General features: G+C 43.5%; 1 pseudogene; it reads right to left on the bottom strand.

Moving 5' to 3' along the window:
* Positions 1-49,451: 49,451 nt before the first annotated feature.
* LOC126191882 (5S ribosomal RNA) lies at positions 49,452-49,569 on the bottom strand (annotated as a pseudogene).
* Positions 49,570-72,089: the final 22,520 nt, after the last annotated feature.

Here is a 72,089-nt window from a genome sequence, read left to right as displayed (position 1 = left end):
TCTGGGCATGCATATTCTCCCGTGGAGAAGCAAAGTGCTTGAGCAGTTGTTCGTAATACAGTTGGACTAGCTCCCCATTTACTATTCGTCAGTTTTCTTAAAATATTGTTCCTGGCAGCAACTTTTTGGCAGGTTTTTTCACAGTGATATCTGTATGTCAGTGATCTATCCAGCACGACACCAAGGTATGTTGGTTTGTCCGTATGGTCCAGTTTGTTGCCATTCCAGGTGACGTTCAGCTTCCTGTTTGCCTGTTTTGTGCGGAGGTGGAAAGCGCTAACCTGTGTCTTAGATGGATTTGGTTTGAGGGAGTTCTCTTTATAGTATTCAGACATTACGTGTAGCGAGCTTTCTAATTTCCCTTCTACTTCCTCGAAGCTATTTCCTTGTGCTGTAATGGCCAGATCATCGGCATACTCTTGGGTAGTACGTTCCGGTGTTGGTTGATCATTGGTGTATAGGTTAAACAGTAGGGGGGGGGGGGGGGGCAGCACACTGCCCTGGGCGAGACCGTTCTTTTGTCGGCGCCATCGGCTTTTTTTTCCGTCCAGCATTACATAGAACTGTCTGTTTTGCAGCAGAGATTCAATGATTTTTGTGAACTGATGATCCTTAAATGTACAGTACAGTTTTTCCATGAGCTTTCTGTGGTTGACGGTGTCGTATGCAGGACTTAAGTCCACCAATGCTACACCTGTTATTTGTTTGTTTTCAAACCCTTCCTCTATGTGTTCTGTGAGTGCTAGGATTTGACTGGTGCATGATTCCCCGGGTCTGAATCCAACCTGTTGGGGAATGAGCTTTTGGTCTGCGATATTTGCTATGCGGTTTAGGATTATTCGTTCGTACAGTTTGTACAGATGGCACAGGAGTGCTATTGGGCGGTAGTTCTTCGCTTGACCTGCGTCTTTCCCAGGTTTTAGTAGCGCCACTACCTTTGATTTCCTCCACATCTTTGGGATCTTACACGTTTTTAAGCAATGATTAAAGAGCTGCAGGATCCATTGCTTGACTCTATGTCCGAGCTGTTTTATCTGTTCCACGCGTATATCGTCGACTCCCGCTGCTTTCCCGTTTTTCATTGAGTTCATTTCATGATTAAGATCTTTCATGGTAAATGGTATTTCGAACATGCTTGACTCTTGACTCTGAATTCTGCTGATTTTTTTTCTGACATTTCTTGTTGAGTTTTCCATTTAGTAGGAGCTGATGGGAAATTTGATTGGGTGTTACTGAAGAGCATTGTGACAACACTAAAGCTCACAGGCACTCTGCGCACATAATGCAGTGAGTCATCTATCTATCTATCTCAAGGCATATGTTGTCGATAACCAGACCTCCACCTGGGCAACCATCGTATAGTTCACAAAAATGGCCAAGAACTGCAGTAGATGCAGTGAGTGTTGAGAGGTAGTCCTACGCCTCTCATGTAGATTGCACTCGGAGTGCCATCTCCAAGACTTAAACTATCTCCAACTAAAAATCACTTTTCTTAGATTAGGAGATTCTGGTTTCATTCATCTTCTGTTCTGGCACAACAGATCACCGGTGTGGTGGCTTCATTTCTTAAAAATAAAGGTTTGAATTTCATTAAATATTATTCAATCTCAAGCAGTAAATCTCAGGAAATGTGATTCGCATCAAATACTGCAGTAAGTGACTTAAATAAAAAAAATTCCTTCGAGAATACTAATTTACCGTTATAAAGACCACAAATGTCGCCCTGCAGTTAATTTCTGACTGCATACAATTAAACATCTTCCGCTGCTATTGACACCGTTCACTAAAACCAAAGAATACCAAATGATCAATCAGTACAAAACAGACATCTGTCCGCACTCGTTGCAAGTCTTTAAACGTTGGTTTTGTAGTACAGGAGTAATATAGTGGATGTTGGCGACTACATTTGAGTTACCTGATTTTAAACACTCTAGTCACTGTGTCAAAATCGTTTATTGTTGAGACTAGTGACACCAATTAATCTGCAAAATATGCCAACATATTGCACATAATAATGGTTTCATATTACATAAAAAATTGATGCGGATATGTTATTTATGCGCCTCCTGACATGTTTAGAGAATCTTCCAAAGTTTTCAGATGAATAATCTCACTTTAAAAGTGTTACTTTCAAAATGCACTGTTGTTGGTAACGGAAGAATACTGCTTACAAAATATTATCTGCTTGTGTTTACGTTTGCTATTTCTAGAGTTCCCAGTAAAAACGTGGATAAATCTTAGACAAAATAACAACTGTATAACTTCCAGAGGTATATGTCCCCAGAATTCTCTATACAGAACACAGAAATTATGTTGAAGTAACACTGCCACATTAGTATTAATTCCAACCTCTTAACGGGTATCGAAGCTACACACATTTTTCAGTAAAGGTATACCGTAAAATTTAAATTAGCTTCTATCTCAGTGTTTTCTCGTTTCCACCAAGCAAGCAACATGCTATTTGATTTATTATTGGAGTGTTTTTTTTTTAAAGTCAAACATATCTTCGCTTGCTCTCGCTAATTCATATTCAGAACGCGACAGCTACTGAATTATCGGATACAAATTCCACTTTCATTTTATGTTAACAGAGATTGAGAGTCCACTGCATACATTGTGGCGTTAAAAATAACAGAGTGAATGAAGGCTGTAGCACGGAAGTAAACGTTTACATCAGTTAAACAAGATTACAGTTTGAAGAGGAGAATGTTTTTATGCAGGAACTCTGGTTGGTCACTCTTCGATAAACTTGAAGTATTTGTCTGAAGCAAGGTGAAATTAATCAGCTGTAAATTTAGAGAAATGTAATGTGAAAGTTTGATCGTACTACTGAAACCAGGAAACTAAAATCAAATGAACAATTAAAACTGTTTCATAAATTTTTAGATTTTATTTTCAAGATTCAAAACTTAAACGATATCCATAATAATCGGTGTTGATACATACAGGTTGCGAATAAGGCACCTGAAAGGTCAGCAAGTCAATACCAAGCAGCTGAAAATTGGCTACCACTGTGCCGTCTCCACAGGCACATCCGATTACATTTCTTAAAAACATGTAAAAACATAAGAAGTTTATTTTTGTTTAATTTATTGGCTTTGACGGCCTGCCCTTACTGCCATCTCAAGTGTGCGATGTCAGTTACGACGATACGAATGTAGAGTCAACACAACATCCTGTCCCCAGTCGAAGAAAAACTCCGACCCGGCTTGGAACTGAAACCGAACCCGTTCCAAAACCAGTCCCCAACGCTGACAGCATAGCTACCGAGGCCGACTAACATAACAAGATAGTATGTTTACAAAACATAAGAAATATTAATAAGCGCTATAAAAAGACTCTCCTTGATAATAGTCTCGTTATTAAGAATGAGGGATATAAATTACTTCCACAGCCTTACAATTTCGAATCCACTATTGATGGTACACGACCGGCCATTAAAATTTCTACACCACGAAGATGACGTGCTACAGACGCGAAATTTAAACAACAGGAAGAAGATGCTGTGATATGCAAATGATTAGCTTTTCAGAGCATTCACACAAGGTTGGCGCCGGTGGCGACACCTACAAAATGCTGACATGGGGAAGTTTTTAACCGATTTCTCATACACAAACAGCAGTTGACCGGCGTTGCCTGGGAAACGTTGTTGTGAAGCCTCGTGTAAGGAGAAGAAATGCGTACCATTTGATACAGGTCGGATTGTAGCCTATCGCGGTTGCGGTTTATCGTATCGCGACATTGCTGCTCACGTTGGTCGAGATCCAATGACTGTTAGCAGAATATGGAGTCGGTGGGTTCAGGAGGGTAATACGGAACGCCGTGCTGGGTCCCAACGGCCTCGTATCACTAGCAGTCGAGATGACAGGCATCTTATCCGCATGGCTGTAACGGATCGTGCAGCCACGTCTCGATCCCTGAGTCAACAGATGGGGACATTTGCAAGACAACAACCATCTCCACGAATAGTTCGACGACGTTTGCAGCAGCATGGACTAACAGCTCGGAGACCATGGCTGTGGTTGCCTTGACGCTGCATCACAGACAGGAGCGCCTGCGATGGTGTACTCAACGACGAAACTGGGTGCACGAATGGCAAAACGTCATTTTTTCGGATGAATCCAGGTTCTGTTTACAGCATCATGATGGTAGCATCCGTGTTTGGCGACATCGCGGTGAACGCACATTGGAAGCGTGTATTCGTCATCGCCATACTGGCGTATCACCCAGCGTGATGGTATGGGGTGCCATTGGTTACACGTCTCGGTCACTTCTTGTTCGCATTGACGGCACTTTCAACAGTGGACGTCCCGTGGCTCTACCCTTTATTCGACCCCTGCGAAAACCTACATTTCAGCATGTTGCAGGTCCTGTACGGCCTTTCTGGATACAGAAAATGTTCGACTGCTGCCCTGGCCAGCCCATTCTCCAGATCTCTCACGAACTGAAAACGTTGGTCAATGGTGGCCGAGCAACTGGCTCATCACAATACGCCAGTCATTGCTCTTGATGAACTGTGGTATCGTGTTGAAGCTGCATGGGCAGCTGTACCTGTACACGCCATCCAAGCCCCGTCTGACTCAATGCCCAAGCGTATGAAGGCCGTTATTACGGCCAGAGGTGATTGTTCTGGGTACTGATTTCTCAGGATCTATGCACCCAAACTTCGTGAAAATGTAATCACAAGTCAGTTCTAGTATAATATATTTGTCCAATGAATACCCGTTTATCATCTGCATTTCTTCTTGGTGTAGCAGAAATGGTGGCCAGTAGTGTATGTTTATACAGCCAACCGAAATATTAAGAACTGATTAATAGCACCTGATGGGAGGGTGCTCTTCGCGTTATGACATACCAGCACCTTTATACAATGGGATCAGATGACTCTCCTTTGTCCTATGTGGTACATAGAGAAAATAAAAATATCTTTTTGGCTCAGGGACGTAGCTGACAACTTTTGATGACATCGCGGTTTTATCGTAGAAGATACCATCAATGCGTACCATGACAGATGACAGAAATAAGGCCGAAATGCTGAAATAGGTCTTCCAATCTGCTTCCACCACGGAGGACGGTAATATTGTTCCTCCTTTCAATCAGTGCACAAATACCGAAATGAAAGACATAGAGATAAGCGTTCGTGAAATAGAAAATCAATTGAAACTGCTCAACAGTGGAGAGGCAACTAGACTGCATGAAATACCTGTGAAGCTCTACAGACATTATGTGAAAGAACTAGCTCACCTTTTAGTAGCAGCTTGTCGTACATCACTGCAGCAACGAATGGAATCTACCAAGTGGAGAAACTCGCAGGTCATTCCTTTTTCAGGAAAGACCGATACACACCTTTATATAATTATAGGTCTATATCGCTGACTTAAGTCTGTTGTAGAATTATGGAACAGCAGTCCTCAGAGTCTTCCGCGGTGGTATGACTGAATAAAATGAATCGAACTTTCGATGGCTATCTTCGTTAGTAGTAAAAATCACTGACTCCCGGGGCTAGCAAGGTTTTGCGCCTATATTGGCACGACTGCAGTATCTGGCACCGATTAGAAGAGGCAGAAATCATGCGTGCACGGAAAGCGAGTTGCGCAGACCACAGAAGCTCGAGTCGGCCGTTGTATCAGTGACCTCATTACAAGCGCCAAGCGTCTGCCTTAGTTTTCTCTCGGTATCCAAAGCCTCCCCGCATATATCGAAAGGATACAAAGACGGATGCTCGGCGCTTGTAGTGAGTGGTTTCAAACGTGGCGCCAGCTACTCGCGTAGAGGCCCACGAGGAAGACAGGCCCCTCAAGGAACGAGGCCCACGCGAAATACAGGCATTGGCCCGTACGTCACAGCACGTGACACTGCAGGTCTCACGCGGTCTAGCAGCTGTCTCCGGCGGGGAGAGAGTAACTATTTCGAACAAGTTTAATAATTCGTAACTGCATGTTGAAATACATGCAAGTTCGTGATAGCACACCACAAAATTAAGGTCTCTGCTGTGTACCTTTTCAATAAAATATTGCTTTCCTATGACCTCTGCGCCACACTTCTCGAACGCTCGGCTCCATGAAAGGCCCACGAGTAAGCAACATTTGATTGAAAAGATACGCGTTAAGGCTCTTAACTTTGTCGTGTGCTATTGAGAGCTTGCACGCATTTAAACGTGCAGCCAAGAATTATTAAACTCGTCTGAAATACACACATCAAAAAAAGTTTTGCATCACCTCGCTTCCGAGAGTTCCGGAACCTGTACGGAAAATTGGAATAGAGATCAACGTATGCATCATTTCCGCCCCTTTTATTGTTCATGAAAACCACACATTTCTTGTTGTACCACCATATAGCGAGACCTTCAGATGTGGTGGTCCTGACTGCTGTACACACCGGTACCTCTAATAGCCAGTAGCACGTCCTCTTGCACTGATGCATGCCTGTATTCGTCGTGGCATACTATCCACAAGTTCATCAAGGCACTGTTGGTACAGATTATCCCACTCCTTGGTGGCAATTCGGCGTAGATCCCTCAGAGTGACTGGTGGGTCACGTCGTCCATAAGCAGCCCTTTTCAATCTATCCCATGCATGTTCGATAGGGTTCATGTCTGGAGAACATAATGGCCCCTCTAGTAGAGCGATGTCGTTATCCTGAAGGAAATCATTCACAAGATGTGCACGAACGGGGCGCGAATTATCGTCCATGAAGACGAATGCCTCGCCAATGTGCTGCCGATATGGTTGCACTACCAGTCGGAGGATGGTATTCACGTATCGTCCCCACATGATCGAAACATCAGGGAACCTCCACCTTGCCGCACTCGCTGGACAGCCTGACTAAGGCGTTCAGCCTGACGGTGTTGCCTCCAAACATGTTGGTGAAGAGAACGTGATGCCAATCCCGAGCGATCCATTCGGCATGTTGTTGGGCCCATCTGTACGGCGCTGCACGGTGTCGTGGCTGCAAAGATGGACCAAGCCATGGACGTCGGGAGTGAAGTTGCGCATCATGCAGCCTACTGCGCACAGTTTGAGTCGTAACACGACGTTCTGTGGGTGCAGGAAAAGTATTATTCAACATGGTTTTGTTGCTGTCAGGGTTCCTCCGAGTCATAATCCGTAGGTAGCGGTCATGCACAGCAGTAGTAGCCCTTGGGCGGCCTGAACGAGGCATGTCACCGATAGTTCCTATCTCTCTGTATCTCCTCCATGTCCGAGCAACATCGCTTTGATTCACTCCGAGACGCCTGGACCCTCCCCTTACTGAGAGCCCTTCCTGGAACAAAGTAACAATGCGGACGCGATCAAACCGCAGTATTGACCGTCTAGGCACGGTTGGACCACAGCAACACGAGCCGTGTACCTCCTTCCTGGTAGAATGACTGGAACTGATGGGCTGTCGGACCCCCTCCGTCTAATAGGCGCTGCTCGTACATGGTCGTTTACATTGTTGGGCGGGTTTAGTGACTTCTCTGAAAAGTCAAAGGGACTGTGTCTGTGATAGAATATCCACAGTCAACCTCTATCTTCAGGAGTTATGGGAACTGGGGTGATGCAAAACTGTTTTTGAGGTGTCTAGTTACTCGCTCCTCGCCGGAACGGCTGCTGGCACTCGTAAGGCCTGTAGTGCCAAGCACTGTGACGTCCTCGTCACGGTCTGTGAGCCTCGCCTCGCGCCGTCTGACGTCACAGGTCCCGCGGCGGAGTGGTGCTGCTGAGAGCTCTGCAGTTTGGCTTCTGAGCAGGGTTCATTACGGCTCTCTCTGATTTGTGCTAGATGCTGCAAAGCGGGAAACATTGCCGGGCCCGGAATTTAGTGGTCTTTAGCTCCTGACGACAATGGCGGAGATAGCCATAGAAAGCTCGAGCGTTCTATTCGAAACGACTCGGCTTGAAAACCGAGAAAATTTTGTTTAGTTATGGAAAATCTATAAATATTAACATGGATTCTGCAAACAGAAATCTTGCGAAACTCCCCTGGCTCTCGTCGTCCATGAGATCCATAGTGCTGTAGACAAAGACGCTCAGGCTGATGCAGTATTCCTTGATTTCCGGAAGGCATTCGATACTACTGTACCTTACCAGTTCATGAGGAAAATAGAAGCTTACCGAGTGTTGGACCAGATTTGTGACCGAAACTTAATTTCAAGAGTGCCCCAAAGGATGTTACACGGTCGCTGCTATTTACTACTTACATTAATCATCCAGTGGATAATGTTGGAGAGTCCGTGAGGCTGCTCGCGGGCGATCCTTCTGTCTATAGAGAGACTGCAATGTCAGTAAACATGTAAGTTACCCTCTATGTGTTTCTGTATGAAATTTAGCCCAAATTTTCCTCCCACTCTACAAAATGTCTTCGTATTACTAAAACTATGCACCCACAAACAATTATCCAACTTAAACTGGTATGCTAACCTTTGACTAAACAGAACCTAATTTGACCTGAACTTTATTGGTCTGAATACAACTGAAGTAAGACAATTATCTAGCTCCAACCAAAATTTCCACTCACCTCGCGTCTTCACAGAAATGTTACAGATTTTTCGGAAGCACAACAGCGAACAGCAACCAGACAGCGGCTAAGCTATATTTTCTATTTGTTAAATAAAGTTCCCTAACAACATTCAAACTGTTGCATACCACAAGGTACAATGTGGTAATGCATAATGATAACTCTTCTGTAAACAGTGGGATGGGAAGAGTAACTATTTCTATAAAATGATATTCCAAGACAACGAATTTAGAATGAAGTATGTATTCAAAAAGACAGAGTAAAACTTCGCGTCGTCTTCGCTCTTAACATTGGCCTAAACAATACTACGGTTAACAAAGGCAACAATGATCTAAAAAGAGTAAAATGTTAACAGAGAATTTCTATAAAACCCAGACAGCTTAATCAGTTGATATGTTAATGCTTGACTCAGCGATGTTGGGTGGTCTTTCTCTCAGCTCTGAGCAAGCGAACCAAATTAACTAGCTGACAAAAAACTAATGGCGCAGTGCTGCAGTCTTACCTCAAACCATTTCTCTCCAAAAAAAATCAAACGTTGTATTATTTTCTCTTTCAATTTATACATCGTATTCATCCTTGCTGGCCTTTACAATCGCAAGTCAACACAGCACTATTGAATACATACATTACCTACCACATTTCAACTAAGAATGTATCAAACTTCGCAGAGGCAAAGACTGTGCCACAACAAGACCAAAGGTTGTTTAACAGCAACATAACTTTCTCTCCCTCTCTGACGTTCACATCGATAACTTACAAAAATCAAAATGACATGCCCATCGTACAGACTGTAGCGATGTGTAGAGAGACCTGCAGAGGATTAATGCTCCGTGCAGGGACTGGGAACTGACTCTTAACGTAAGTAAACCTAACGTACTGTGCATAAGTAGGTGTGAGATCACCGGGTTTTCGATTACACCGCAAGCGATAAATCACTGGAAACAGGAACTACCATAAGATATGTAGTGTGATTCCCGGAGTCAACTAAAGTGGGCTCGCTGCATAAAACAAATACACTCATAGAAAAAAAATCGCAACACCAAAAAGTAATTAATATAGAGTAATGAAATTTCAGGAACTCATTTGTCTAGGCAACATTTTTAAGCGATTATCACTGCAAGATCAAAGGGTAATGCAAGCGCAAGGTAAGCGATCACAAATGTGAAATGTTAGTATATTAATAACTGGTGTAACCGCCAGAATGTTGAATGCAAGCAAGAAAACGTGGTGCTGGAAGTCAGTGTGTGGTACGGAGTTCCATGCCTGTTGCACTTGGTCGGTCAGTACAGGACGGTTAATGGCATTTGTGGATGACGCTGGAGTTGACGTCCGATGATGTCTCGTAAGTGCTTGACTAGAGGCAGATCTGGTGATCGAGCAAGCCAAGGCAACATGTCGGTACTCTGTAGTGGGCGAGTGTTATCCTGTTGGAAGATACTCCTGGAATGCTGTTCATGCCACGCGGGATTAGCCGAGCGGTCTAAGGCTCTGCAGTCATAGACTGTGCGGCTGGTCCCGGCGGAGGTTCGAGTCCTCCCTCAGACATGAGTGTGTGTGTTTGTCCTTAGGATAATTTAGGTTAAGTAGTGTGTAAGCTTAGGGACTGAACACCTTAGCAGTTAAGTCCCATAAGATTTCACACACATTTGAACATTTGAACAATCCTGTTCATGAATGGCAGTACAACAGTCGAATATCCCGACTGACGTAGAAATCTGCAGTCACGGAGCATGGGATAACCACAGGAGTGCTCTTGCTGTCATACGAAATCGCCCCCCTGACAATAACTGCAGGTGTAGGTCTAGTGTATCAAGCGCACAAAAAGGTCGGTTGCAGCCACTCACCCGGGCTCCTTATAATGAACATAGGCCATCACTGCCACCGAGACAGAACCAGCTTTCGTCATAAAACACAACACACCTCCATCCTGCCCTCCAATGAGCTTTCGCTTGATACCACTGAAGTTGCAAATGGCGGTAGTTGGGATCAATGGAGTGCACGCTACAGGGCGTCTGGCTCGGAGCTGTCCTTGAAGTATCGGATTTGTAACAGTTCGTTGTGTCACTGTGGTGTCAACTGTTGCTCAGACTGCTACTGCAGATGCATTACAACGCGCCAGAGCCGTATACCGAACACGGAGGTCTTTCCTCTGGTTAGTGCCACGTGGCCGTCTACAACCCGGCCATCTTGTGACCATATACTCTCATGGCCACTGCTGCCAGCAATCATGTACAGTGGCTACATTCCTTTCCTGCCAGGTCTTTCTACAATATCGCAGAAGGAACGTACGGCTTCACGTGGCCCTGTTACATGACGACGTTCAAACTCAGTGAGGGGTGGATAATTGCGTCTTTGTCGCCTTAAAGGCATCCTTGACTAACATCAACTCACCATGTCCAATCTGATAGGTAACTAGCGCTCACGACCATTACAGCGTGTATTTAAAGCAAACCCGATTTTCATCCTCAAAGTGATGCTACTAGCGCCAATCTCAATGTGAATGGCGCGTAATTTGAATAGACATCATCTTTCAGATGTAGAAATACGCCTACTAACTTTCGTTTGTGACGTAAAACTCACTCTTCGCGTTGCGATTTCTTTTTTATCGTCAGTGTAGAAGGAAAATCAGATGCAAGAATGAGATTCATTTGTAAAATCGTAAGGAAATACAATTATTCCACGAAAGAAGCTGAGCCGTGCGCGGCTCGCGGTCATGTCGTTTATTGCTCGTCATCATGTTTTTATGGTTCTGTCGCCTCGTTTTCTCCTTAATTCGATTTACTGGCGTCACTAAGTTTCCGGTTTGCTTGCCCGTGAGTGGCAGCAGCAATGCGTATCGATAGAGCACTGTCGTATTATCTTTGAAGCGACCGCTAGTATTTCCGGCTCGTCGTGTGTCGGGAGTTCAGTGGGGGACGGAGTGCCAGTGTGGTGCGGACAGCCAGTGCTCGCCGACCGCTGGCGACACACATGATCTGTCCGATGGAAGGAAATGCGACCGGGACGACCGTTGGTTGGTCGTTCGGTTGGTCGTCTCGTCGGGCGACGTGTATTTGGTCTTTTGACCGTTGCTGGGCCTCGTCAGTTGGTCATCTTGCCGGACGTGGGTCGGTTCTTTCCTTGAGCAGAGATGTCGTGGCCAATGGGCAAGAGTTACCTCTGCATGGCTGCGTTCAAGCCATTGTGCCCGGGTCGCCGTGCCTCCGAGTTCCGAACGCACATAGACTTGAGTCGGGTTGGAGCTGCAATCAGCTTCCGACGGCCAAGACTCGCCCGGCCGTTGCCGACACATGTAACTTGAGTGGGAACGACCGGGGTTGGTCGTTCGGTCGGTCGTCTCATCGGACGACCGCTTGTGGAAACTCCCTGTGTGTCGAATTGATTCGTCCTTGTTGTTCCACAGTGATTGCTTTTACGATTTTTCGAGTTCTTGTGCAAGTGTGTTTGCATGGAACTGTGTGTAGCTGGTGTGATTTCCACTGAGCATATGAATGCTGCCTGCGTACTGGAGTAGGCAGTTGGTCGGTTGCGACAGAGGGAATTGATTATGTTGTTGGTTGGTTCTTCTGCCGTCCCTAGGTCGTGTTGCCACCCGATTTTTAGCGTTACGCTTGGCTGCCTGTCTCACCTAAACTGTTGTTAGAGTTTCCTCCCCAGGCCGACCTTTGGGGCACTTCTGAGTATCACTGTTTGTTGTTTGTGATTGTCATTTTCTTTGGTCGCAGGTACTGTGCCAGGCCTCAGCCGTGTATTAATTTTGTCTGTTCTATGTTTAGTACATGGTCTTCAGCCGAATCTCATGTGAACTATTTTAAGATTAGGCCTTCAACCATGCTTTATTTAAAATTGTTGTTTGCTGTGTATTTAGACCTTCTGCCGCGTTTGTTTTAAAATCTGTGGCGTTCATCCGTAATATGTAAATCCCTGTCTGTAAGGTTTCCCTTTAATTATCTTGAATTCTTCAAATGGACTTCAGCCGTACTGTGTAAATGCTTATCTTAAGGTTTGTCTTTAATTTTTTGAATAATTGTTTGGGCCTTCAGCCGTCAAGATATGTCAAGTTTTTTTTTAAATATGGCTTTTAGCCGAAATTTGTAAATGCTTCCCTTTTAAAGAATTTCCTTTGCTGATCTGAAATATTATTTCGGCCTTTACCCGAGAAGATATTTTAATTTTACTTAAGTAAGGCCTTCAGCCATTTCCCTGTTTTTTAAAAGGAATTATTTACATTTATTTTTGAGAGGTCACTTGGGCCGTCAGCCGTCTGTTGATCCTTGTTGTTTTAAAGAGAAAACTGTGCATTGGTTTCCGAGGAATAAAGTTGTGTGTTCTTGTCCAATTAACAGTAACTGATCTTGGCCCCTTTCCACAACCTGATCCGCTCTGTCCTGCGTAATCAGATTTCAGAAGCGGCTTACAAACCACTCGTTCGATCATTTTCTGAGTACTCTTCATGAGTCTGTGATACTTAGCAAGTAGGATTAATAAAATAGATAGAGAAGATGCAATGAAGAGCGACGTGTTTCGTCACGGGGTCGTTTACTTGTCGTAAGATGCTCAAAAACATATTACTTCCTCCCACATACGTCTCACGGAATGATCATGGTGAGAAAACTGGAGAAAATAGATGTCATACGAAGTTTTACCGACAGCCATTTTCCGGACGTGTCGTTCATGAATGGAACAGGAAAGGGGTGGAAAAGACTGTAGACCAGATACATTCTCCGGAGTAGTGCTGTATACGTATATGTAGACCAAAGTACGGCATGCAGAAGAGTCTAGAGTGAAAGTTGATAAGACAAACAACGAGAGTATGGCCATTGTAAGGAGGGAAGCTGTGGTGTCACTGCCAGACACCACACTTGCTAGGTGGTAGCTGAAATCGGCCGCGGTCCATTAGTACATGTCGGACCCGCGTGTCGCCACTGTGTGATCGCAGACCGAGCGCCACCACACGGCAGGTCTCGAGAGACGTACGAGAACTCGCCCCAGTTGTACGACGACGTTGCTAGCGACTATACTGACGAAGCCTTTGCTCTCATTTGCCGAGAGACAGTTAGAATAGCCTTCAGCTAAGTTAATGGCTACGACTTAGCAAGGCGCCAATTGTATCAGTGCATGTATCTTACGAGTCTCATTTGTATAGTCAAGAGAGATGTACCAAAGGAAGCATTAAAAGTTAAGTATATTCCAAAGCTACGTATTTTCTTTATAGCAGTCATAACTTATCCTGTTCCAGACTTGACGCCAGTCGGCGTGTGTGTACGCGTGCCTTTCGGCTTCCTCCTCAGTGTGGCGTGACTAGCTTGTTACGCCACAACAGATTGGCGACGCGGATTAATCAGGATCTTGTTCTTTCTCATTGCTTACATTTGCTTGTGTCATGGCTTCGCCACATTCTCCAGATGTACTGTCCGAATTTTATCGCTTGCAGAATCAGCAGACGCAGGCCTTATTGGATGCCCTTGGACAGCTCGTCCAGGGTCAACGTGCGCTGCAAACCGATGCGGCCGCCGCCGCTTCATCGCTACCGCCGCCACATCATGCGGTTGCACCCCCGTTTCGTAGCTTTGTGGCAGCCAACGAAACCTGGACGGAATGGTCCCGACAGTTTGGATTTCATCTCGCCGCCTACAGAATTCAAGGTAATGAGCGGCAGCCGTTTTTGCTTTCGTGTGTAGGTGTGTCCACCTACCGTGTGATAGTGAAGTTGTTTCCCCGACGCGACATAGCAACTCTGTCCTACGAAGAAATTTTGTCTGCTTTAGATGCCTATTTCAAAGAAACAGTTAATGTAGTTGCCAAAAGGTATACGTTCTTTCGTACCAAACGTACGGCCGGTCAGACTAATAGGGAGTGGGTTGCAACATTGCAAGGACTTACTAGGGATTGTGATTTTGCATGTGAATGTGGACTTCCGTATCCAGATACTATGGTGCGTGATGCAATAGCACAGAACGTTTCTGATGTTCGATTTTGAAACTAGTTAATCCCTCCCTTCAACAAGTGATAGACATATTGGATAGGCACGACACACTTGACTTTGCTCAGGAATCATTTGAAACTTCGCCAGCAGTGTGTCGCATTGACCGGCCCGCCGGGCGCGCAGCCAGGGACGCTAAACGGCCCTCGCGCACGTCCGCGCAGCTGCAGACTAGCTCGCAAACACGTGTGCCGCGTAAGCATGCCAATGCAGTTCTAAAATCATGCCCACGGTGTGCAACTAGACATTCGCGTGACAATTGCCCGTCACGCCAAGCTATTTGCTTTTACTGTCATAAGAATGGACATGTTCAAAGTGTTTGCCAGAAACAGCTAAGATCAGACAATCAAAACCATTCCAGGCCCTTTGCTTCGCGCCGGAATCGAACCAGGGACAATCAGGCTCTTGGACCTTCGCCCATGGACATTCATGTCGTTAATTCCACCCCGTCCAGTGCCCCTTTATCTAACAGTGACTGTGTTCGTCCCACAAAAAGTGTGCGTCGACGTCGCCGGAACTCCCGTAAAGTCGCCAGTGCTTCTGTACCTGTATCAATTCAAATTGCACGTGAAAGTCGCTCTTGTCGTCAGCAGGACAAAAAACTTTTTGTAGACTTAGACTTTGCCGGACAAGTGATACCATTCCAGCTCGATACCGGAGCTGCAGTTTCATTGCTCAATCACGCCACGTACAAACAACTGGGCGCACCACCGTTGCGTGCCGCACATGTTCAGCTCCATAGTTATTCCGGACAAATTATCCCTGTGGTAGGACAGTGCTCTCTTCTTGCCACATACAAGGGACAAACAAAACTTGTGTCTTTTTACGTCCTTCGTTCTTCTACTGCAGTGAACTTGTTTGGTTTAGATTTATTTCAGTTGTTTAACTTGTCTATCGTAAATCAGGTCCTATCAGTGAACCAGACTGTGCCTTCAGCCAGTGTTTCTCGTCTTTGTGAAGAATTTGCAGACATTTTTGCACCGGGCCTTGGTTGCGCTAAGAACTATGAAGCACATTTGGAACTCAAAGTGGACGCGCAACCGAAATTTTTCAGAGCGCGCAATGTTCCCCACGCATTGCGTGATGAGGTCGCAAGAACGTTAAACGATTTAGAATCTCAAGGTGTAATTGAACGTGTGCAGGCTTCTCTCTGGGCCTCACCCTTAGTAATTTTGAAAAAACCTTCCGGAAAATTGAGACTTTGCGTGGACTTCAAGGCAACTGTGAATCCACAACTTGTGACTGCTACTTTTCCTTTGCCCCGCCCGGAAGATCTTTTTGACAAACTGTGCCCGGGAACGTATTTTGCAAAGTTGGACCTAGCAGATGCGTACTTGCAAATACCGGTGGACGAAGAATCCCAGCGCGTCTTGGTGGTTAACACGCATCTTGGTTTGTACCGATTCAAAAGACTGCCATTCGGGTGTGCACCCGCCCCTGCATTGTTTCAGCAATATTTACAAACTGTTTGTGCGTCGGTCCCTACTGCTGCGAACTATCTGGACGATATTGTGATCTCCGGAAAGACAGAAGCCGAACATTTAGCCAACCTACGAACGTTATTTCAGGTCTTACGACAAAATGGTCTTCGCTTGAGGAAGGACAAATGTGTGTTTTTTGCTCGTGACTTACCATATCTGGGCCATGTCATAAATGCACAAAGCATACATCCGAGTCCAGAGCACCTCCATGCCATACAGGAGTTGCCTTCGCCACAGAACTTGAAACAGCTACAGAGTGTGTTGGGAACAATTAATTACTATGCCAGGTTTGTGCCGCGCGCTTCTTCCATTTCAGCTCCGCTTCATCGCTTACGCCGTAAAGGTGTTCCGTTCGTCTGGACGACGGAATGCGAACGCGCCTTTCGCCAGTTGAAATCGGCGTTCCTTTCAAATACTTGCCTTACGCCATTCGATCCCTGGAAACCCCTTTTGTTGATGGTCGATGCATCGGATTTCGGGATCGGTGCTGTGCTTGCACACAAAGATGGTTCATACGATCGCCCTATTGCCTTTGCGTCCAAATTGCTCTCGTCTGCGCAACGCAATTATTCCCAGATAGAGAAAGAAGCTTTAGCTCTCGTGTTTGGTGTTACTAAGTTCCATCATTTCTTGTATGGTCGTCACTTTAACATCATCACAGACCACAAACCGTTGACATCGCTTTTTCATCCGAACAAGCCTGTACCTCCACGTACAGCGCAGAAATTCATTCGCTGGTCGATTTTCCTCTCGCAGTACCGCTACGATATCTTGTATCGGTCCACTGATAAGCACGGCAACGCTGATGCGTTGTCCCGTTTGCCTGTTGCTGAGGATAAAGCATTCGATTCTTCCGAACTTGCTTGCATGTTCATTGATTCGGAAACCGATGACGTGGTCGAATCGTTTCCGATTGATTTTCGTCGTGTCGCTACAGCCACAGCTGCTGACCCTGTCCTTGCTACTGTTTTGCGTTTTGTTGCTACGCAATAGCTCTTGTCAAAGTCACAGATCCAGGATCAGTTGGTTCGCCGATTTTTTGCTCACAAGGAGAGACTTTTTGTATGACGTGGTGTTTTGTTGTTGCGTTCTGACAATGATCACTCCCGAGTCGTGGTCCCACGTTCGTTACAGTCCTCTGTCTTACGGCTTCTTCACCATGGACATTGGGGTATAGTGCGCACGAAACAACTTGCTCGTCAGCACTGTACTTGGTTCGGAATCGATGCTGCGATTACGAATATGTGCTCTTCTTGCGTGGCGTGTGCCGAACAACAATCCGTCCCGCCGCGGAAATTCTTTGCATGGCCGACAGCCACTTCCCCTTGGCAACGCTTGCACATCGATTTTGCTGGTCCATTCTGGAATGCTCAATGGTTGGTTGTGGTGGATTCCTTCAGTAATTTTCCTTTTGTTGTCCGGAAGTCTTCCACGACGTCATCTGCCACCATCCAAGCGTTGTCCGCTATTTTTTGCATTGAAGGTCTTCCCCAGACTATTGTTTCCGACAATGGCCCACAATTCATGTCCGCAGAATTTCAGTCATTCTGCAAGGCCAATGGTATTCAACATCTGACATCCGCGCCGTTTTCGCCTCAGTCAAACGGTGCCGCTGAACGGTTGGTCCGGACTTTCAAGTCACAGATGTTGAAGTTGAAAGAGTCGCATTCTAGGGAGGACGCATTGTTGCTCTTTTTGTCTTCGTATCGCTCTCAGCCCCGCGATGGTCGCTCGCCGGCTGAGTTGCTCCATGGTCGTCCTCATCGAACCTTGATGTCTTTGCTGCATCCGCCGCATCAGGTTCCAGTGCAGCGGCAGACTACTGCTTTTGCTCCTGGCGACGTTGTTTTCTATCGCAACTATCGCGGTTCACGGCGTTGGCTCGCAGGGCGCATTCTTCGCTGCCTCGGCCACGCGATGTATTTGGTTTTGGGGGCCTCTGGTGAGGTGCGTCGGCATCTCAATCAGCTGCGCCTCTGTCGTCGCCTGGGTTCTGCCGCTCCCCGTCTGCTTTCAGCGACGGTGCCGTCCGGTCAGCGCCCTGGGGACCCATCTACTGGCTCGCCTCATCCCCAGGTGTTACCGACGCTGTCTTCCATTTTGCCTCATGGCGTCGCGCCGCCGCCGCAGCCGCCTCCGGCGCCGCCCGCAGTGGACGCTTCGCTGCAACCGCCTGGCGCCTCCCTGGGTCACGCGCCGCCGCTCGCTTCCCGTGACCAGCTGTCCTCCGCCATGGAACTCTTGCCCGCTCTGGACCAGATGTCGTCTTCGCCCGTCGGGTGCCCCGACCACATGGAGGTCGACCCTTTGGCCCCTCCTGTCTCTCTACGGGCGCATACACCGCATGTTGACGTGCACCCTGGACTAGGTTTTCAGGCGTTTCCTAGCTCCCCTCGGACCGAATGGCCGGGTGCGGGTGGCACAGCCTCGCCTGTTGTTAGGCTCCCCACCTCATCGCATACGTCAACATGGGGTCCTCCCCACGGCGGGCGGAAGCCTTATAACACGACCGTTCGCCGATTTGCGGGGGAGGAATGTGGTGTCACTGCCAGACACCACACTTGCTAGGTGGTAGCTTAAATCGGCCGCGGTCCATTAGTACATGTCGGACCCGCGTGTCGCCACTGTGTGATCGCAGACCGAGCGCCACCACACGGCAGGTCTCGAGAGACGTACGAGAACTCGCCCCAATTGTACGACGACGTTGCTAGCGACTATACTGACGAAGCCTTTGCTCTCATTTGCCGAGAGACAGTTAGAATAGCCTTCAGCTAAGTTAATGGCTACGACTTAGCAAGGCGCCAATTGTATCAGTGCATGTATCTTACGAGTCTCATTTGTATAGTCAAGAGAGATGTACCAAAGGAAGCATTAAAAGTTAAGTATATTCCAAAGCTACGTATTTTCTTTATAGCAGTCATAACTTATCCTGTTCCAGACTTGACGCCAGTCGGCGTGTGTGTACGCGTGCCTTTCGGCTTCCTCCTCAGTGTGGCGTGACTAGCTTGTTACGCCACAACAGAAGCCAAGTGGAAGAATATTAATGGAAAAAACTGAGCAAGTGAAACTACTCAAATACCTAGATAGTTGAGTCAAGAGAGTAGGGCATGCAGTCAAGGAATATAAACCAGAACTGAAATAAAGAAAAAGCATTGTAACAGGAAGAAAAAGTTAATATGTGGGAGACGGGAGCTATAGACAGTAAAAGATTGATGAAATATTATGTATGCGTTGTAGTTTTGTGTAGGGATAGAGAGTGTACGATCAGGAAGGAACACGAGAGGTTCAAAGGTTCAAATGGCTCTGAGCACTATGGGACTTAACTTCTAAGGTCATCAGTCCCCTAGAACATAGAACTACTTAAACCTAACTAACCTAAGGACATCACACACACCCAAGCCCGAGGCAGGATTCGAACCTGCGACCGTAGCCGTCGCGCGGTTCCAGACTGTAGCGCCTAGAACCGCTCGGCCACCCCGGCTGGCGAACACGAAAGGAGGTTAGAGGCCTCTGAGGCGGTATGAAGACTGTCAGAAAGGCTACTAAGCTTAACAGAAACAGTTAATATGCACGCCGGCCGGGGTGGCCAAGCGGTTAAAGGCGCTACAGTCTGGAACCACGCGACCGCTACGGCCGCAGGTTCGAATCCTGCCTCGGGCATGGATGTGTGTGATGTCCTTAGGTTAGTTCGGTTTAAGTAGTTCTAAGTTCTAGGGGACTGATGACCTTAGAAGTTAAGTCCTATAGTGCTCAGAGCCATTTGAACCATTTGAAGTTAATATGCACAATAGCAGTGTTTACTACTTGCGATAATGTATCTACCCTGTGCATCCCCCAAACATGGTGTCTCGTTAACTGTAGCAGCAAGTGAGGTCTGTCAGTGGGTAACATACTGAATTCGCTTTCAAGAGGCATGTGACGTAATTGACCGCGCTTGTGTCGGGATTCACTACTCATGCATCTTGACATAAATTTTTCGCGTTCCCCCCATATAATTTCGAGCGAATGCTAGACAGATTCGTTGAAAAGGCAGAGTATGCTTTCTTTCACTACCCTAACCGACTAACGTAATAGTGCTTTATTAACGACCTCGACGGCGAGCCATTTAGTTCTCCTCATCTCGGTTAAGATTTCATTGCCGCTATCTTCGTCAATCGAGACCTGTGTACAAAAAAATAAATATTCATTTTTGCTTCAGCATCGATGCGGGTGTTAAAATCAAGCTTTATTTTTCTTCTTCGTCCTTTTCCTACGAAAAGGATTTAGACGCTCTCTTACCATTCAATTTGAAATAATCTTCTGTAATTGTACTAAAATCATGTTCAGTCTGTCACGAGACAATTTTGATGACATTTTTACTGAAATTACAAACGTAGCGAATGGCTATTGACAGAGGGATTAACTTTTTACTGTTAACGTTTTGGAGCTGGATGATCTATACTGGCGAAGTTTGTCCGCTTAATTAAAATTCGTTTGCATGCAGTGTGAGAGAGAACAATGAAAAAATCAACTGCGTGTTTTTTCCGATACACAAGTTATGTCAAAATTAAACGTATTATTTATTTGTAGGATCGTTGCAACACTTAAATAACCATCCAGATTGTCTTTGGAAAAAACAACATATGTGAATGTTTTTATTGCGGATCCGACTAAAGGTATTTCCCGAAGATAAGTTAGTGTAACGCTCCACATTGGCATCATATTTTTTTACGCTCAAGTTTATTTATCAAATTTCTTAATCTAATCTCTGCTGCAATCAATATGTGACTAGGTTCCAATAAATTTGTCGATGCGTCAGGACATCACGTTGAATGTGAATCAAGCAACTTCTTCGTAAAATGGTAAATGTCAATAGAAGCAAGTGTTTCACTGTGAATCGTAAATTAACTATTCAGATACCTGAGAGCCCTGTTTTATAAACTTAGTTCATTACTTTTGGAAGCAGTAGAGAGACAAACCTATTTCTACCATGTGTCGTGATAACAAATTTAAATATCTGAAGGCACTTTGCCGTCTGTAACTAAAGTTTGGTGGAGTCTCTGTCGATGAGAGTCTCTGTACCACACACTGGATTTATCCTCACACCTGCGCCAGTGTAACGTCATTGGGGATAGAGGACTGGATTTTAATGACTGACGGTCGGTTGAGCTCAATATTTTTTTAATTCAGCTTCTTCATAGTAAATGAGTCTGCTCGTCTCTTATGTACGTCTGCTTCGGCTGGCTGCGGCTGGAATGCAACCAAACAGGGCAAACGTTTTACTCTGAAACAGAGAACTGTGTTAATAATATGGTCCTTTCTAACTGACACCTTCTTTACTGCACCATTGCCCATTTTACAGGTGGAAATATTTTAAACATTCAGTGGCACCATAACACAAGAAAATGTCCATGATTTGTAGCTATTTCAATAATTAATTAAAAAGATTTCAACATCCATTAAAATACGCACATTCGCCTAAAAGACGAAAAATAACTGCGTTTAGTAACATAATTCAAATTTCTGATGGACGGCATCTTTAACGTCGTGATAACGAATTTGAAATCTCAAAAATTTACCGATCGGCAGGCAGAGCCACACACACAAACATACCCCACCAGGCGAGACAAACGGCTTATCATAACCAGTAAGTACCTCAATAACAAGGTTGGTTATATCATACACAATAATTCAAACAATTAAAGTTACTGATAATACACACTCCTGTCCATTAAAATTGCTACACCACGAAGATGACGTGCTACAGATGCGAAATTTAACCGACAGGAAGAAGATGCTATGATATGCAAATGATTAGCTTTTCAGAGCATTCACACAAGGTTGGCGCCGGTGGCGACACCTACAACATGCTGACATGAGGAATGTTTCCAACCGATTTCTCATACACAAAGAGCAGTTGACCGGCGATGCCTTGTGGAACCTTGTGATGCCTCGTGTAAGGAGGAGAAATGCTTACCATCACGTTTTCACGGATTGTAGCCTATCGCGATTGCGGTTTATCGTATCGCGACATTGCTGCTCGCGTTGGTCGACATCAATGACTGTTAGCAGAATAAGGAATCGGTGGGTTCAGGAGGGTAATACGGAACGCCGTGCTGGGTCCCAACGGCCTCGTATCACTAACAGTCGAGATGACAGGCATCTTATCTGCATGGCTATAACGGATCGTGCAGCCACGTCTCGATCCCTGAGTCAACAGATGGGGACGTTTGTAAGACAACAACCATCTGCACGAACAGTTCAACGACGTTTGCAGCAGCATGGACTAACAGCTCGGAGACCATAGCTGTGGCTGCCTTGACGCTGCATCACAGACAGGAGCGCCTGCGATGGTGAACTCAACGACGAACCTCGGTGCACGAATGGCAAAACGTCATTTTTTCGGATGAATCCAGGTTCCGTTTACAGCATCATGATGGTCGCATCCGTGTTTGGCGACATCGCAGTGAACGCACATTGGTAGCGTGTATTCGTCATCGCCATACTGGCGTATCACCCGGCGTGATGGTATAGGGTGCCACTGGTTACACGTCTCGGTCACTTCTTGCCCGCATTGACGGCACTTTGAACAGTGGACGTTACATTTCAGATGTGTTACGAGCCTTACATTTCAGCAGGATAATGCAGGACCGCATGTTGCAGGTCTTGTACGGGACTTTCTGGATACAGAAAACGTTCGACTGTTGCCCTGGACAGCACATTTTCCAGATCTCTCACCAATTGAAAACGTCTGGTCAATGGTGGCCGAGCAACTGGCTCGTCACAATACGCCAGTCACTACTCTTGATCAACTGTGGTATCGTGTTGAAACTGCATGGACAGCTGTACATGTACTCACCATCCAAGCTCTGTTTGACTCAATGCCCAGGCGTTCAAGGCCTTTATTACGACCAAAGGTGGTTTTTCTGGGTACTGATTTCTCAGGATCTATGCACCCAAATTGCGTGAAAATGTAATCACATGACACTTCTAGTATAATATATTTGTCCAATGAATACCCGTTTATCATTTGCATTTCTTCTTGGTTTAGCAATTTTAATGGCCAATAGTGTAACTCTGCCACCACAACCATTTGCTACTCTTTGACACAACTAGTGCATATTCTATAGTGCAGATTAGATGATTTTTAATTTACTTCTAAGTACCGCTACGTAGACGACAGTTGCCATTAATACTAAGCTATCAGGCACTAACTGTTGATTCTCAGGCGGCGCTACAAATGATTCTAAATGTACCTTACTTAACTGTGAGTGTAGCTCATCTTTTTCGACACAATGATTAAAGTGTGTGACTTGATTCTTAAAGGACAACCTTAGTTTGAAATTAGACAATGGTCAGCGTACTAATGCCATTTGTCACTGACAAACAGTTTGCGCTTCGGCGCATATTCCTTAAGATCCAATTAGAGTTACACATGGCGAATATACAGCGCAAACTAACAAATGTCCTGCGTAATATTCAACCCCTGCAGGTTAGATGAAACAAAGACAACAAACTAACCTACATAAAACACCTACAAGGTGGTTATAAATAAACTGACAGTTTTCCGACTGCCGTTGCGCAGCCTGTATACATCACGGGACACGGAAATATCGTAGGTATATCCATTAATCGGTGCTCTCAAATAGTATGCTGAGGGAAATAATAATTTCACTTTCTGCCGCCAGGTGAAAATATGGAGCTGTAAACAGTCAGAATATGAAATGTTTCCTGTTTTGACGTCAGTATGGTGTTTGTAGCTAGGCGACGTGTGTTGATTTCTCTTCTGAAATGACTGTTGGTATAAAGGTTTAAGACGATTGTCATTTTCAGTATGAAACGAATTTTCTATTGAGAAGAATGACAGTGTACCACCGGTAAAGTTGTTTCATCAGAACGGCAGCAATAGAAGTAATGACAAACTGCCTATTGGCTTCTGTCCCGGGTTCTTCGGCCGTCGTTCATCTGATGATTTTACTGACGTTTTGCCAACACGATTGGCTGACACTGTGCAGGCTTCACCCTCCATTGCTGGTGGTGAACTGGAGCCGAGCTCGCGGCCGCAGACTATATGAAGGGCTTATTTCAATAGTGGTAAAAGTCAATTTTTGTTCATTCTGAGACACAGAGTCCTGAAAAATCTGCAGTTGAGATACCAGAAATATTCAAGTATCTATACTTGAATATTTCTGGTATCTCAACTGCAGATTTTTCAGCGCCCTTTTAACTTTAAGACTTTGTATCTCAGAATGAACAAAAATGGATTTGTACCACTATTGAAATAAGCCCTTCATATGTACCTGGCGCGCCAACGTCCGTGGGCTTCTCCGCCGTAATTTCTGGTGAGGTTCTCCTCTTGCTACCTGCGACGGTCGTTCGCTGCAGCACGGGAAGCCAGGATCCGTTTACCTTCAGGCTTTCCTCTTTCTTGTTGAAGCTGTTCGTGTGTTTTTGTATTTCTACAGCTTCTATGAACAAGCGGGTGTGATAGTGATTCTCTACAGTCAGAGCTTCCGTGTCGGCGAACTTTATTACGTGGTCGGTCTCAGCGCGTGCTCTGCCACGGCCGATTTCTCCACCTGCCCCAACATGCAATTTCGCTTATGTTCATTGATCCTGGTGTTGATTGATCGTCAGGTCATTCCGACATAAACCTTTCTACATGTGGAAGGTATTCGGTATATTCCCGACATTGCAAGTGGATCCCTTTTCTCCTTTGCCGATCGAAGACACTCTTTGATCGTCCGTGTCGGTTTGAAAATCGTCTTTACGCCGTGTTTGCGCAATATACGGCCGATTCTGTCCGTCACTCAGGGAATGTATGGCGGAAAGGCCGTATACGACATTTCTTTTTCTGATTTATCACTTCGCCGAGTGTTTGGCTCTGTTACACTTCTAATATAATTTGTGGAGTACAAATTGCTCCTCAGAGCACTTTCCAGGTATTGCATTTCGCGTCTGAGGTGCTGGGGCTCACATATTCTTCCTGCTGGTATTACGAGCGTATTAATCATGCCTCTTTTCTGGCTCGGGTCGTCGTTTGACAGTTTGTGCAGGTATCGGTCCGTGTGTGTCGGATTTAGATACACGCTGCGTCCCAGGTCTTTCGCCATTCGTTGTAACCAGCACATCTAGAAATGGTAGCTTCTTGTCCTTTTCTACTTCCATTGTAAATTTTATGTTGGCATGGAGGCTGTTCAAGTGTCTTAGGCAGTCACCGAGCTTTTCTTCACCATGGCTCCACACAACGAAAGTATCATCGATATATCTGTACCACACCTTAGGTTTACCAGTCGACAAGTCCAGTGCTCGTGCTTCGAAATGTTGCGTGAAAAAGTTGGCCACCACTGGACTAAGAGGACTACCCATTGCGACGCCTTCCAGCTGTTCGCAGAAATTGCCATTCCACGTGAAATAGCTCGTGGTGAGACATGCATGGAAGCGCGAATATCGGCGGCGGAAATAGCTGCGAAGAGGCCCATGTCAACAAACTGGCTAAATAATGTGGTCAAGAAATCTGGATTATAATCTGAATTATAATTTGGCGTTGCAGCAGGGAGAGGGAGGCGGCCCATCCTCAAGGTAGTTGTTGATGAAATTGCTGTAGCTATACCCGGAAATTCTGCCTCCCCTGGCCAATAGTTCAAAAGATTTTGGGGCGCATTTTACACCGGTGTCCTTACAATATTCATAATGTGCTTCAAATGGAGCCCCAAGGTAGGCTAAAACGTCATGACTCTGCCCTTCGCTTTTGGAATGCATGGAAATGGAAGATATGTGGCCTGGGAATATTCTTATGGCGGACGAGGCAGATTTTACTCTTCACAGTATAATGAATGCACAGAAATGTCGCATATAGGGCTCTATCCCGCCATATGCTTTTGCAGGAACATTCACCGCACTCAGCTTATGTGACTACGTGATGTGGTTTTATAACGCTCCTTCATTCGCAGTCCGCTTTTCTTCGTGGAGATAAACCTTGCAAGTCTTTTAAGTGTACAGTGACATTTGCACGTTGTAAGGACCTTCTTATGCAATACGTGATTTTAGCTTTGCAAGAACGCAACTTCGGCCACACCACTGTTTTCATGCAGAATGGGCGACATCACATGCCGCTTGCCAGGTGGGAGATTTGCTTCGAGAAACCTTCCGTAACGGCCGCATCATCGCAATTTCAAGATGTGTGGCCTTCCAGATACCCTGGCCTAAATTCGTATGACTTCTTGTTGTGGGGATATCTGAAAGACTGTGTCTATCAGGGATGTGTACGTGAGCCGTGGCTGGCTCATACTATGCATTGGATTAAACCTTGGTTGCTATTCTGTGTTTAGTCTCCACAGTTATCGCGATTATGCTGTTATCCTCTCTTTCCGCGGGTGGCAGCAGCAGTGTGTATCGTTATTCGCACCTTGGACTATCTTTAGCCTGGCGCTTATAGTTTCCGGCAGGGCTGTGTGCAGACAGTTGTCGTGGAGCAGCGAGGAATTTTCTGAGGTGCGTGTTTTGGTCGGGCCTGCTAGCAGCCTCTATGCAGTGTTGGAGTGTGTGGTGCTGTTCCCATTGCTACAAGGTTCGTGGCTCACCAATCCTGGACATAAAAGTTGAGTTTTGACCTAATCTACCAGCAAGTGACGACTGTTCACATTGTGTTGTTTGCAGTTCGTTGCCGGCTGTTGGAATATTTCCGCGAGCAACAACATGTGTTTTCAAGTTGGCAAATCTTAGCCACACTCCTGTGGAGTTTAACTGTACTAGGTTATTTGAATTGAAGTGCACCAGCGGATTCTTCTGCCTTGTGGCCGTTAACGTTCCGGTTACCTGCCCTGGCTATTGACGTAAATTCAGGCAGTGTATTGTCCTCATTGTGTTGTCGCTGTCCAACACGGTGTGTAGTTTGACAGCTCAAGGTATAATTGGTTATGGGCGCCAATACCTTTTACGTTGTTCCATTGAACTCCCTGTTGTGTGCTGGTCGGGTGAAGTGGAAGTTATCTTGTCGGTGGGTCCGTTGACTGTCTGTCAGTTGGGTTTTCGTCGTGGCGACAATGATTGGGCAGACTGCCTGTCTCACCGAAGCGAGCATTAGTGTTTGAATTCCAGGCCGACCCTCGGAACTTCTGAGCCCCCTTCGGTGTACTGCCTTATCTTGTTTGTTCTTTTTGTTTCTACGTGCATGGCTTCTAGCCGCTTTTAGATTAAAGTTGTTTTGCCATTAAGCTGTTAGATTGTTTGGGCCTTCAGCCTAATTTAAGTACTGTTTTACGTAAAGCCTTTGGCATTTTAAAAATTAATGTTATTGAGTCTTGAGTGTAGGCCTTCAGCCAAGTTTGAATTTAAGTTGTTTCCTCTTAAAGTGTCAGATTCTTTGAGACTTCAGGCGATTTTGAATTAAAGTTGTTCTGCTCTTAAGCTGTTAGATGGTTTGGGCCTTCAGCCTAATTTGAGAACTGTTTCACATAAAGCCTCTGGCATTTTAAAAATTAATGTTATTGAGTCTTAAGTGTAAGCCTTCAGCCAAGTTTGAATTTAAGTTGTTTGCTCTTAAAGAGTCAGATTCTTTGGGCCTTCAGCCTAATTAAGGAACTGTTTTAAGATAAGGTTTCGCCTTTTAAATTTCTGGTTTTGGTTGAGCTTTAAGTTATTGGCTTTCAAACGTTTTAAATTAAAGTGGTCTTGCCCTTAAGGCATGAGACTGTGCGGCGCATTCAGCAGCTAATTAAGTTCCAAAACTAAAGCTGTTTCTTTTTTTTTTTTTTTTAATTTCTCGGCTCTTCTAATGTTTGATTAAATAAGAGGTTGTATGTTCGAGTGTAACTGACAGCCTGTTATTTTGGCCCCTTTCCACAACTTGAACTACCTGTCCTGCTCTGTAGGTTTAGCAGGGCGTGTCAATACGGACTCTTCCTGATCTGAAGGATAGTATATGACGACATATCGCTGTGATTACGCCGGATATGATGCGAGCAACTGTCAACGATAGTGTGTTACTGATGCATCCTGTTATAGAATCGAGAGACCATACTGAATACACACTGTAACTTGTGACCACATCCTAATAAATGTACCAGGACCACCGTTATCAAGCGTTTGATCGTTCCTCCTCTTTTCCGCACCCACACCAGATTCTGACTGCTTATAGCGCCATATTGTCATCTAGTGGCAGAAAGTGGAATTATTTTTTTTCTTACAAGGGAACCTCCCCATCGCATCCCCATCAGATTTAGTTATAAGTTGGTACAGTGGATAGGCCTTGAAAAACTGAACACAGATCACTCGAGAAAACAGGAAAAAGTTATGTGCAACTATGAAAAAAAAGCAAAATATAGAAACTGAGTAGTCCATGTGCAAGATAGACAATATTAAGGAACCGTGAGCTCAGGAGCACCGTGGTCTCGTGGTTAGCGTGAACAACTACGGAACGAGAGGTCCTTGGTTCAAATATTTCCTCGTGTGAAAATTTTAATTTTTTATTTTCAGACAATTACTATCCCTCACTCCGATGCTAAGTAGCTGCGCCGTAGTATGGGGACGCTACACCTAAACAAGAAAACCTAAATCGGGCAAGGTAGAAGAATCTTTTTACCCATTCGCCAAGTTAGGTGGGTCGACAACATATTCCTGTCATGTGACGCACATGCCGTCACCAGTGTCGTATATAATATATCAGACGTGTTTTCCTTTGGAGGAATCGGTTGACCTATGACCTTGCGATCACATGTTTTCGGTTGCCATTGGAGAGGCACGTCCTTTCGTCTACTAATCGCACGGTTTTGCGGTGCGGTCGCAAAACACATACACTAAACTTCTTACAGTGAACAGAGACGTCAATGAACGAACGGACAGATCATAACTTTGCCAAAATAAGGAAAGTAAAATTCCCATGCGATGGGAGACTTGAACCAACGACCTCTCGTTCCGCAGCTGCTCACGCTAACCACGGGACCACGGTGCTCCTGAGTTCACTGTTCCTTAATGTTGCCTATCTTGCGCATGGACTACTCAGTTTGTATATTTTGCCTTTTTTTCATAGTTGCACATAACTTCTTCCTGTTTTCTCGATTGATCTGTGTTCAGTTTTTCAAGGCCTATCCACTGTGCCAACTTATAAGTAAATCCGAGGGGGGTGCGATGGGGAGGTTCCCTTGTTAGCTGCTCACCGCGAGCACACCAATTAATGAAAGTACTTACGACGTTTCAGCGTCCTGCGATGTTTCCAGCCTGCAGTTCCGTCATAGAGTTTCCAGAGACGATGCTGAAAGTGTACAGGGTCTCATTCCGTCCAATAAAAACATCCCCCACACCGAGAGTATCACCAACATCTGCCGCAATGCTGCCATATTGGCAAGCAGGATGAATCACCTCTTGAGATTTTGGGCATTGTGACATCTCTGAGTGAAGCTGATTTATCGTGTGTCGAGATCAGTCCAACCGGCCACCTGCCATCGTTAGACCAGCCAGTGGCGCTGCTTCTTCCCCCATATTACACTCTGCGCCTTGTGACGCGCATGTATGGTGAGGTATACGTAGTTATACAGTATGGCTACTCACCAGCTGTTGTTGCAAGCACTGTTCCTCGTACATGTAAATTTGTCCTGATATTTATAAAATACAACTGCGGTAATTCGTTGTTCGAATAGTTCACGAGAATGCAGAACAGGCAAGACCTTCCAAAACAGCCAATATTTAGAGAGGTAACGTTTCTCAAAACACGTTTCACACATTTTTAGCGGGATGTATTTTCGTGAATTATTGAAATAGTCTGTACACTGGGAAAAGCTTAGTGTACATATTCAGTTAGGTATCATCTTCAATTTAACTGCACTACTGTTTCTGACAAATACTGTGACATCATAACATTCCTTTACATATAATTCAGTGCGCCGCTTTAACGTTTTATGTTATTGCTTTGGTACCTCTAAAAAAAGATAACTTTTTCTCTCTGAGTTTCCAACGCAATTTTCGGCTGCGTTAAATATTTCTCAAAATTATTCACCAGCGTAGAAACCATTTTTCGCGCACATAGTTTGCTTTAACCTGATTACTGACATATAGGTTGCAAACTAGTGAGAAATGAAACAAAGTATTTTGTAACATTCGCTGATTTGTATTTTACTTTCTTGAAAGTATCTGAAAAGACATCATTGGTCAGCAGTCTTAAACGTTGAATTAGACAGAAAGTGAGCAGCATTTGTAACAGAAAGAAAGAAAACAGTTAAGGATAGGTGAATGCTACGCAACAATGTCGATATTAACATAGCGCTAAATACAGAATATCTCAAATTTCATTCACGTTGAAACTTACTAATAAACATCAAACATGCTTTATAAAATGTTCACAAAATGACTGTCGCAGTCATCCACATGTGCCTCTTAGCAAGACAAAATCAAATAAATCAAATAAGACATTGGCATTTTGATGTTTATTATGAAGATCAGGCACTTTCAGTGCAGCCTCAGTAGGCCAGTTTTGATATTGAACCAATTGGTTCGAAACTAGTCGCCAAATATATATACTGCAACTGTTGACAAATTCGTTAGTAAACGCTTCATGAAATATTAAAAAGGTGCTGGTTCCTCGCCAACAAAAGGCTGAAACTGAAAAAATAACGTTAGAAAGGAAACAGCAATCCAAGACATCCTTTGTTAAATTTGGTTTTACCAATGTTCCCCACTAATTGAAGTTTGAGGTAAATAATCTGTATGATATTTCCGTATGTTGTCTCGCCACACATTTTGGAAGGAAATGCATTTCATTCTTGACGGAGACATCTGTGATTGTTGCAGTTCTCTTCTAAATGGTTTATTTGATGGGACAATCACACATCTCCTTCTTTATCTAACACGATTATGCCGGACAATAAACCAAGAATAAAATTTTTATCAGTCACAAACGTCTCTATCACAATATTAAAAATCAAATTAACTAACATATAACTTCATTCTTAATATTTTGAACTTACTTTCAATTTTTTGTGTGTCATATAGATATGCTGATGGTCGCTGATGGCCAAAATTTATTATCTCCTCTTTAAATTGCATGTGACTGTGCTGAACAATAATCCATTTAAAAATAATTTTTACAGTCACGAATGAAATACCGTTCTTCATAAAAATTAAATATTCTGACAAAATTTCACAGAGGTTTAACAGAAGAAACCTTACGCAATGTGAAACCTCTTTTCCATGTAGTGCACTAGCACATTTTAATGACTTAATGCACGGACCGATGCCTACCCTGACGCATGGATCAGTCTGAAACAACAGAGGGTTATCTACAAAACATTTCTACTTGTCTTGCTTCTTTAGAATGAGAACTGGTCCTTGGCATACAGTTGACGGGATTTATTGACTTATTAACCTAGATGTATCAGTTGTAGGAGTGGCTAATGGGGTATGTTTTCAAAAGGCTACTTTTCTATGTTAAATATGAGTTTCGAATTGTTGTTATTCTGAGTGAACACAACATTCAAATAGCATTTACGGTCAATATTCTCACAAAATAACTGTTATTTTATGCAATTAAATCTTAAAAGTCATTAAATATCAAGATCTGGTCATCTGAACGAAAACGCTCTGTTACTGGCTGAAGTTCTGGTGACGTCACAGACTAGGAGTAAATCGAAACTATACGTGTATTACAAGAATGTTAGCCGAAGCTATTAGGTTTTTACGTACTTACGTACTTTTGCTGGAAACGGCTTAGCTATTTATTGATTAGAAGTTTTAAGTGATAATGGAAGGAATTTTGTTAACCTTCCGAAAGTTGATGCGTTTATGCTGCACCATTTTACAGCAACTATATGTGCAACGACGGGCATTCTTTTCTCTGCTTCCTGCAACATCATTAGCCGGCGGGGGTGGCCGAGCGGTTCTAGATGCTACAGTCTGGAACCGCGCTACCGCTACGGTCGCAGGTTCAAATCTTGCCTCGGGCATGGATGTGTGTGACGTCCTTAGATTAGTTAGGTTTAAGTAGTTTTAAATTCTAGGGGACTGATGACCTCAGAAGTTGAGTCCCATAGTGCTCAGAGCCATTTGAACCATTTTTTGCAACATCATTAAACTGGCTCAAAACTAAGGGATTGCAGAATTTTTGCAAACTGCTCCGTATCTTATAACTAAATTATTAACTATCAATCATGAAGTAACACCCAAAGCACAATAAAATTAGTTTTGGCAGTTCTTGCTGATTTCCTCTCTACAAGACACTCAGCAGAGGGACTGATCCGAGCAGGCGTTCTGTGGCGCAACGGACAGCCCATCTGAGGGCAGGTAGAGAAGACGCAAAATCGAATCCTGGAAGATTCGTATATTTTTAAAAGTTTTACCCGAAATACGACAATAACGTTAGCAAGAACGATGGTGGATGTATTATATATAGCTTCATAGTAATCTGTGTCTGAGTAATGGACGTCTGAGAATAAATACGTTTACTTGCCGTATAAACAATACACTTTTTTGGGAAGCATTGCTAGTAGTGAAGATATCACCATTCTCCCACAGTACAACGAAATGTAGAAGAATGAGGCTTTTTATACAGAGAGATACAAAGCATGTACAACACAAAGGTAAGGGCTGTGGTTTGTGAATGAAAATTGACGTCAGTGTCTGAAGCAGACTTACTTTATCTTTATTTAAGATGATGGAACTCCCAATGTTTAGGCGATAAGGAACCTAACTGCGCAGTTCTAAGATAAAAGACATCTTTTCTAATGAACTAAAAATGTGAGATCACATTAACTATAAAATAACATTTGAACATGACGTGTGTGAACAGCGATTGCAAATGTAAGCGTAAGTAAACGATAAGGAAAACATAATAATACTTTGACCGGTGTGGTGAAGTTTTGTAACTGTGATTTGGTTTTCATATGAGAGAACTGTCCAGTCCCAAATTCGAACCAGTGATCTATGGATATCGTCACATATAATTCGAAAGTCTTCTCTCTAAGAACTGAGCTACCGAATAATGTACGTCACAATGGGCAAAACAACATTTTTCACTAACAGTGTAATTTCGTTGTATGACACTATCCTTTCTTGTAACAGTGAGAAAGTTTATCTCGGAAGTAAGGTAATGTTAACTTCAGAGCGCAAGACTTTTTTAATTAAGTTAGGGAACTTTTGTGTCGACGTTGTGGCATTTTACCGGCACCGTGAAAACACATTTTACCCATTTTCTCATTCTTTTGATCACTCAGAAACAATTTTTCAAGAGGTTTTATTGATTCATGTGTACAGCGTGGCACTAGACACTATTTGTAGCCCATTTTCCGAAACGTAAATTCCGAAACAAGACATCATAGAGAATGAGCTTCATAACAGTAGGTGTGGCGAGCATGCCAATGACGTCACAGGCTTCAGATGACTCTAATGGAGCGCTTTGCACGCTTCAAAATGAATTTCATTTCCGTTTTTGTAATACAACACAGAAATTTAAGAAGAAAAAAAGGATGTTATCAGCATAAAATGACATAATTAACCATATAAGACGATTTCCTGAAAACAGGCATAATCCTTATTGTCTCATGTATGGATAGGGTTTTCCAATTTATTTTCTTCCTTTGTGCTAGGTGGGACCTCGAAGGCCTTTGCATCAAGTTATTTATTCAAATTTCAAACTTAAGCAAGGACTTGAAAATTGTTTTTACGTTGCGTATTGAGATTTCGGAAATACCAGATCACTGGAAACTGACATTCATTTACAGCTGCAAACCATTGAGAAGTAAATTGGAAGTATAAGTGACTGTGAGAATCTAAAGATCATTAAACAGGTCTCTTCAAAACGAGCATTTTGCTACTTTATACAATTTATTTAAGCGCGCGCTTTTAGCAAAATTAATTCGTTTCTGTTTGCCTTGAGGCGCATTGTCCGAGATGACGATTCCCTAAGACAACGATTAGTGAAAATGTAAAAATTGGTCAACTATCTTGTCGTCTGATCAAAACATTTACTATACGGCCATTAACATTTGCATCTTGAAGTAGCAAGACTCTTTTTTTAAAAAAATTTGAAATTGAGATTTTTCAACGTTAGGCCTTTAAATGTTTTCTGTGAATCCGTTGGGGACCCCTTGAGCTACCATCTGTGACTGAAAAGACTGAGTTTTTGTCGTTGATTAATGTCTTTCTGTCATCACCAAACGTTATGGTTTTTGAGTAGTCATATAAAGTCATTGGAAGATTGTTGACGGAAGTTAAGGTCAAAACTAGACCCAGCATCGCGACTTGTGCGACCCCCATTCTTTGTATTTCTGAATTCTCAGCAGTGATGTTGGTTTTAATTCTATGACACAAATTGTCAATGGGACTCTTTGCCTAATGCGTGCAAGAGGGATGCCACTAATGCCAGAACACTTTAGTTGACTAAGTAGAATTTTGACTAGGATGCATAATACGCCAGCAGAATAATTTTCTTGTTTAGCTCTTGTAGGACTTTATTTGTGAGATTTTGTATGGCTTTCTTTGTGGCGAATTCCTGACGGAAGGTAAACTGAGAAGTAGTTCACAAGTTCACAGTATCAAGAACTTTTGGAAATACTGGAAGAACGAAATGTGTCTGCAATTGGAGGTAGGTTGTTTATTTTCAGTTTTGCGAGAGATTCAAGTCAGTCACTGAGTAATTGCAAAAACAGCTTATAGAGATACTTACCGAGTCGGAAACTATTAATATTCTGCTACAAACACCATCATATACGTAATAGTTATTTGTTTTTAGTGATCTACTACGTTATGTAATCTCTTTAGCAGGTATATTTTCTTCTACTTTAACCGGTAGTGCATGCATGTGCGCAGAAGTACATCTAATGACCTGAGTGCTTCAGAGTTTTATCTGTGACAACTTTTAGTACAACTTGTAGTACATGCTAAGAACATATCATACGCAGAGTGTGTGTTTGTAAATGTTTCATGAGAATCTGCCACTGTCCACGACAGCCTTTTGACGGGAATGGGGCGTTCTTTGCAAAAGTACAATAGCCTGTAGAAGACACAGCGACCATTCGGAATTAAAGTACAGATAAATCGACTCATGTGGCATATTATTTTATTTATTACTATTTCTCTCATCAGACGTGAGCGCCTACAGATATTTGTGGCAACACATCAAAGATCTAAAACTCTGCTCATCACAATCATCAACACAGATCTACGCCATTAATGCGTTGCCAGTAGGTCAATGTATGTCAGAAGATGCAGTCGTACAATGAGCGAAAGTAACGATAAAGCAAACAATACGCGATCTGTAGCGATTTTAACTCACAGCACTTTCAGCTGACGATAGTACCAAGGGAAACTTCAACCCTTTAACGCAGTGGTCCCCATACCTTTTTAACCGGGGACCACTTTGACTTCTCTACTGACAGCAAGGACCACGAGGTTCAAGACAAATAAACTGTGTTAGTGGAAAAATAAACTTTAATCAAAAGTTTTATCATATTCGTTAAATTCATAAGTAACATGCGTTAAGAGTACTATCATAACATAAAAGACAATATTTTTGTAGAAAATTAAATTCGGTTTGCTTCAATGTAATTTTTGAGCTTGTTTCTTCTGTAAAAGTTTAGTGGTAGTTGTGGGGCTAACACTGTTGTTCAAACCTACATACATGTGGTCTGCGGATCACTGGTTGGTAACAAGTGTTTCAACGTCTTGCGGTCAAGATCATGAATATCTGAAGATGCTCACTTCCAATGAGCGAAACTCTGCGTCATATGACGAAAGAAGAGTGCTGTCAGCTGCCAGCATAGATGTCAGCTTTCAACTAAAAATGTGAATGTCGTGTGACTAGGGTCTCCCGTCGGGTAGACCGTTCACTGGGTGCAAGTCTTTCGATATGACGCCACTTCGGCGACTTGCACGTCGATGGGGATGAAATGATGATGATTAGGACAACACAACACCCAGTCTCTGAACGGAGAAAATCTCCGACCCAGCCGGAAATCGAACCCGGGCTCTTAGGATTAACATTCTGTCGCGCTAACGACTTTTTCCATTGTTGATCGTTGGGTTTGGTCGTTGCGGACGTCACATGGCATCCATTAAAGTTTGTCTGTTGATCCTTGCACTCAGTTTTTTATTACAGATGCCAACCAGCTCTCTGACCGAACACGCTGAGCTACCGTGCCGGCATCACTCTAGCTCTTGGGGGCGGACAGCTTTCAACTGCGTAGCGTAATAGCCTGCTGCCGATATCGAAGATACGTCATTGGAAACGTCGTATGAAGTGCTGCGGCAGCACCGAGGCTTTGCAGAGAGACCTATGCGAAATCACCTTACGCGATTGGTTGAGGTAGACCCATGAAATAGCCGGACAAGCTCATTTCAATTGTTAGCTGAGGTTCCAGACAGTTGCCGAGCAACACCCGTTCCACAGAAGTCGGAATTGAAAATCACTCTACCTCCGCTGTTGCTGGCTTAGCGGCTTTGTGAACACGAAACGGACGACCGTGTGCAGCGCATTACTTTGAAGACTGACTTTGGATGTAACCAACCCTGGTATTGAATTCTTGTATTTGACCCGAGGGTTTTCGGTGAAATCGATCTTAGAGAGGACGCAGTCGGTTGACATCAGCATAACTTAGTTTCTAACACTTTCTACGTCACTGTTGCTGGCGAAGAGAAGCGTGCAAGGATCATGTACTCAACGGACGGAACTTCAACCTTCGCACAAAGCAACAACGAGGTGAGTGCTGCGCGTTAACCTACGCTGGTTTTGGACTGAGGACTATGAATGAGTTTAATTTGCCTTTCTCAGTTGATCATTGTGTCTAGCGTCAGGTCTTCTCTTATTATGTAACTGTCTGCAACATTCGGTGGCGACTGCTGTGTGAGAGCACAAGAGCACGCGGACACCCTAACTTCCACCGTGTTGCGGATTTATTGGTTATTTTTCTTTGATTGCTGTGAAACGTAACACAGATGTTGCGATCTCAAAGATACGGCACTGAAATCTATCGCGCTATTGCTCCTCTAGACACTGCGAAACCGCTTTGAGGAACTTTTGCGCATGCGCAACTCGCGTGACGTAATTGCCTTATAGGCCAAATACATACAGATTTGATAAACAATGTGCATGGTTCACGACGTGCACAGCTAGTCCTTGCCACTCAACTACCAGTTTACGTCAGTGCTACCAGGTGGCAGCACACTGTGGCAGACTTTCATTCCCTTTCGCTCGGTATAACTCCTGCTAGATGGTAGCACACTCCTCACAAGGGGAGGCCACAACGCTGGGATCACGGATTTACTTTAAACTTTGAACACTTCTAGTGGGCCATTAAACAACATAATGTGTAAGTAATAAGACACACTACTCCGGCAATGCGAGTCGCAAGGAATCCCTGTGGTCAAGAGGTAACCGCCACGGTAGCTCAGAGTTTTGGGTCAGACGGTTAACTGCCCTCTGTATAAAAAAAAAAAAAAAAAAAAAAAAAAAAAAAAAAAAACTGAGAGAATCGATCAACAACGAACTTCAACGTGTGTTGGGGGACGTCCGCGCGGAACAAATGCAGCGAAACAATAACGAGCACAATGAGGGGGAAAAAAAAAATCGCAGCGGTTACTGTTCGCGCTCTGCAGGCAGGTGGTGGACGAGGCGGCGGTTCTAATCCCTGTATGACTCACTTATTTAATCTAAATATTTTTCATCTCTGCTCACGTTATTTAATTTATACGATAATTGTGTGGTAATGTATTAAAGAAACCAAGTGCACTTTCATGAAGTTGCAGTGAATTTCATATATTATTTGACTGTTTATTATTTGTAATTAAATTTTCAAGGACAAGAGACAGACTTGCAAAGGCCAAATCAAACCTCGATAAATAATGATGCGAATGACGTTACTCGTCATCAGTAATATAGTAAATCATAATGCGCCAGACCACAAGAGTAATGTACAACATAAGATGTTGCAAGATGGTATTTGTCATACAAGCATGGAAAATGTATTTGTTTTGATTGATCTGCAGCATGATATTTATCATACAGACATGGAAAACGTAAACTGAAACTTCCTGCAAATGCACGTGGTTTTTTTCATTATGTTATCTCTCAAATGTCATACAAATTAAATAATATGACCAGTGATAAAACAATTGATTAGTAATTAAGATCGAGCTGGAGTCAAACTGTCGTTTAACATACGCGTGTTTTCCCTTGCTCGAATGTTAACCACTTGATCACCAAGTACTGTAACATACAGAACGTACGTCCAGATACATAAGCCACATAATAGACGGAGAAAACTTGTCTTGCGAATTTCTCGGAATTGCTTGAGTAGTGCACTTTACTACTTGCATATTATGTTGTTTTAATTGCCTACTAAAGGCGTAGAAAGTTAGAAGTAAATCTGTGATCCCAACATTGTGGCTCCCCTTTGTCAAATATGCTAGTTCACTCACTATATATATATTGCAGTTAAATTCAGACGTCAGTAACTGTTAGTGTTTTACTGACAGTAGACATATTTTGTGGGTTTCTGAATGAGTTATAGTATATTAAGTTATGAACTGCATCATACAGTAATCCTTTTGAGGCGCTGAGAATCATGAGAGCCTAAAGAACCTTACCGTCGATTGTGAGATTGTAGCACCTATTCATGCTTGAAATCTGTTGATCTTATGGTGAGTCAAGTTTATCTGTGCTATAGGCCCACATTGTATATTTGAGATTCACGAAAATCTGCTATCACTGGTTTCTCTGCTATTCACTTAAGTGTGGGACCGACGGCGGTGTGCTTTAGGCCCTTATGAATCCAGCGCCGCATTTGTATTCTAGTCAAGTGACCATTTTGGTAGACATTACTACCCCATTTAATCATTTCTGTTTACTTTGTGGGAATCGACTTTTGTGTGCAGTATCAACATGAACTATGTTGAATCTATTATAAATGCTAACAGAGAAGTAAAGTTCTGAGAATGCGCCGTCAGTTGTACTTGAGTAGTTCAATCCGTAGAGCACGTGCCTCCGAAAGGAAATGGTCCCGATTTCGAGTCTCGGTCCGGCTTACAGCTTTAGTCTACTAGGAAGTTTCATATCAGCGCACACTCCGCTGCGGAATGAAAATTTCATTCTGGTAACAGAAAAGTAAGTTACCAGGAAAAGATAGCCGCAAAGCAACTGGGGCCTCCAATAACAGGTCCTTCGATTGAGAGAGTGACGAAATCAAACAAGCACGGCTACAAGCGAACGTTTAAGAAGGAAGTGTACAGTTAGTTGTGTTGGTGGAGCGCAAGAATATCTTATTTCAATCCGGAAGTAAATCCGTGAACTAATACAAGTACATCTGTCAGCGATGTTATACACCTGTCCAAAAAAAATGGGAAAGCACGAAAACTCCCACTTACACAAACATGTGAAATGGAGAGTTGTGAAAGCTTAGATCTTACACTACTGGCCATTAAAATTGCTACACCACGAAGATGACGTTCTACAGACGCGAAATTTAACCGACAGGAAGAAGATGCTGTGATATGCAAATGATTACCTTCTCAAAGCATTCACACAAGGTTGGCGCCGGTGGCGACACCTACAACGTGCTGACACGAGGGAAGTTTCCAACCGATTGCTGATACCCAAACAGCAGTTGAGCGGCGTTGCCTGGTGAAACGTTGTTGTGATGCCTCGTGTAAGGAAGAGAAATGCTTACCATCACGTTTCCGTCTTTGATAAAGGTCGGATTGTAGCCTATCGCGGTTGCGGTTTATCGTATCGCGACATTGCTGCTCGCGTTGGTCGAGATCCAATGACTGTTAGCAGAATATGGAATCGGTAGGTTCAGGAGGGTAATACGGAACGCCGTGCAGTCGAGATGACAGGCATCTTATCCGCATGGCTGTAACGGATCGTGCAGCTACGTCTAGATCCCTGAGTCAACAGATGGGGACGTTTGAAAGACAACAACCATCTGCACGAACAGTTCGACGACGTTTGCAGCAGCAAGGACTATCAGCTCGGAGACCTGGCTGTGGTTACCCTTGACGCTACATCTCAGACAGGAGCGCCTGCGATGGTGTACTCAACGACGAACCTGGGTGCACGAATGGCAAAACATCACTTTTTCGAACGAATCCAGGTTCTGTTTACAGCATCATGATGGTCACATCCGTGTTTGCTACATCGCGGTGAACGCACATTGGAAGCGTATATTCGTCATCGCCATACTGGCGTATCACCCGGCGTGGTGGTATGGGGTGCCATTGGTTACACGGTTCGGTCACCTCTGGTTCGCATTGACGGCACTTTGAACAGTGGACGTTACATTTCAGATGTGTTACGACCCGTGGCTCTACCCTTCATTCGACCCCTGCGAAACCCTACATTTCAGCATGTTGCAGGTCCTGTACGGCCTTTCTGGATACAGAAAATGTTCGACTGCTGCCCTGGCCAGCCCATTCTGCAGATCTCTCACGAATTGAAAACGTTGGTCAATGGTGGCCGAGCAACTGGCTCATCACAAAACGCCAGTCACTACTGTTGATAAACTGTAGTATCGTGTTGAAGCTGCATGGGCAGCTGTACCTGTACACGCCATCCAAGCTCTGTTTGACTCAATGCCCAGGCGTATCAAGGCCGTTACTACGGCCAGAGCTGGTTGTTCTGGATACTGATTTCTCAGGATCTATGCACCCAAATTGCGTAAAAATGTAATCTCATGTCAGTTCTAGTATATTTGTCCAATGAACACGTGTTTATTATCTGCATTTCTTCTTGGTGTATCAATTTTAATGGCCAGTAGTGTATTTCGTTATTGCCCTAAACTGTACTTAATTATGCGGAAAACAAATAAATTCCACAAAAATTTCTGTCGCTTGTCAGATAAGTTGTGCACATTATTGTTGTTATTGTTATTATTGACAAGGACTTTAGTTGTATAAATTTGTTTATAAGCATAACTGTTACACAGCAGTTGCTATTACTTCTTCTGAATCTAAAAATTTGTGAACACTCAGAATGTATACTTGCGAGCCGCCACTGATAACATTATAATTTTTTCCTTCATTAATGTCATTTCATCCTCCTCATTCCATATGTGCGGCGTGTGGGCTGTCAGCGGATACAATTTGCCGATCGTCAGCCACATGAGAGTAAAAATTTTTAATAAAAGTATAAAAATTAGCCACATGAGAGGAAAAATTTTAAAACATAGTATAAAAATTGGGCAGGGCAGTCGTCAAAAATGGATCTTTTATACAGTAGAAGACAGGTTGTCAGTTTCGTAAGTTGAATACAAAAGGATGATTTGTTGATTAATTAGAATACAGACACAGGTGAATGGAAGATGAATATATTCACACGAATATATAAAACAGATTAGCAGTTGCATAAGTTAAAGATAGATGAGTAAAGTGAGTAGTGGATGAAGATTGCCAGTGATAAGGGTATCATAAGAACGTAGCATTCTTGTTAGTGCATAGGAGGCTGTTTATGGGGATGGATGTTTGGAAGAGGGACTTAGGAAGAATGAAGAGGGATCGATTCCGAACCACGACTTAGGAAGTGGGTGGAGAGGAGTGGAGGGGAAAGGAACCCCAACAAGTGGAGGGCAGATACGATCTTCTAGATCTGGTTAGATGAGTATGATATACCAGGGCTGATTTCATGTTTGGGTAATGGAAAGCGATTCAAGTTTGTTTGGAAGAGGATGTGGAGGTGGCGTGTTCGAGTAATGTATTAATAGAGAAGCGGTAGAGTACTAGGGCAGGTGAGCAGTGAGCGGGAAAGCTAAGGGGAAGGGGAATGGGGGGTGTAAATGGTTTGCGAGTAACATAGGATACTCTGAGGTGTTCAAGATGCAAGAGTAAGGTGGGGAATTTTATAAGTTGATGGAGCATGCGGGTAGGGGATAGGTTATGCGGAAGCCGGGGCGTCCGAGGATCTGCAGGACGCGATAAAAGAAGGGAGGAGCGGAAGCCTAGGCCACATTTGCGTAGCAGAGGATGGGTCAGATCAGAGACTTATCAGAGACTACCCAGGATCGTGGAAGTTTGCTGTCCCCATGTTCGGCGGATTTGTAGTTTTAGTAATTTTAGTCTATTGGTTTACTAACCATTCTGTTGAATGGTTAGTAAACTGGGCTTCCACATTAGTCGGTGATCAACTGTTAGTCCGAGGTACTTTAGTGTGTTAGTTAGCTGGATTGGACGGTCGTAAATGGTAAGGTCGTGGGGACGGAAGCTGCTGGTGGTTTGGTCTATAATTATTGCCCGGATTTTGGTAGGTTTCATTTTAAGGAGACTCTGGTTGCACCATAACGTGAACCGATTGAGATGGAACTGAAGGGATCGTTGGGATTTCTGGAGGGCACAGTAGAGGGCGAGGAAGGTGGTGTCATCGGCACACTGGAGGAGATGATCATGAGAGGTGGGCTTTGGCATATAGGAGAGGAGAGAGGACAGATCCTTGACGCACACCTCAAGTGGAATGGCAAATACAGGAGTTGGTATTGTTGACGATATAAGATTGGCGGTTGGAGAGAAAGGATACGACGAGGTGGATATAATTTATGAGATGTGCATAGGTCTGGACCTTAGAAGGAGGCGGGTTGCCATACACGGTCATATACTTTTTTGAGATCATGGAACACAAAAAGGGCGGATTCGCTATTGGGATAGGAGGTGAGTAAGGTACAGGAGTTGGCCATCGGAATACTACAAAAGATAAGTTTGCATCTCAACGTAGATAACGGCGTTCAAGCCATTAGTACGGTGCTGATTTGCAGCAATGTATTCCTCTTATTTTTGTACACTAAGAGATTCTGGACACTGACAACCTATGACGGGCAACCTTTTGTAACTCTACGGAACACTTGCGGGCCCAGTGCACTTGCCGTAAATTAGCATTGCTGACTGTGCAGACTAGGCTAGCGGGAGCGCTGCTGCCGTTTTGCGTCCTCCTGCTGTCGAAGAGTGAACCACTTGATACAAAATTGTTAAGGCTTTCACACGGAATACGAATCGGTTAATCAAGGCGTCTTCTCTGCCGGCGGACATACAGAGAAACTTGCGCAACATAGAAGCTCTACCATCTCGGCTCTATGGATTACCTAAGAGCCAAAAGAATAACGTTCCACTAAGACCGACTGTTAGCGGTCCTGGCTAACCGACCAACAAACTGGCAAAGCACTTGGCCTCTCTGCTCCAGCCGCACGTGGGGGAGACTGACACATACATAAAGGGCTCAGGACATTTCACTGAAAAGTTGCACCAAACGATATCCTTGTCAGCTTCGATATTGTTTTTTTGTTTACGAAAATACCACTCAGTGACTCTCTGGAGCACATCGTTTCCATTTTCCCACAAGACATCAGGAACCTCTTTCATGCATGTCTCACCACGAGCTATTTCGCGTGGAATGGAAATTTCTACGAACTGCTGGAAGGCGTTGCCATGGGTAGTCCTCTTAGTCCAGTGGTGGCCAACTTCTTCATGGAACATTTCGAAGCACAGGCACTGCACTTGGCGACTAGTAAACCTAAGGTGTGGTACAGATACATCGATGATACTTTCGTTGTGTGGAGCCATGGTGAAGAACAGCTCGGTGACTGCCTAAGACACTTGAACAGCCTTCATGCCGACATAAAATTTACCATGGAAGTAGAAAAGGACAAGAAACTACCATTCCTAGATGTGCCGGTCACAACGAATGGTGAAAACCCGGGACACAGCGTGTATCGAAACCGACACACAGGGACCGATACCTGCACAAACTATCAAACCACCACCCTAGCCAGAAAAGAGGCGTTATTAATACGCTCTTAACGCGAGCAGCACGAATATGTGAGCCGCAGCACCTCAGACGCGAAATGCAACACCTGGATAGTGTTCTGAAGAGCAATGGGTACTCCACAAGTTACATTAGAAGTGTAACAGAGCCAAACACTCGGCGAAGCGACAACTCAGAAAAAGAAATGTCGTATACGGCCTTTCCGCCATACATTCCCAGAGTGACGGACAGAATCGGCCCTATATTGCGCAAACACGGCGTAAAGACGATTTTCAAACCGACAAAGAAGATCAAAGAGTGTCTTCGATCGGTAAAGGAGAAAAGGGACCCACTTGCAATGTCAGGAATATACCGCATACCATGCGTATGCTAATAAGTTTATGTCGGAATGACTGGACGATCAATCAACACCAGGATCAAAGAACATTAGCGACATTGAAAGTTGTGGCAGGTGGAAAAATTGGCCATAGCAGAGCACGCACTGTAAGTTCTGGCTGTAGAGAAGCACCATCACACCCGCTTGTTCAGAGAGGCTATAGAAATACAAAAACACGGGAATAACTTCAACAAGAAAGAAGGAAGCCCTAAAGTAAACGGATCCTGGCTTCCCGTGCTGCAGCGAACGACCGTCGCAGGTAGCAAGAGGAGAACCACACCGGAAATCACTGCGGAGAAGCCCTCGGACGTTGGCGCGCCAGGTACATATAGTCTGCGGCCGCGAGCTCGGCTCCCGTTCACCACCAGCAATGGAGGGGGAAGCTTTGACAATGCCAGCCACTCGTGCTGGCGAAACGTCTGTAAAATCGTCAAACGAACGTCGGCCGAAGAACCCGAGGCAGAAGTCAACAGGCATTTTGTGAATGACTTGATTTTGATAAGTTAGCCGAAAAATGACATCCGTTGATTCCTCTAACTTCCGGTCACGGGCGGCTCGCTAAAATGCAGTAATGCACAGACATCTGTGGGTCCCAGGGTTACCACTTCCTGAAATGCTCATTACCAGTTAAAAAGCGTCTTTCTCGGAATGACGAAGTTCAGCTAGGTGAGCAAAAGCTACGTTTGTTCGGTTTGAGGAAACCAAACGAAGAACACGTCTGGCGACATTGTCTCTGGCAGGCTGCTTCAATTTGCCTGCAATCACCCTTACAAACTTTTGAAACTGTTTCTGAGCTTATTACCAAAATCACAAACTGAGACACTGGGCTTATTAATGTTTCCGATTACTGCCTACTAATGTTGCATTAATTTGCACCGTCAGACGGTATATCGTGGCAGAGGATACTGGAAGCTAAATGTAAATCTTCTCAACGGTCAAGAAATTTATGAGACGGTACCGCGGAAATGGCAACAGATCCTTCCCCGCGAGGACTGATATACCACCACTATGGAATGGTAGTTCTATTACGCAAAACTACTATTGTCATTTACTATTACCAACTACTCAAGACAAAAATATTTCTGGCAAAAATAGGTATTGTAATTTTATCATCAGTGACTTCGAGAATTCTATCAAAGTGTAAACATCCTTAATGCTGACATCTACTGCAAAATCAAAAAACACAAAGCCAAAATTACGAATATTAGACGACATCACCCAGAAGACATCATTGTTAGATCCAAACCGAAAGACACGACCGTAGATGAAACTATGTCCCTCTGCAAATGATCGACAAAGTCTGTGACGAATCCGCACAACTGTTACATTACGTGAAATAAAGTCTCACGCACACGTCTACTTCCGTGATATTTTATTGAAGGTAGGAAATAACCTCACACCTGAAGGCATAATCTTTCTTCAAGAATTTCTTGTGGACCAGGAAACCAAACACCAGCTTCCCAGGCACAGAAAGGAAAATTTCCGGCTTCCGAGGAGGTTTCCGCTGATTTTTTCCAACATTTTGACAAATTATTACTACAGGAATTGGCAAATGACATATGGCATGCTGACCATATATGCAAGGAACCGAAAGAGAGAATTATAGTTGTAGCATCCAATGAGGAACACGCCAAGAGGATAGGGCAGATGAGGTCTATCACACTCCTCAATGCTGAGTTCAAAAAACTAACGCTAGGGGTCAAACTGTGGATAGAATATCTTTTAGGTAAAAACCTTGTGATGTACCGGTACTGGCAAAACTGGGAGAAGCGTTATAACGCCAGCATTTACGCTGAGCTGTCATCTGCACAGCTGCGGAAAGTAAATTCAGGGGTGGCTTACTATTCACCTACGTTGAAGAAAAATTTCTGTTGGTCAGTCAGTGAGACAAGGGTGTTCGCTGTCTGTGGTAATGTGTGCTATCGACGTCGAACGGTTAGTAGTTAACATAGCATCACATATACACAACTTAAAGTCCATGACATCAAAATGTCCTGCTTGACGTATGCAGACGACATCTGTGGAACTGTCTCATCGCCTGAACACCACACTAAGTAAGCGCATATTCTCAGAGATTTCACAACAGTGACAGGCGCCAAAACTACGCGACTCTCTTAAACACCGGACAACGTGCGAACGTTACTCACTACACAGACGGTGAAAAACTGGCACATCGCATACATCACTTGGTCTCTGCCTTAATGTAGTTGCAGCTCAGATGGTAACCTACAACTGGAGATAAAAACTAAAATTCAGTCCGGAACCACGCGGCTACTACGGTCGCAGGTTCGAATCCTGCCTCGGGCATGGATGTGTGTCGTGTCTTTAGGTTAGTTAGGTTTATGCAGTTCTAAGTCTAGGGGCTGATGACCTCAGATGTTACGTCCCATAGTCCTTAGAGCCATTTGAACCATTTGAACCTTAAAAACTAAATAAGACACGTTTTGAAAATTCACTCTAACAGCGAAGTGGACGTAATTAAAACAGTGAAGACGACAGACGCATCAATACTAAGTAGACTATGGTACAAGGCTCATGCTGGACCCACTGGCCCACAACATCCAACGAGTCTTTTTGTTGTTTTTATCGAGTGGCAATGTGTTTAAAGTACAATTCGACACGCTGTCTCCACCATTTGCAAAAGGAGGTCTTAATTCTGTGAAAGTGAGGCATAAGCCCAGAACACTTTTAATTAAAAGCATAAAGAAAGAGGTAAGGAAGCAAAATCAGGGCCTAATCAAAAATGTAGTAGTCGAACACACGCCAAAAGTAACACGCCAGCGATAGACGGAGCTAGGATTTCTAATTCCACGATTTATTATCATCGTCACACCTTCCCGATCTCAGAGATATGTACTATGATTTTTTCCTCGCTCCTAACTGATTTTTGGAACAACTGCTAGTGTCTCAATACTGTGTAGCACTCTCTTACCTAATAGCCGTCTTAGTGAACAGTTGGAATTAAATGTGGTGTCTTACGATGTTATTTTAAATAAGCTGAATTAAACTAATATGAATATTTACTTTATTCGTCTGTTATTCAATTTACTCTTTGCCCTTATCCAATGGATCGGCCGCCATTGTCGCAGTCTTAAATGTTCATAGCGCGTTCCAGAAAACAGACCTGTCTATATTCAGTTGCTTGATAACGAGACCCGTTGACGATTTATGAGCGTCATTTTATTGCAAAGTTAATGTTGAGGCACAAAACTGATTAATCAACTTTGCATGGTCACACTTCACCTTGTTAAAAATGGGCCTACAACAAAGGCTTCTCCGATTTTCGTCGTTCATGTTTTCCTTACAATCGCCCTTTCTCTCTTTTATCTTTTATATCCACTACAACCACTGTTAACAACTTACTAAACAGGAAGAGTGATTATAAATTGACATTGTATATCAGCACATCAGGCAGTACAATCATGAGTTTAGTTAAATGATAGCAAAGTGGATAAACCAGAATTTCTTACCAATAGAGATGTTTACAATATCCTGACACCAACAGCCCACTACAAACGAACCGAACAATAACATTCTCCACTGAAATGAACGTCATCCCGAAAAACATACACGTCGGACATTAAATCCAAATCACACGATCTTCCACGACAAATTTCCTACCAATGAAAAATTCCACAAAAATCAAAATACACAACCTGTCTGACCAATGTGTTATGTCTATATATGGAAATGTTGATACATTAATGGAACGATGTAGTTTTGATCTGTGCAATTTTCTCAGTCAGTGACTGTCACTGCAGGAAACCCCTGCAAATGTAGATAAACTGAAACGACCAGAAAGACTAAGACACCCATGAACAACAAACAACGTTGGAATCTGGGTGCCTGTGGATACTGCAATATACATAAAATATCACCAAGCAACATCTTACTGCGACCATTTATCATGTACTGGAAACGAAAGCCGGAAAACCACAGCATACGCAAAATATACGGACACCTATGGGAACATGATAAAAATAATGACCACGACATAAATACAAGAAGATGTTGAAGAAGAAGATGATGACGGCTATAAACTGCTGGTAGTGCTGATGCTGTAGCTTTAGCCTATAAAGAAATGTTAACTACTGTGAAAAAGTGAAAAATACTGTGAAAAAAGCTGAAACTTTTTTTAATGTGCCGAATTTTCTGTGTGTGCTACTTGATGTGAATATGTCTGTTACATGTTGAAAAATTGTACAGTTACAATTAATCAATTGTTTTTGAAAAATCAAGTGGGAAGAGAAATAAAGTATTATGGCTGTGTTCAACCCTTCGTACCTCTCTTACATTGGTTTCATAACATGTCTTTACACCATAGAGATATCTCTACGATAACGCTGATGAGTTTTAATCACAACAGCTTCCCTGCTCATTTGTATCACATATAACTAAGAAATTCTATACATTTGCGATTCTATAAATTTAGGTGTTTGGGACAGTAATAACCTAACCTTCGCTTGTTCTAAGTTCCAGCAACGTAGAGAACAATATTCCTCTCATAAATAGCTTGGGGTACCTTTACTTATAAGCGTTTATGAGTTAGTTCCTAGATGTTTCATAAGATTTACTGCAGTTAGCAATTTTGAAATTTGACCACAGGAATACAGGGAAGACGCATTAACCATCTTAACTAAAAAATTCTACGTAACGTACAGTCCTTGATTTGTTTCTGCGAGAAAGAAGCTATGCGCTCACTGGCGAGCAGCGCTTCTCTTTCAGCTTTGCTAATAAGCAGTTAATGAACTGTAATTGGACACTCTGGTCTTAGCTCTCTGATTGAGTAGATATTTATTGAGTATTTGCCCGAAGCTAGTTTAAAAAATCGTTGAAAGTCAGCCATTTTGTACAATATGGAATTCTACTAGTTTCATGATTTGATAAAATTGTTGTAAGTTAGATACGAACGATAATTGTGGTTGTTTCTTAATAATATGTTCATTATCAATAGGTAGTAACTACGATTTCTTTATTTTAAGTGGTACAGCATATGTGAGTCCCGACATGTTCCACGTCGTAGTAGACGTTCGGACAGACGGGCTTTGACAGCAGCCGTGGAGCCTGCGCATGGTCCGAACTTCTCAGGGAGAATTTTTACTCATCGCAAAAGTGTTTTCCTCCTTTTGAGGTTATTCTAGGACGGATAATGCTTACCAGACTCCATTGTAGAATCGTATCATTGCTGGGACATCTCCCGAACGGTCTATTGACTCTCCACCCGCACAGGCCATGAAGGCCCAAAGGTACCGACCGGCCGCCGTGTCATCCTCAGCCTACAGGCGTCACTGGATGCGGATATGGTGGGGCATGTGGTCAGCACACCGCTCTCCCGGCCGTATGTCAGTTTCCGAGACCGGAGCCGCTACTTCTCAATCAAGTAGCTCCTCAGTTTCCCTTACAAGGGCTCGATAACAGCGCTCGGCAGACCGGATGGTCACCCATGCAAGTGCTAGCCCAGCCCGACAGCGCTTAACTTCGGTGATCTGACGGGAACCGGTGTTACCACTGCGGCAAGGCCGTTGGTGAACGGTCTGTTAGAGCAGTCTAATTTAATTCTGAGATGTAGACTATGACGAACTCAGCAGCGAGACATTGAGTAGCAGGGGAGTAGATTCGCCGAGCTGCAGAAATCCAATGCCAGAAAGGAGGGCCACTTAATGAGAGCATTATTACACACGTAATATAGTTAGGACATAACATCAAACAGATTAAACAATTTTTGGTGGTAATAAATCTCAAAGAAGAGTGACTTTACAAGCCTGTTTGTAATCATTTTTCTAGAGAAAAACTTAATTATTACTCCTGTATTTCAAAATTAAGTAGCTTTTCATTTTTTTATGATAGTGAAAAATATTGGCCGGCCGGTGTGGCCGTGCGGTCTAGGTGCTTGAGTCTGGAACCGCGTTACCACTCCGGTCGCAGGTTCGAATCCTGCCTCGGGCATGGATGTGTGTGATGTCCTTAGGTTGGTTAGGTTTAAGTAGTTCTAAGTTCTAGGGGACTGATGACCACAGATGTTAAGTCCCATAGTGCTCAGAGCCATTTGAACCATTTTGAAAAATATTGTTTAATTACTTCAATGTGATATATTCATTTCTATGCTACAAAATTCAATTTCTTGTAACTGTTAACGGCTGAACGATGTACGTGTTGAAACCTAAACAGTGTACTCAGGTCAAAGGCCAACTGAGAAAATTGTAGAACTGTTATTTCACCATAAGGGCTATAGTAATAAATCAAATAATAACGTGATCTGTGTTTGTTTTATCTGAACACTGAGTTCTTTTTTTTCGAACTAGAAGTTAAAACGGGTATATTTTGAACATTTACCATGAGACGCTATTAGTGGGACGCACTGTAAACAGTTCTGATAAGCCCGAGAGGCAAACAGGTAACGCAGCCTTAAACAACATTATTTCATTACTAATTCAGGAATTAATCATTTTGGGACAAATTTCGGGTGACATCTTTTCCTCTTGGCGAAACGAAACGGACCTCAATAGATTGTCCCAAGTTGTTCTGATGTACCCTGTATACAAAGCAACAAAAATTCATCCATAGCTAAAAATTATTTTAGGCCTCTGATGCTTTGATGAAAATAGAAGCGAAACGCGAGCGGCGAAAAAGGCATGTAACGTGCTTTGTGGGCGTCCGGCGCCTGGGGTCCGGCGACGCCTGTGCTTTACGCAGGGCGCTCCCCTTCCCCTGACGCTGTGTGAGCCGCGCAGGTGATACGGCCGGCAGGGAAAGGCAGTAACTCAAGAAGAGCGCCCGCCTAATAACCGAACACGAGGGCGGCAGCGCGTCAAACCCCACACAGCGCAGCAAAGGGGTCGGGGGTGGCCTTCCGGGAGCGGCTGCCGGAAGCCGCCCTCAGAGCTCTCTATCGGCCGGGCGCGGAAGCGCAGATAGCTGCCGCGGCGACCGCAGCGCGGCTGGCGGCTGGTGGCGGCGCCCTCGGAAGCGGAAGGCGTTTGTTCTGGCGTGCTGTGGCGTGGTGTGGGCGCTCCGGCCGTGATGCATGGCGCGGTCCCCGATACACCGCAGATACGCGCAGCCCTCCTGACCAGACACGAGGCCGCCTCGCCACTCGTCCCGGGGCGCTCTCAGACTGCCCTCGATTCTCTGACGTCACTCCTACAAGCCCGAAGCGCGCTTTTTGGGCAGCCATTCTAGGAGGGTCGATATAGTTAAAAGTTCGTTACTAGTCAGTCATACAGAAACTTCTATTTACTATGGGCAAACATCCAGTCCAATTTTCTGCAACTGAACCGCAAAATCAGTTGCCTTCGTTTTTAATTTCTCCCTTTCAATTGCACACTCAGTGCAACTTGCTTGTATTGCGTTTTGTGTAGTACGGTAGCTGGCAGAGAGGGACCAATCGAACACGAGTTTGTCTTTCATCAGGCAGAATAACTTAGATGTGTTTCCGAGGTGACTTTCCACATTAGTCTGAGAATGGTGTGTATATAGCAAGGTGAATTCATGATGCGCTTTGCACTGAGTGATAATTTGTGTCATTCCCAGTGTGTTCTGTCTGTGCTCTACACCATGTACAGTAGCCATTGGCTTCCCTAGTATCTGGCAACGTTGGGATGTGTGAGACACTGGGACGCTGTTTTTTTGCTGCTAATCCTTTCTCGAAAAAAAATATATGTTTTCAGCCATTTATCACTGCCGCTTATGGCATAATACATGTTGTGTTTCCTTTAGATGTCACATTATAAACTTCACGATAGGTAAACATTCTCTTCATATATAAACCAACTTGAATATCAATGAAAAATATTCAGTCTACACCGAAAAGGGTACGCTTCTGTTACATAAGGTGGAACGACGATATTTGTGCAGAGATCATGTTGTACACTGCAAGTTCCTACAGCACATTGTCACACCACACGCCTTCTTAAGCGTAGACCACTACAGCATATGCGAAATAGCCTATTTGTATGTCTGCATCTTGGTACAACGAACAAGGAATTAATGTAGAAAAACACAGACCATAATTTACACTATTTAAATATTATTTTTCTTCTTTTTGCAAGTTAGTGACAATGTGGCAATATGAATAGAATCACACTGTAGAAACGAAACAACAAAAAATCCTCAGTAAGAAGTTGGTACTGCATCAGAGTTGGGAACAAACAGGAGTTGCAGTTTGTTAGAACTTTATATGACGCTTAGCAATCGTTGTAACATGATACCTCTCCTGCTAGTCTGTGGGTGTCCACCTTTAACCAAAACACTTTTTCTTTTTGCGAAAGGTAGACCCATCGGCCCATAATTGCGCTTATCTGTAATCGAATTAAAAATGGGGCCATTCATTAAAAATTTGTTAGGGGACTAGCTGTTACAGTGTAACGACCTTCTCCACATCAAGTTCACGGCGACATATGGGGCATTTCATTACAGTTACACTGAGGGGCTCGTTGTTACAGTGTACCAACCTACCACACGTCATATCCATGGTGATGTACGGAGCAATTTGTTACAATTTAGGAACTAGTTATTATGGTTTAACAACTCGCCTTATGGCAGGCAATGTGTACTAAATTCACATGTTACAACTACCAATCAGTTCACTGTTTCATCATAGTGTCATGTACTCTCTGCTGGGTGACAGAGGAAGTCAGTCCTCAACAAGTGTACCCTAACCCGTAAGTTAGATTAGTAGTAACAAAGTACCAATAAGCAAGCCACGCATGTTTGTGTTGTGATACAAAAAATTATTACGTGTTTGTATAAATAACACAGATAGTTTTGGTTTCTGTAAAGTGTGTGTTTCTGTAAAGAGTGTCACAAACACTGAGCTGTACTTACTGATGTATGTGCTTTAACCTTTAACTTAGACGAGTGTTGCAAATGAATTACGCACATGGGTTTATATGTATATAGAACAAATATTTACGTATTTTGATAAAAAACGCAGAAAATTTCATTTCTGTGAAATGTGGTACAAAGATCAAAGTTCTGTCATTGACAAGTGCACTTTAACCTGTAAATTATATCAGTGGTACAATGTGCGTTTTGTACTGTTATCGAACCAATAATATAGACAATTTTTAGTTACTTTAAAATGTGGTACTAAATTCGAAATTTTGTTATCGCCTAGGGAACTTGTCTTTTTATTTTGGCTTTTGACATGTAGACCATACAACCAATAGTATATTTTAATCTGTTAGTTAGATCAGTAGTACCAATAAGTGACTCATCTGTTTCTTGTACTGTTATAGAAGAAAATTTTTCGTATTTTAATAAATAATACAGACAGTTTCGAGTGTTATTTATCGTGGTGCAAGGATCGAATTTTTGTTCACGATCAGAGATCTGTGTTGAACCTTGTTCATCATAGTCTTTGTCATAAGCAGACCGAGCAGTGTTTATGAAACTAACATCTCGGATCTGGCGCATTTCCAAGCTATACTTGTGTATTACGAATATGTGCGTATAAGTGATACAAGGCAATTGAAGATCTTGTCAGTAGGCACCATTTTTAGTTTGCTTTGTTGTGCTAATTTGTCAGGAAACGTAACTTCTGTGGATAAACTTCTTATGGATATTGGTATTGTTTAGTAATTGATTGTGGAGATACAGTCTGTAAACTTTTTAGAGAACCTTGGCCCCACAGTTCTGAGCGGCAAATGTCTTTTTTGTACCACGATGTAACGTAACACAGGTAGGTCCAAGATCATAAGTAATAAACAAAGCTATGTTAGCCAGTCAGTTTGTTGTTGTTGTGGTCTTCAGTCCTGAGACTGGTTTGATGCAGCTCTCCATGCTACTCTATCCTGTGCAAGCTTCTTCACCTCCCAGTACCTACTGCAACCTACATCCTTCTGAATCTGTAATCATACAGTAAAGCTGCATGTCCTCGGGAAAAATTACGGCTGTAGTTTCCCCTTGCTTTCAGCCGTTCGCAGTACCAGCACAGCAAGGCCGTTTTGGTTAATGTTACAAGGCCAGATCAGTCAATCATCCAGACTGTTGCCCCTGCAACTACTGAAAAGGCTGCTGCCCCTCTTCAGGAACCACATGTTTGTCTGGCCTCTCAACAGATACCCCTCCGTTGTGGTTGCACCTACGGTACGGCCATCTGTATCGCTGAGGCACGCAAGCCTCCCCACCAACGACAAGGTCCATGGTTCATGGGGGAAGAGCCAGTCAGTAATGACAATTATATTTTTGTAGTGTAGGCCATGATTTATTGTCTTCTCCCACCTAATACTGTGCTTGGTCAGGTGTGAAAGTTCGTTATTGTATCAACAGCAACATAGTGTCATTTAGCTGTAAGAGGAACTGTCAACTACAAGTACATTGCTCGCTTAGTATGTTATGTACTGTTATCGAACAATAACACAGACAATTTAGATGTGTAAATAGTATTGTGGCACTTAATTTGTGTCCACGGCTATGTTCGCTATGTCTTAACCAGTATGTTACACAATAACGGCACTCTTCCAGTAGCTGACATCACTCTCAGCATTATGGCACACAGAGCTTCTGGTGTTAGAATACTATTTGTGTTCTGAATGCCTATTTATTTGTTTTAAACTATCATTCATCACTGCCTTTCCTGTTTAGAGTATTATTTTCGCTAATATGTACTTTGTACCACCCATAGACCATCAATACAAAAGATTTAAAAGCCGGAATATATGATTTGGGGCGTCATTGTGCCGTGACTAAGTGTGGTACATAGATGGAACTTCACTCATAGATAATTGCAGATTAACCTGTAAATTGTATCAGTAATATCACACATATTTTAAACAGTACAGACAATTTAGGAGTAGGGTGTATTTAATTTTAGCATCCACTGAGCCTTGCACCAAGTAGATTGCAAATATTTGACTTTACTCATTGCAGAATGGGAGGTGTAGAGAACAAATTAGTAAACATACTGATTGGCTGTTTCGTTTTAAAATCTGGTTTAAACCCTGGCTCTGAATGACTGGTGTGAGTGTGTGGGGGTGGGGGGGTGGGGGGGGGAGGGGCGGGGATGATTGACGAAACCAAGTGTTGCTCATGAAGCTGCATTAGGTTTCTGCTGACAAAGCATCTCTCTTGCCCCTCTTCATGTGTGTAGGCAACCTGTGCATTAACATCATGGGTACACTACTAAGTATTGTAACGCTTCCTTGTTTGTATCAGTGTGGATTTTTAAATGTCTTGGAATCGACAGTAAACCATTTACAAAACAACGTCGCATCACTTTGACAACAGCAGGAGAATAATGAAATCATGAAAATGTTGGCTTTAGAATTAATAAGTTGAAATTTAAAGTCTCCCGTTTTGTCTATTACTTTCTGATATTTAAATGCCTGTTATCTTTGTGAAACTAAATTAACAGGTATGGAAGTCGTTGATGGAGAGTGGAAAAATTTGGTGACACAGAACTGTGGTATATGTTAGAATTCAATGCAAGGAATGATTTGTACGGTAACTGTAATAATAGTCAGACTGCATCATCATTACAAATTGCAGTCTTGATTGATGTACATCGTAACTTGGAAATGATGGCGTGCTTATGGCGGGCGATCGTTGTGTCGCCAAACCAACCACTTCCAACCAACTTAGCAGGTTGCAAAATACATAAAAGATTCAATCTTTTAGAGGATCAAAAGGTTGTATATATAGTAAATCCAAATGAAACATAATTAAGTCACAATAACTTCTTACTGTAAACAATTCTCAACAGTACGCTAATTACATGATTTGATTGTCCAATGGCTCCAGACAGAAAGGCGTAAAAGACAAGTTGTTATTTAAAAAAATTCTCAAAAACAAACTACAGTCTAAAATTACAAAAAATATTAATTCGTTACATAGGCATACACTCTATTTTAAGCAGAAAATTTCATCCCTGACTTTAAAAAAATCTAATGACTCATTAAAGTATGGTGTGGAACATACATAAATGCGCCAAAGCTGTGTCAGAGTTGATACAGAAATACTACTAGTAGTGTTTTACTGTTGGATGACGTTCAGACACAAATATAAATAAACAGATTATAATGTTAAATGTTTTCCCTCGCGATGTCCCACTTTTTTCCACATGAAATCACTATTTATAATTCTTGGAGGGAACTGTGTTTTCAAGATGAAGACACTGGGAGTGACGTATAAAACTAAAAACTACTTTTGTCTCAAAATTTAGAATCATCGGAATAATTTGCTAATGGATGCCACTGATATGCATTTCATGTGTGAAGATTACTTCTTACATTAAAATCTTGTTGTGTCAGATATTTGTGATGTAATAAGTGTTTGAATCTGGATACCTTAAATAATTCAGTATTACTCAATATATGTCCTTTTACCTGCATTCGATTGTCTGTGCCGATTATTTCATTATCCATCAAGGCATCGTATGTACTTTAGCAAACAGCTGACGTCTATAGAAAGTACTACTCCAAGGATTCAGACATTTGTCGTTTTGCACACAATACCATAGTTCAGTGAAATCTTTCATTTAGCTGACATGGATCTATCAGAGTGATCATTCAATATGATTGGCATGTGGGTGGTCCATGAACGCCAAAACTTGTAATACCATTACTGATTGTTTTTTAAATGTCATAGAAATCTTCGTAAGGGTAGTCTTTAGCACATACTAATGAAAATAATATGTCAATAACAGTTGCAACACAATAAATCTTATGAACAGCCTGTGTCTCTTAGTGCATTGTCATGTTATCTCAAATTGCTTCCTGTGAGAGGTTTAGCCCTGCTGGAGGCCAGTGGAGTTTTGTATCTGCAGGTTAACTGGTTAAAATTAAGTATTGTCAGCAGTCACTAGAGATAAATTTCGTGGCACAAGTCTGTGAGCAGTTCAGACCAGCGACAAATTTTACCTGTTGCCTTTTCAATATAAAAAGTGTATTTATTATGTATCTGAATTATTTTGTGAGTGAATGTAACTCGCCTATAGAGGTGAGCAAACAACGTTGTGATGTCTCTGTGGTGGTGGTAGTAGTAGGGCAATGTCTCTTATACCCCACTTTGCTTTGTTGCCAAATTTACTAAAGAATGTGGACCCTACCCCACCCCTCCGCTTCTTCTTCCCCTTAACCTATCTTTCTGTTAATTGATTTATGACCTCTGGTGTTCTTTTATGAGCCCCAGTGGACAATTCATTCTTCTGAGAAACCCCCAACCCCTTTCCCTCCCCCTCCACCTCTTTGGTAAGCCCCAAGTCCTCTCCCCTCCTCCTTGCTGACACAACCACACTTTTGATATCAGATTAATTGACTAATTAATTAAATCGATAAATCCCTTTGGAAAATTCTCCAGACCCCCCCCCTCCTCCACTTCCCTCCCCACCCCTCTCAGAAAATATTGGTGAGAAAAAGACTCAATCTGTGCTGGACTGGAAGGATCCTATGGCAGGAAACTCAACTACACTACAGAAGACATAATGTTTATCTACAAAATTCAGTTTTTAAGGATTCAGTTTTAAGCTCATCACTCTCTTCTGTTTTGCAAGATGCAGGTATTGTAAAATACATCGAAAAGAAGTAATTAAATAGATTGCTTTTTTCCTATTGTACAAGGAATACTGCCACAAAATCGACATTACCATAACCCACCACAATTAATTAGACAGCTAAAAATTTTCCGATTGCTTCTTCGCATCGATCGCAGGTAGACACGCCAGGGGCCGTGCGTGCCATCCGTCTCGAATTATCCCGCGCTCTCACGCACTGGCCACTTTCCCGTGACCACACCACACACCATCATTGCCAACTGTCTCGTGCTATTAGCAAGCCTCAAGTGAGTGCTTGCTGTCCCATGCCACTGCTTGGAGGAAATCTGACCAACCTGTCCCAACCTGTTGACCAAGGTATCCCAGAACACTGAGCTCATTGTTCGTAACCGTCTGTGATCCTTTTTGTTCATGACGGTTTACTTGGCTGCCTGAAGTGCTTACATCATGTTCGTGCATGAACCAACCTGTCCAAACATGCAGATGGAGAATTTCATCCCTACTCAGAATACTGCATTCCTATTGGCTAATGACGAATCAGTGAATATATGTCAACCACATCCCCTCCACACCCATCCTAATTCTGCTATCGTCCATGGTTGGGCCAGCTTGATTGTATTCTTCTCGCTCATGTGTGCGTTAATTGTTAGTTTACTTGCAAGATGAAGCATTTATCAAGCAGCAGCAGCGGATATGATAATAGCAGCAAACGCCCAAGACTTTTGCAGGAACGGGAATTAGCAAGAAGCACACATTGAATTTCATAGCATGATGGCGGATTTTGTAGTGTATATTTTTGTAAAAAAAATGTTTCGTAGTATCGAATCCTTGTGTGTTCAGATTTCGAAGTTAAAAGAAGTGTCATAGCATGTGTTCAGATTTAGGTGGTAATTTTTTTCCTTGTTATTTCAGCATACATCCACCAAATGGTAGGTGAATTGGAAGTGGAGAGATTGCAGCGGCAGCAACAGCGTACGCAATGTGCTGCCGTTATTTAGTGGTCAGTGAGCCTTCGAGAGCCTTCGAGAATCAAAGTCGATAACTGTAATTTTTTCACTCAGCATTTTGTAGTATAGAATATACGTTCTCTTATTGTTTCAGCACACTCCCAGGAGACAATTGATGAGCTGGCTGCTGAAATCCAGCATCAGTAACGGCAGTGTTGCAAATATTATTGAGCCGTGTATCGACTCGTGCTAACCCTTGTGTTTAGATTGCATTGGTTTTCCTTTTCTTCCCCTGGCATGTTTGTTTGATATGTTGTCTGTCATTAAGTGGCTGCTTGGTTGTCTTTTCCATCTGCTATCGATATCTGCGTTTTTGCTTCCGGGAAACTGCTATGGAGGAAGTGAGATTTTTGACCGGTTGTTACCTCGTGTGGTGGCGCGCATGGAGCGGGCTGCGCGCAGTGTGTGTGGTGGTCACGGGAGGGCAGTGTGACTCTCCAGCGCGAAGCAGGCGTGGTCGGTTGTACCGAGTAGCCACATGATGTATGTCGGTTGTGTGTAACGAGCGGGACGAGTTGACGGAAGAGCCTCCTGCGTATTGGTTGTATACAGAATCGCCCCACGAGTAGTTTCTGTTCATTTCGCCTTGGTGGGACGTTAACAAGCTTCTTTAAATCCTCCGTTTCAACACTAGAGTTTAAAAGGAGACATGAAGGAGCAGTCACTACCCGTCAACGTTGCAGAGAAGACGTGAACTCCGGTGACAGAACGTGTTGTCGCGTGACCGTGGTGTGTTGGGTACGCTGGCGAAGCGTGCGCGGTCGGATGTGTGGATCCTTGCCATCGGAGATCTTGTACTGCCTGTTCGAGCATAATTGCAAGTTACGTCCGTAGAAGGTTTAATCATTAAGTAATAATTTTGTGTAACCAGCGTCTCTTCTGCCTTGTGGCCTCCGGCGACCGGGTTTCCTGTCCCTGGCACCGGTGTAATTGAAGACTGATCTTTCCTCCTCCTCTCGTTACTGTCCGATGGGAGGCGTAGTTTTGGCAGTTTAATTGTTTCACTGTTCTGTCGTAGGTTATGAGTAAATTCATGCTTCTTGTTGGTTGATCATGTGGTCGTTCATTCAGGACTGTGTAGTGTAATGTTTCCTTGCACGAGGTTAGCTCTAATTCTGTCAGCAAGTTAAGCCATCTTCTGACAAGTTTTCGCTGGCTAAAAGTCGGTGCAGTGACCAGCCTCAGAGTGGCAATTGTGTTTACGGGCGTTTTTAAATTGGTCAGTATTCTGTCTAGCCTGAGCATCCCTGAGTGGGTGATTTGTGGCCGCCTTACACGGGTCCTTCTTATCTGTTATGTTCTAATGATATTCCAGGACACTTTCGTTTAAAATTTTTTTAAATTCTTCCAAGTTTGTAAATTCCTTTTATTGCCATTAATCGTGTGTTTGCTGAGACCTGTTTAATTTTTTTAATGGCGGTGTTGATAGCTTCACTACCTCACCGTACCTTATTAACAAAGTTCTGTATTTACTTTAGTAGCCTGTTTACTGAGGTTCTTTAATTTTTTTTTAATGGTTGTATTGCTATAAATTACTTTGATTGGCGTTAGCGGCGTGTTTTGAAAGGTTGTTTATTGCCGTACTGCTAGCTTCTGTGTTTTTTTTTTTTAATTTTAAATTGTTGTATTGCTATAAATTACTTGATTGCCGTTAGCGGCGTGTTTAAAAGGCTGTTTATTGCCGTACCGCTAGTTTCTGTAAGATACGAATAAAACATTTGTGAAAACCTCAACTCGACAATAAACTACTATAAATTTGGCCCCGTTTCCCAACTTATGGTGTGGCTTGTAGTAACCGAAACCACTGTGTGTGTCTGTTATATATTTTGTTCTTCATGGTAGTGTGCATATTCGTTGCTGTTAGACAACACTTTCATTATATACGTAAAATATGTTGCATATTCTTGGTTGTTGTTGTTGCAGATGATTTTGAATAGCAGGGGCAGGGAGGGACAGAGGTTGTGATGTCACCCACATCGCAGCTATCAGGGAGCTATTATTTCATTTGTCAATTTTTTTTCCTTAGTTTTGTGTGCATATGTTTCTTTTATAGTATATCAATATGTTGCTGTTGTAGACGATTTCAGAGACCTCGATCGATTGATCCACAGTGGTTCAGGTGAGGAGATGCCTGAGTGGGCGGAGGAGATGGAAAGTGAGCTGCGTCGCCATGAGGAGATGCCAGATGATCTGAGGGATACGTCACAGGACCAGGGCAATATAGGTAATTCATACTCACTCTGCTTGCAAATAATCACTGTTCTTCCTGTCCTTGGAGCAGCAATCGATGTATGGAACGTGGAACTTAATTATGTTTATTATTCCTTCTCTACAGCACCATCATCCATGCAACACGCAGTGGTGTAGGTACTGGGGGCGGTGAAGAAACCACCCAGAGGCAGTCTTGTGCGGCATGCTCCACTGTATACGCACCTTGTCGCTGCGCGGGAAGCCACCACAGCACAAGCAGCTGCCTCTGCCCCCTCGCCAGCTCCATTCTGGCATCCGCGGTCAACCCTTCCTCTGACAACTGGTTCAGGGATGAGGCAACAACCACCTCTCTAGTCGCAGCTGCAGCGGCATCCACAGCCACGTTGCTCACACTGAGACAAAGCCCAATCTCCTCCTTCCCCACATTCTTGCCTAAGCCATAATGTACGTCCCTGCCCCTCCACACAACAGTCATCATCAGCAGCACTGTCATCAACTAGTTTTAGTTATAGTAATAGTAGTAGTAATCCTATGACTAGCAGTAGTTCCTACTCCCGTCCTTTTAGTGAAGGACATCAGAGTAGTAGCACCATACCGCAATTAGAATACGTGGTTACTGTGCATGCCTGTGAGGGGCGAATATCGTTAATTGGGATCGACAATACAGCAGGTGGGTACCATGACCATGTAGGCCTTCTGAAAGCGTGCTCTTCAAGGTTGTTAATGATCCATGACACCCTCCATTAAATGCAGTGCTTTGCTACGTATCGAGCTTCCACACTCCCCCCCCCCCCCCCCAAACAGGCCTCTGGCATTGAAGAGACAAGATACTACCTTTGGGAGAAAATGGCGTGATAACGTGAAGCTTCTCAGTCACCAGGTGGTTTCACGAGTCCACATTGAGTGCTATATGGGACTCGTTTTTGGAGATGGAAGTTAGAGGGTCAGCTAAAGCACTTAGCCAACTACTACACCTTGGCATTCATATGCATGTCCATGATCCAGTAAACGGAGGGTCAAGTTATATCAAGCTTCTTAAGGATATAGCTGACAAGAAGCATGCATTAACGTCGAAAATAAGAACGATCCAGCTTGTTTTGCATGGTCAGTCCTCACTTGCGAGAGATATCCTGAGCGTCCTGGTGAATGCGAGCTAACATCCCAAAGATGCTCGGGCTCACGTGCGGTTCCTTTTCATCAAAACGTCTTGGCTCAAATTCGTCTAGGGATTGAGCCACACGTGTCGCATTACACGCCCTAAATTAGACACTTGTGACCCTTTGGTTAAATTGTCTGGCTGATGGTAAGTTTGCGAAGTTGATGAAACATACAAAGATAATATAACATATAATAACAGTAATAATAAAATCTGGAACTGAAATAACGATCCATAGATGATAAAGGCCACACATTTGCGATTTGGTTAGAATAATGTTTATTCAGAAAGCAAACTAATAGCGAAAGTGGTCGTATTTTGATTTACTGTCACACTCGAGTACATATCCATTTGACACTGTTCGATCATTCAAATCTCATCGCGAAATACAAGTCCAATACTCCACCTCATTAACTACGCGAAAAGTTTGAGTTCACACCAGGCCCACGGCTGCTCACCGCTCAAGGACGAAGTACCGCTATACCACACAACGCGAAATTTTCTAAGTCGTTTCACTTCCTAGCTACCTAAAGACCGACTGAACGCTTTCGCGTCTCAGATCGAACTGTACCCTTCGGTGTCTAGACCAGTACTGATTTGTCCGCGTTCACGTCTCCGGCCGCGTCTCCCGCGTGCCAAACATCGTCGCTCAACTGACTAGTGCAGTTCCCTTCCCTGAAGCCTGATAAATAAATGAAGAACAAAAGTAACTATTATGCACATAACTTAACAACAAATATTCTATTACCTAATGATTCAATAAGGTGTCATGCTGTCACCGTTCAATGTCTATTGTGTGGAGAAAATGATGATCTGATGCTTAACTGAAAATATTGATAATTTAAATTTACTATATCTTTTAAACAAATAAAGTTACAGAGTTGATATTTACAACATTTGTCATTTTAATGATGCGCTTTTATACGAAATGTCGATCAAAGCGTTCAGATTTTATCATTCAGATCTTTGTTACAAAACTTGTTAATTTCACTTTAACAGTAAATCCTAATCTATTATAGATATGATCAATATTGGAGTTTTATTGGGATCACCACAATGTTTCCCTTTATGGCCAATCTTAGGTCCGCCATATTTCACACTGCTACGCCTCCCTGGGCACAAACAGCTCCTACAGGGTTTCCCTATGACGTAGGTTCTTGTCTGTCTCACTCGCACACTACAGCGCTTAGGCCAGATCAGCCTGGCCTCATTCAGTACAATAGACGCCTGTGAATTTTCCCATCTCGTGGCGAATCTGCGCTCTCTGTAGCACACGGTCCTGGACGGCAGGATTCGTTTCATAATTCCTGGAAGGCTGTCTCTTTCGGTCATGTTACTTAAATGAGAGATAAATGCTCTTAACTCACATGCATACCAGGTAGGTGACTATATTCGTGGGTGTTATAACTTCGATGATACTGATTTTCCCGTCAAGATCCAGGACATACCTAAGTTTGAGGTGCAGAATACTAATATATCGGTTCATGTTTAAGGTCTGCAGAAACGCAAGTCAGATGAGCAGAGCAAGCATACAGTAATCGGCCCCTTCCATTTCTCAAAATTTGCTGCTATCCTTCGATTAGAAAAATAAAGAGAAAGGCAATTATCATTATGTTTGAATGTTCTCCCATCTGTCAAAATATACGTGTAATGCGTATTTGCTTAAGGTGCCTCAACGCCTTTTCAACAAGCGAGTTATTAGCAAAACATCGAGTAGACTGTGCTTCCAAGGACCCGATACGTATTATGAAGCCTACTGAGGAAAACAAAAGCATTAAGTTCAATAATGCTCACCATCAGGAGCGGTGCCCGATTGTGGTGCACACTGACTTTATCCCTCCTCACACAATACATGCAATTTGACGTACCAGTTACCAAGGCTCATAACTGGTTTCTTGCATAATTTAAGCGGGAGTGACGCTCACTTTCTTGTTGAGCACCTGTCTGACTTCTGCTAGGAGAAAAATCAGGTCAGTGTCCTACCTGACAGCGTTGAGAAATACACTCCTGGAAATGGAAAAAAGAACACATTGACACCGGTGTGTCAGACCCACCATACTTGCTCCGGACACTGCGAGAGGGCTATACGAGCAATGATCACACGCACGGCACAGCGGACACACCAGGAACCGCGGTGTTGGCCGTCGAATGGCGCTAGCTGCGCAGCATTTGTGCACCGCCGCCGTCAGTGTCAGCCAGTTTGCCGTGGCATACGGAGCTCCATCGCAGTCTTTAACACTGGTAACATGCCGCGACAGCGTGGACGTGAACCGTATGTGCAGCTGACGGACTTTGAGCGAGGGCGTATAGTGGGCATGCGGGAGGCCGGGTGGACGTACCGCCGAATTGCTCAACACGTGGGGCGTGAGGTCTCCACAGTACATCGATGTTGTCGCCAGTGGTCGGCGGAAGGTGCACGTGCCCGTCGACCTGGGACCGGACCGCAGCGACGCACGGATGCACGCCAAGACCGTAGGATCCTACGCAGTGCCGTAGGGGACCGCACCGCCACTTCCCAGCAAATTAGGGACACTGTTGCTCCTGGGGTATCGGCGAGGACCATTCGCAACCGTCTCCATGAAGCTGGGCTACGGTCCCGCACACCGTTAGGCCGTCTTCCGCTCACGCCCCAACATCGTGCAGCCCGCCTCCAGTGGTGTCGCGACAGGCGTGAATGGAGGGACGAATGGAGACGTGTCGTCTTCAGCGATGAGAGTCGCTTCTGCCTTGGTGCCAATGATGGTCGTATGCGTGTTTGGCGCCGTGCAGGTGAGCGCCACAATCAGGACTGCATACGACCGAGGCACACAGGGCCAACACCCGGCATCATGGTGTGGGGAGCGATCTCCTATACTGGCTGTACACCACTGGTGATCGTCGAGGGGACACTGAATAGTGCACGGTACATCCAAACCGTCATCGAACCCATCGTTCTACAATTCCTAGACCGGCAAGGGAACTTGCTGTTCCAACAGGACAATGCACGTCCGCATGTATCCCGTGCCACCCAACGTGCTCTAGAAGGAGAAAGTCAACTACCCTGGCCAGCAAGATCTCCGGATCTGTCCCCCATTGAGCATGTTTGGGACTGGTTGAAGCGTCGTCTCACGCGGTCTGCACGTCCAGCACGAACGCTGGTCCAACTGAGGCGCCAGGTGGAAATGGCATGGCAAGCTGTTCCACAGGACTACATCCAGCATCTCTACGATCGTCTCCATGGGAGAATAGCAGCCTGCATTGCTGCGAAAGGTGGATATACACTGTACTAGTGCCGACATTGTGCATGCTCTGTTGCCTGTGTCTAGGTGCCTGTGGTTCTGTCAGTGTGATCATGTGATGTATCTGACCCCAGGAATGTGTCAATAAAGTTTCCCCTTCCTGGGACAATGAATTCACGGTGTTCTTATTTCAATTTCCAGAAGTATATATTTCATTCTTCAAACGAATGACACCCAGAATTACGCCCCGATTCCTTGACTCGCTACGTTTTATGCAGGCACCACTCGAAAAACTCGTTGAAACTGTAACCATGGAGGATATTCATGTCAGTCGAGCTGCATTTCTCGACGAATAAAAGTTTTAACTTTTGACAAGGAAGAGGTTTTTCCATACGAGTATATGGATAGTATGACAAATCTCTAAGAAACCATGCTACCCAAGATGCTACAGTCTCCAGCAACCTTACAGGCGATGCCATAATGAATGCACGGTATGAACATGCTGTGAATGTCTGGTGGGAATTCAACGTCTCCACTTTAAGAGGGGGCTTACAGCTTTACTTGGACACAGACGTACACTTGTTTGCAGACGTTTTCAAGAAATTCTGGAGTCTAAGCATGACCACATATTCTGTGGATCCCACCTTTTATTACACAGCACCTGGGTTTTCCTGGGACGCTACTCTCAAGAAAACGAAGTGCAGCAGGAAACTATTGACCAATGCTGACATGCTTCTTTTCTGTGAATGAGGGATCTGTGGGGGACTTTGCCATAGGCACACCAAGGCAAATAAACCCTGTGTGGGTGGTAGGTCCAGAGCTTCCCTTGATTCGAGTTACATCTGTAAGTAGCCTGTTTGTGTTTTGGCAGCGCTATAGACTGTGTTAATATCACTGACAGCGCTCTGCACCCTCAGCAAGAGATTCTGTGGTTGGACAGACTAGCAGTTAGTGAGTGGATAGAGAAGAATATGGACATTTTTTTTCTTAGTGGAGACTCTGAGTTGGTAGGCCATGCATTGTAAAGTAAAACGCAAAGAAATGTAAAATGAGGATGGATGTTGTTGGTAATTTTTTGGTTGTGGAATTATTGACAACTACATAATTTTTAGAACTGGATGTCACATGAATAAGGTAAAATTTTCTAAATACATTGTTTGCTCTTCAACAAAATCTTTATTTCGCTAACCATATGCCTCCTAGTAATTTGAGTCTACAGTAGTTAGAATCCTTTTATTCAGCTGGCTGTAGTTTCTGTAGTTTGTATGATGAAGATATTCTGTGAGGTAAGTGACTTATAAAAAAAATGGGGTTTGTGACTGAAATGAGTTTAGGCAATTAAAAGAATTGGAGGTAGTTTCATATTTCTTTAATTTCATATTTTCTGGATTTTTATTACTGTTAGGATTTCTTGCAATTCAGGGCCATCCTTTTGTGTTAATTATTGGAAGTCATGTTGTCACTGTATAGCAGTCAGATTGTGTTGGAATTGTATATTGTGGGTAATGAATAAATAGTTTAAGCTTGAGTTGTCTTTGTCAGGAAAAAATTCTGTAGGGGAGGGTTTAAATGATAAAAATAGTTAAAGACATTAGTTTGAAATTATGTACTTGGGTGTCTTCAACCTACAGAGGCACGCCATTCGACAATCACTGCCGATTAGAGTGTTTCGATGGGTGCCCAAACCCGAATACAAGAAATTAGGTGCAAAAATCGAGGGTATGGAGGCTGATTCTGATGGAGGAAGAGCTCACATGGCCTATCAGCTTGCATGATACACAAGCCAATTTGCTGCTGTGTCCAGAACAACTAGTTCCGTGAGGAGCCTCTACCCAAAAACTGATGATAACACTGGGGAACAAGCGGTGATACATTAATCACTATCGTAATCTCCAGGAGTGTCTCAGACTGGGGATGGAGCTGGTTACAATCATCTGGGCTATCTCATTCAAGCAATCCTCCTGGTTGAAGAAGTACATTAATTTTAATACGACACTGAGATATTTCATGGGGTGTGAATTTGAGAAAAAAATTTAAATTAATGAGTAATTCAGTTTTTTGGTAAAACAATGGAGAATTTGAGGGAACACCCTGAAATTTTGATTAGAACCGAGTGGGACATGCGTTGGGGCGCACGACAATGCATCTCCAGACCAAATTTTAAATGGGTCGCAATATTCAGTGAGAACTTTGTTGCTGTGTAGATGGTGAAGTTTGTAACACAGTTAAAAACCTGTCTGTTTTGAGATGTGCATACTACACCTATCCAAATTCCACAGTACCACTTTCATTATGAGTCTGCGAAACCTCATTTCGCTGATCCTAAATTACTTTATATGGATTGAGATTTCGTCTCAGTTGTGCGACTGGATTCGTGATTTCCTGTCAGGGAGGTCGCAGTTCGTAGTAATAGACGCCAAATCATCGAGTAAAACTGAAGTGATATCAGGTGTTCCCCAGGGAAGCGTCCTGGGACCTCTGCTGTTCCTGATCTATATAAATGACCTGGGTGACAATCTGAGCAGTTCTCTTAGGTTGTTCGCAGATGATGCTGTAATTTATCGTCTAGTAAGGTCATCCGAAGACCAGTATCAGTTGCAAAGCGATTTAGAAAATATTGCTGTATGGTGTGGCAAGTGGCAAGTGGCAGTTGGTGTGGCAAGTGGCAAGTGGCAAGTGGCAAGTGGCAAGTGGCAAGTGGCAAGTGGCAGTGTGAGTTGATCCACATGACTTCCAAAAGAAATCCGTTGGAATTCGATTACTCGATAAATAGTACAATTCTCAAGGCTGTCAATTCAACTAAGTACCTGGGTGTTAAAATTACGAACAACTTCTGCTGGAAAGACCACATAGATAATATTGTGCGGAAGGCGAGCCAAAGGTTGCGTTTCATTGGCAGGACACTTAGAAGATGCAACATGTCCACTAAAGAGACAGCTTGCACTACACTCGTTCGTCCTCTGTTAGAATATTGCTGCGCGGTGTGGGATCCTTACCAGGTGGGATTGACGGAGGACATCGAAAGGATGCAAAAAAAGGGCAGCTCGTTTTGTATTATCACGTAGTAGGGGAGAGAGTGTGGCAGATATGATACGCGAATTGGGATGGAAGTCATTACAGCAAAGACGTTTTTCGTCGCGGCGAGATCTATTTACGAAATTTCAGTCACCAACTTTCTCTTCCGAATGCGAAAATATTTTGTTGAGCCGCTGTTCGGGAGTGGAATGGTAGAGAGATAGTATGATTGTGGTTCGATGAACCCTCTGCCAAGCACTTAAATGTGAATTGCAGAGTATTCATGTAGATGTAGATGTAGATTGGGTGAAGAACTGCAGTCCATACGAAGTAATGAGGTACCACAGTAACGAATTCGACACGTCCTCATACACAGCCGATAACCCTTATCGCATTGTTCCACAGGACAAGAAAGTTATCGGCCTTATGAAAGATGAGGCGAATGGATTGGCGATTGTGGAGTTTGTAGGACTGTGAGAAAAAATGTATACATATCGCATATTGGAAGGCCCAGAGGTGGGCTAAGCGTGTGCATTGTATTGCTTCGATAGCACTTTCTATCGAAGACTATTTGTGGTGTCTGTAAAGCGGTGTTTGCAGTGCTGCACCACAGCCGCTGCATATGGTACAGCAAACTAGTATCCAATCGAGAGGATATGAGTAGTACACTAGTTGTACACTGTGCGGTAATCTAAAGTCGGCCTGTAGCCTCATGGCGATAAAAGAGTCGTTTGTGATGATGAAATTGAAACTCTCCTGTGCTCACACTATTCACATGTTGCACAATAGTATGACGCTTTTATTATAGTATAAGTAACTGTGTGTGTGTGTGTGTGTGTGTGTGTCATGTAAATATTTAGTTGTGCACACTATGTGTGTACTGTGTACTCTGATGTAAATATATTTGCACACCAGGTGTGCTAACTGAAAGTGTATGTAAAGATGGATGCACACAACATTTGTGCTGATGAAGAAAAAGTATACAATCATTAAAAAAAACATGTATGAGGCAAAACAAATGTAAATCTTGTATCTTGTACGTAACGTGTGTGTGTGTGTGTGTGTGTGTGTGTGTGTGCGCGCGCGCGCGCGCGTCTTCGCTATGTATATTTGTAAATAGAATAGTTTTTAAATTTCAACCCCCACTAAGCTATCCAATTCAGATTAGTTTTAAGTGTTCGTAGGTCACTTTCCCTCAGAGTTGTTTTTGTTCATCCATGTAACTGCTACTACTGGGGCTGTTGTAGCGTAAAAATAAAAGTACCGGGTGGTTATAATTAAACTTTCCCTACTTAACACGTAATAACACGGAAACAAATTACCATACGAGTACCAAATTTGGTAGAATTAATGCCAAGGACATGAGGAAGAGAAATAATGCAGACTCAGTTCTATTGAAATACTTTTAATGTGCTGCTGTGGTACATCATACCATTACATACCGATACCATTACTGCTACAGGAGGGACACAATATAGTGCTCATCAGTGTCCAGAAGAGTGTGAAAGCGCAGAATTGCTTCCTGCACAGCAGAACGAAGCATGTCCGTATGTTGCTGGCTACCTACCTCTCTTCATTTTCTGCGTTTTAGATCATCACATGCGTGAATTTTCCCCTGCTAAACCATGTCCTTCAGGTATCCCCACAACCAGAACTCACAGGAAGTGAGATCAGGTGATCGTGCCAACCAAGCATTTGGAAACATTCGGCTGATAATTCGATCGTTTCCATGTGTTTTTGAGAAGCAGGTGAACTTCACGAGTGACGTATGGTGGGGCCACATCTTGCATGAAAACTGCTGAGTTCAATAGTCTCTCTCCTGTAGGGAGGGTATGACACGCTAGCGAAGCATATTGCAGTAACGCTGGCCTGTCACTTTGCATGTCTTTGGTCCTTGAGAGCCAGCCTGTTCAAAACAGAATGGGCCAATGATGAACGTAGCCGTGCAGGTATACCACACAGTTACACGTTCTCCATACACAGGTACTTCATGCACAGTGACTGGAGGTGAAGATCCCCACACTTGGCAATGCTGTGTGTTCACCTCACCCATCAGAGGAATTTGAGCTTCGTCTGTCCATAGCATGGTCCAGGGCCATCCATCATCAACTTCAGTCCTTGCGAGAAAGTGAAGAGCGAAGTCAACACGTCGTTGTGCTTCTTGTGGCGCAAGTTGCTGTACGATGTGGACCTTGTACAGGTACCATTTGATAATTGTTCGATGCACCTTCCATAGAGTGGACCATGGGACGTTCAACTGTCATGACACAGGAGGCGTTGACGATCGGGAACTTCGCGGAGCGTTGTCTGCCGTAGCAACAGCGATTTCATCAGCCACCTGTGGTGCAACAGGTCGTTGGCCGCTTCTGGAACGACATCCAGTTCTCCAGTTGATTCGAACTTCTTCACCGTGGTCTGCACAGCAGGTGGAGAATGAGGACTCTTCTGTAATCCTATCAGTCGGCGATATTCTCGAAGTGCAGTTTCAGCATTACTGTTGTTTTGATAACCAGTAATACCATGCTCATTTCGTCCAAGCTCATGTTGACACGTCAACAAGTGCACTGCGACTGGTCGGGTGCGTGAGACAATGAATCACGATGACTGATCACGACAACTGGTGACCATAGTTGGAACAGATGGTGGCACTGTGACGCCTGGAAATCATGCACTCCATACTCTAGACATGAATGCTACCAAGTTTGGTACTCGTACAGTAATTAGTTTCCGTATTATAACATGTTAAATAGGGAAAGTTTAATTGTAACCACCCAGTGTCTCCACATTACTTTTTAATATAGATTTATGTGTATCTGAAAATTAATTTCAATCAGTGAAATTTTTTGTTTGTTGTTGTTAAAAAGTGTTATGTGAAAAAAATTCATACTGAATTGTGGTCTCAAGAACTCAACTCTATCTGCGAAAATTGAATAAATCAAAAAATTCTTTACGGTCTGTCTTTGTTGTTGTTATTTACAAAAAAAAACTATTCCAATTGTGTATATAAAGGATATGCAAGAGACAAATGACATTAGTTTTGAACGTGAAGGTGAAGTTTAACACGGACGATATTAAAAAATGTAGATTGGTGGCATGGGATTACACCTATTCTGCAGCACGAATTAATTATGAGAGCATAAGGCATACGGCTATCCTGACTTCCAAATACATACAGCAAACATGTCTAAAATTATATCTTCTGTGCTTGAAGAAAACCACAGGTGTACCATCTGGGCAAAGTTGCATACTATCAAAGCGCGACCAGGGTAAAATATATAACTGCGAACTTGTCCATGGTGCAGTGTGTACTAATATACTCATCAGTTTTTTCATAGACTTATATACAGAAATTCCTGGAACATCCTGCCACACCTACCGTCATTCAGTTTTCTTGATGTATCAGTACCGAGATACCCGTACTGTGTGTGATTCCAGCATCTGCACATATCTTTACAAAATCATTAAATGACAAGTCGGTTCCTACATGCGCCTGGGAAACGTGTTTTACATTAAAATTGTCTTCTTTGAAAGCTATAATGACATTTGATTTACCCCCCACCAACTGTTTCAGGATTCTGGAATAAGTCTGACTCAAATAAAATATGTCAATAGCCTTATGATGACCAAAACAGAAATATCGTCGACTGTGATCCTGGTTTTCCACAGCATCATGGTCAAATACAAACACTGCTTTTGCCTTTATTTTTCCTGTGGGGGTGGGGGCATTTGACTGTTCTGACTGAATGTTATGTATATTACACCATTTATACCCTGTAGTACCTTTTGCAGTAGCTGGTACTTGGGTTCAAACAGCCTGAAAAGACATATACATGCTCATAGGGGCTCTATCCAGTTGTGTTAGTAGAGACATAAGAACAGTTGTCTTGCTGCAGATGGATCTACTGTTATTGCTCGTATATTGTCGGTTTCACTTCTCGTCTCTTTTATTAT

Source organism: Schistocerca nitens, chromosome 6 (genome assembly GCF_023898315.1).
Source record: "Schistocerca nitens isolate TAMUIC-IGC-003100 chromosome 6, iqSchNite1.1, whole genome shotgun sequence".
NCBI lineage: Eukaryota > Metazoa > Arthropoda > Insecta > Orthoptera > Acrididae > Schistocerca > Schistocerca nitens.
The sequence above is the reverse complement of the archived record's forward strand: the minus strand, read 5'-3'. Positions and strand labels throughout refer to the sequence as shown.